We start from the raw sequence: 72,089 nt of genomic DNA, 5'->3' as shown, positions 1-72,089 counted from the left end.
AAAGTTGTCGTTTCTGAAAGTTTGGGGCTGCGATGCTTATGTGAAAAAACTTCAACCTGATAAGCTCGAACCCAAATCGGAGAAATGTGTCTTCATAGGATACCCAAAGGAGACTGTTGGGTACACCTTCTATCACAGATCCGAAGGCAAGACATTTGTCGCTAAGAATGGATCCTTTCTAGAGAAGGAGTTTCTCTCGAAAGAAGTGAGTGGGAGGAAAGTAGAACTTGATGAGGTAACTGTACCTACTCCCGTATTGGAAAGTAGTACATCGCAGAAACCAGTTTCTGTGACACCTGCACCAATTAGTGAGGAAGCTAATGATAATGATCATGAAACTTCAGAACAAGTTACTACCGAACCTCATAGATCAACCAGAGTAAGATCCGCACCAGAGTGGTACGGTAATCCTATTCTGGAAGTCATGCTACTAGATCATGATGAACCTACGAACTATGAAGAAGCGATGGTGAGCCCAGATTCCGCAAAATGGCTTGAAGCCATGAAATATGAGATGGGATCCATGTATGAGAACAAAGTATGGACTTTGGTTGACTTGCCCAATGATCGGCAAGCAATTGAGAATAAATGGATCTTCAAGAAGAAGACTGACGCTGACGGTAATGTTACTGTCTACAAAGCTTGACTTGTCGCAAAAGGTTTTCGACAAGTTTAAGGGATTGACTACGATGAGACCTTCTCACCCGTATCGATGCTTAAGTCTGTCCGAATCATGTTAGCAATTGCCGCATTTTATGATTATGAAATTTGGCAGATGGATGTCAAAATTGCATTCCTGAATGTATTGGAAGAAGAGTTGTATATGATGCAGCCGGAAGGTTTTGTCGATCCAAAGGGAGCTAACAAAGTGTGCAAGCTCTAGCGATCCATTTATGGACTGGTGCAAGCCTCTCGGAGTTGGAATAAACGCTTTGATAGTGTGATCAAAGCATTTGGTTTTGTACAGACTTTTGGAGAAGCCTGTATTTACAAGAAAGTGAGTGGGAGCTCTATAGCATTTCTGATATTATATGTAGATAACATATTACTAATCGGAAATGATATAGAATTTCTGGATAGCATAAAGGGATACTTGAATAAAAGTTTTTCAATGAAAGACCTCGGTGAAGCTGCTTACATATTGGGCATTAAGATCTATCGAGATAGATCAAGACGCTTAATTGGACTTTCACAAAGCACATACCTTGACAAAGTTTTGAAGAAGTTCAAAATGGATCAAGCAAACAAAGGATTCTTGCTTGTGTTACAAGGTGTGAAATTGAGTAAGACTCGATGCCCGACCAATGCAGAAGATAGAGAGAAAATGAAAGATGTTCCCTATGCTTCAGCCATAGGCTCTATCATGTATGCAATGCTGTGTACCAGACCTGATGTGTGTCTTGCTATAAGTCTAGCAAGGAGGTACCAAAGTAATCCAGGAGTGGATCACTGGACAGTGGTCAAGAACATCCTGAAATACCTGAAAAGGACTAAGGATATGTTTCTCGTATATGGAAGTGACAAAGAGCTCATTGTAAATGGTTACATTGATGCAAGCTTTGACACTGATTCGGACGATTCTAAATCGCAAACCGGAAACGTGTTTACATTAAATGGTGGAGTTGTCAGTTGGTGCAGTTCTAAACAAAGCGTTGTGGCGGGATCTACATGTGAAGCGGAGTACATAGCTGCTTCGGAAGCAGCAAACGAAGGAGTCTGGATGAAGGAGTTCATATCCGATCTAGGTGTCATACCTAGTGCATCGGGTCCAATGAAAATCTTTTGTGACAATACTGGTGCAATTGCCTTGGCAAAGGAATCCAGATTTCACAAGAGAACCAAGCACATCAAGAGACGCTTCAATTCCATCTGGGATCTAGTCCAGGTGGGAGACATAGAGATTTGCAAGATACATACGGATCTGAATGTTGTAGACCCATTGACTAAGCCTCTTCCACGAGCAAAACATGATCAACACCAAAGCTCCATGGGTGTTAGAATCATTACTGTGTAATCTAGATTATTGACTCTAGTGCAAGTGGGAGACTGAAGGAAATATGCCCTAGAGGCAATAATAATGTTATTATTTTATTTCCTTATATCATGATAAATGTTTATTATTCATGCTAGAATTGTATTATCCGGAAACATAATACTTGTGTGAATACATAGACAAACTAAACGTCACTAGTATGCCTCTACTTGACTAGCTCATTAATCAAAGATGGTTATGTTTCCTAACCATAGACATGTGTTGTCATTTGATTAACGGGATCACATTATTAGGAGAATGATGTGATTGACATGACCCATTCCATTAGCTTAGCACCTGATCGTTTAGTATGTTGCTATTGCTTTCTTCATGACTTATACATGTTCCTATGACGTATGTTGTTATGCGGTCTGACCGATAAAGATCTTCGTAGAATATGTGGGAGCCAATATGAGAATCCAGGTTCCCCTATTGTTATTGACCGGAGACGTGTCTCGGTCATGTCTACATTGTTCTCGAACCCGTAGGGTCCGCACGCTTAAGGTTTCGATGACAGTTATATTATGAGTTTATTAGTTTTGATGTACCGAAGTTAGTTCGGAGTCCCAGATATGATCACGGACATAACGAGGAGTCTCGAAATGGTCGAGACATAAAGATTGATATATTGGACGGCAATATTCGGACACCGGAAGTGTTCCGGGGAAGTTTCGGATAAAACCGGAGTACCGGGGGGTTACCGGAACCCCCCGGGGGGTTAATGGGCCTCATGAGCCTAAAGTGGAGAAGAGGAGGGGCGGCCAGGGCAGGCCGCGCGCCCCCTCTCCCCCTAGTCCGAATTGGACAAGGAGGGAGGGGCGGCGCCCCCCTTTCCTTCCTCTCCTCTCTCCCTTCCTTCCCCCTCTCCTACTTGGACAAGGAAAAGGAGGGAGTCCTACTCCCGGTAGGAGTAGGACTCCTCCCTGGCGCGCCTCATCATGGTCGGCCGCCCCTCCCCCTTACTCCTTTATATACGGGGGTAGGGGGCACCTCTAGACACAACAATTGATCCGTGAGCTCTCTTAGCCGTGTGCGGTGCCCCCCTCCACCATAATCCTCGATATTATTGTAGCGGTGCTTAGGCGAAGCCCTGCGACGGTAGAACATCAAGATCGTCACCACGCCGTCGTGCTGACGGAACTCTTCCCCGACACTTTGCTGGATCGGAGTCCGGGGATCGTCATCGAGCTGAACGTGTGCTAAAACTCGGAGGTGCCGTAGTTTCGGTGCTTGATCGGTCGGGCCGTGAAGACGTACGACTACATCAACCGCGTTGTTATAACGCTTCCGCTTTCGGTCTACGAGGGTACGTAGATCATACTCTCCCCTCTCGTTGCTATGCATCACCATGATCTTGCGTGTGCGTAGGAAATTTTTTGAAATTACTACGTTCCCCAACACACCGGTGTGGCCCCTCCATCAGCAACTCGAACAGGGGGCGGCGGTGCCATGGCTTACCCCAACCCCACGGTGTGGGCCTGAGCCACCCGCTTGCCTTGGCTGGGTCCCGGACGAGCAGCCGCGCGGGATGATGCTGATGGCGCTGCGTCCGCGGCCCCTGACCATCCCGCCGGTGCTGCGGCCCGTGGAGGCAGCCGCCCGCAAGGTGCTGCTGCGACTACACCCAACGGAGGAGGCGAGCGGCACCGGCACAGGATCCAGATCGAGGCGGGGTCCTGCTTCCTCCGTCTGCTTCTGCTCGGATGCCATGGGAGTGCTAGAGACGCACAGCGCAGCTGCTCCCACGTCAAGGTAGCCACTATCTCGCCCATCTTCTCCCCATCCCTTCCATTCCCTTCGCTGAAGTATTTGGTTTCCAAGGGAGTAGCTCGTGCGCTGGGGCATGTGTTTGTTGTCGTCGTGGGCATGCTCCCGCTACTGCTGGATTTGGGGGTGGGAGAGAGTAGAGAGGGAGAGGCCACCTTCGCCGCGCTCACGGGCCTCGTCTTCAAGGAAGGTACTTCAATAGTTGTCTCTGCTTATGACTGAACTTTCCAACTGAGAGTGGTTCATTTTAGATTGACTATACTGAATGTGTGAGCTGATTTCATCGATAGCAGAGATCTTGGTAGTGTTCACTGGATGCATTCTGATTGATTAGTCCATAGGCTGAATGCTTGCACTGAATGACTGAATATAGTTCAATTTTGTACAAATGCACTCCCACGGGTCTCTGCTACATCTGGTAAATTAGATTTCTAAGATTTAGCACTACGGTTTGTTAATGGTTGATCTCATATATGCTCATCTTGCTCCCTGTTAAAAGGGGGGAGGAAACACCAGTTGCATCCATCTTTTCATACACTTGTTTTCTGCACATGTATGCAGTCTGGTTTGAGGGGCGACGGGACAAAAATGAGCCTCTTAGGAGTGTGGAGGAACAACAGTTGCATCCCGGTCACTTGTTGTTGCTAGCATCCTGGACGTTGAATGATGGCTTGTTAAGCATGAATCTGGGATTTCTAATAAAGTTTGCCATGAGCATATATGATTGTATTATATGAATTGATTGCATGCCCTCTTGGATTCTGTTTTTGGCTGTTGCATGTGTGCTGATGAATGCTTCAGTTAACCATTCACTAGTATATATATGTACATAAATATGTGTGTGCATCTTGTAATCAATGAGAACAAGTGCAGCTATGTACTGACTATGTTAAAGTTATCTATATTAAGCTCGTGAGGTGATGACGGTGAACTAGGATACATATTGAAGTGTATGTATTACATGGTTCATACTAACTCATTGCAATTTTTGTTTGTTTGGTATACATTTATTAATCTGGCTGCTAAAATAAAAATGTTGGGTGCTTTCGTTGCTTGTATGTTCAGTTGTGAGAGCCAACTATCTGCAAGGTTGTTAGCCGGTCTAATGATGTGTGCTCAACTAATTGCAGGGACTTGCTAAGCAATCTTATGCGGGGCACAATACCGGTGTCGTTCAGAAGCCTAACTCACCTGCGGCAAAATGGCAGCAGTGCCATGAAGCAGCTTTGTTTCTTGTTCTCAACTCTGCTTTGAACTGAACTTATTTCAGTTAGCAACTGTATACTAAATTTGAGAGTATGGGTGCCTGCTTGTGAATTGTGATGTTGTTCCCATCACATTAGATTAGGTTAATTACATCCACAAGTATAGTAGCTTATGTCCAAGTGCTCTTCATCTTGTGTGTCATTTGCAAGGCAATCAAGTTAATTAGATGTTGTTCTTTTCATGTTCTGCTTCATACATACATGCATATGTGATTAACCTAAAGGAAATATTATCTATGCACTAAATATGAAAAGGAAATGTGAACTGTCGATTAGTGTCATGCATTCAATTTTAATTCCTTTCACGACCTCTGCCTCCCTACTCTGCTTGATTTTGTATATTTCCTCTCTAGAACTCGTGATATAATGTTTCCTAATATTAATCCCTCTGATATAACATTTATAATCCAGTAGCAAATTAGGCTATAGTCAGTAAACTGTATGATCAGTTCTTGGTTTGATTAAACTTACAGTGACAATCAGGTAGCCGTAGTTTTAGTTGACTGTTGTTATGTTGGTATTGATGACTCTAAGTGGCAACTATTCTGAATTATTTTGAGAACTTATAACATGATCTTGGACCCCTAATGGATGATCCATGCATAATTCTTTTATATGCTGCATGATGTGTGTGTTCCTTTTTTCTTGTATTATTATTCTGAGAACTTTCTGAGAACTGTCTGATTCTCCGAAGCACTGAATATGTATTGCCATCTTTTATGTTTGACAGTAATCAGTGCGAAAGATTGATCTTCAAACAGGAAAAGTACCAAGCAACCATTGCCTCAGTCTTCTGTTTGTAGATTTCCAAACTATTGCTGGAACCTTTACCTGCTAGTCAAAATTGGTGTAGCAAATTTTCATTAGCACTAGTAAACGATGGCATCACATCTCTGATATTATGCTGCTGCTGATGTGCTATTTATAGCTATAGTTTGACACTATTAATTAGGCTTGCTGGACATGTATGTCCTCTTGCACAGATAAGACATCATAGTGTTAGTCAAGTATTTGCTTCGATACGTCTTCTTGCGCCACATCACTTGGTCCTGGATAGAAGAATATGGTGCTGGTTGCACCTTTCTTCGATAATCTGACCTGGTGTAATTTTTCCAGTAACTGATCTCGTGTACCCAAGTCTAGTACGTATCTTTTATGTTTGCTGGCTTGCATGTTTGCTGAAGCGTACTATGCTTGCTAAGACCAGGTTTCTGTTCCTTTTGGTATTACTTGATTTTTTTTTATAATCTAACTAGACGATTGTTTCTAGCTTTTGAACTCCTAGGAGATTTTAACACAAATTGTAACAGATGCTGCCCTGCTAAAGGAGGATGAGGATGAGGGGTGCACCTAGCCATCGGCCCTGCTCTGCTCGAGGAGGAGGGGCATGAGAGGCCTTCTCCTCTGCCCCTAGTGCGGCCAAGAGGTCCTGCCCAAGATCAAACACGGCCACGATGACCCACCACGGCAGGTAGCATCCCCATCTCCCCCCCCCCTCTTTTTCTTCTTACTAATGCCGCTAAATTAAGGAATATTATATTCAAATCATGGTTGTGTCAAGGAATTTAAGAGGGATTTGTATTGTCGGTGTACTAGAGTAGGGGTAGCCTAGTATCCCGAACTTGTGCACGGGCAGTCGCAGCGTCCCGCGGCGAGGCTTGCCGGGTGACCGCCAAAGTCCTCCGTGGTTCCTTTGGAGCCATTCAAGAACAAAGTGTCCAAGCCAAGAAGACAAGACCCCGGCAAGAGGAGCTTGCCGGGAAGGCTAGCAAAAGCATCCCAAGACCCCGGCAAGAGGAGCTTGCCGGGAAGGCCACCCAAGGCATTTCAAGGAACTTGCCGCGGCGCACCACGCGCCCCGGCAAGGCCCGGTGAGCGACAAGATCCCGGACGCGACAAGACAACGACCGCGGCAAACCACCACTCTATGCCCGCGCTCCAGCACATCCACCAACGTGTCGCTCTGGGACCCTTCCAGGCGTACGTGGCAGGAGGTTGTGCAGCCAGGGGTGCGCGGTGGCAAGCGGCGCTGACAAGATCGCCATCGTGGCGAGCGGTGGCGTCCCTGACGGTCCCTTTTGCACTGTCTAGGTGACGCAGACGGGCATTTAATGCCTTTGTCCCCTGCCGTCAGGGTTAGGTATGATACACTGTAGCAGGTAGCTATACCTACCACAGCACCTTTACATTTTTACCCTTGTCTACGTTGCCACCTGTCGGTGACCCCTTGAGCATATAAAAGGAGGCCCATGCGCAACGTAGAGGGGGGGCGGTTAGCCATTTCAGAGAACACCCACGCTCGGTCTTGCTAGCTGCTGGTGTGCACTGTAGCACTCCGCGCTCCCGAGCAAGAAATCAATACAAACCACAAAGCAGGAGTAGGGTTTTACGCATCCGTGCGGCCCGAACCTGGGTAAATCGCTCGCGTGCATCGCCTCGATTTGCTCTTTGCACGACCTCCGCCCCCGCCGAACCGAAAGGGACCCGGTCCGCCGGTCCCATAGGTGCCCGTGGGTCAGTACCCCGGCATCTTTGGCGCGCCAGGTAGGGGGCATCGAAGTTGTGTGAATCAGATCCGGCGTTCTCGCGAGCTAGATCTTCATCATCTTCATCAACATGCCGCCGAAGAAGAAGGTTTCGGAGGCAGCTGCTCCGTTAGCGCCGAGCCAACCACGCCGGAGCAAACGGTTGGTGGGGCAGACACCGACAGAAGAACGGGCATTGACGAGGGAGCTCGCGGTGCTGCCAGGTCCAAGGACAGGGCTGTGCTGCCCATCGGCGGCGTAGCCGGTTCCCATAACGACCGGGCGCACTCCAAGACCTCAGCGTCCGTGCATGCACCGCGCCCGTCTCAGGAGGCGCGGGACTGGCAGCGTCATGGTACTCACGGTATCATGCATTCGCTAAATCAAGATCGAGCTGGTGGATCTCGAAGTGCTCAAGACCACCATGCACGCCAACATGCTGGCGCGAGCGAGACAAGGTCGCCTGGACGGGATACTGCTCCTTCTAACATGGTTAGAAGTCCAAGCATACCCCGCTCCTTGCACCGTTCGCCACCGCCACCCGCCACTGCAGCAGAAGCTTTGGCGCGAGCTCAGCTGCTCCTAGACTACCCTCCAACGGCGGACAAGATCGACGATTGGAGGGCCACCATCCAGAGTCTCATCGGCTTCGCCAACGGCGACACTCCGCGGCAGCCGAGCACGTCGCAGCCGCGGCAAGCCAGCCAAGCGCGAGCCGGAGACGACAAGGCTGGTGGGGGTGCAACTACTGTGCACTCTCCGCCCCGAAGGCCAAGATCGCCGACTCGCCGGATCCACCTCGACAGCGACTCCACCGCGTCGTCAGATCCGCGAGCTCGTCGCGATCAGCGCCAAGTTCTTCAAGAACGACAACAAGAAGACGCTCGTACCCGCATCGAGCGCCGAAGAGAAGCGCGACGTCAATCAGACCAGCGCGCTGGGCCCTCTGTTGACATGCATGCGCCAGGGGAACCAGGCGACTTGCCGTACGCGGTAGGTTGTCCTGCGTTCACTCGTGAGCTGCGGCAAGTCCAGTGGCCTAGCACGAAGAATTTCAAACCAGATGTACCGGAGAAGTACGATGGCAAGATGCATCCATCGGAGTTCCTCAGCATCTACACCATCGCGGTGCAGGCTGCCGGGGGGCGAGACGACAAGATCCTTGCCAACTACTTCCCGTTGGTGCTCAAGCCCAACGTCAGGTCCTGGCTCATGCACTTGCCGGATAACTCCATATCCTCCTGGGCGGACCTGTGCCATCAGTTTGTTGGCGCCTTTACAGGCGGCCACAAACCTCATGGCCAAGAGAGTGACCTTCACCTGCTCGCCCAGAAGGAAGGAGAGCCCCTGCGCAAGTACATTCAGAGGTTCAGCCGTGTACAGTATAACATCCCAGACGTCCACCCCGCCGCGGTCATCAGCGCGTTCCATCAGAACGTGCGTAACTGCAGGATGCGGGAGGAGATGGCGATGTGCAGGATCAGAGACGTCAGTGAGCTATATGCCCTGGCCGACAAGTGTGCACGTGCTGAGGAAGGGAGGAGACTCCCCGGAGAGAAAACCGGAGCAGAAGGATCTGACAGTGAGGATGCTGCCCCGGCAAAGAAGAACCGGCGGCGGAACAGGAAGAAGAAAGGCAAAGAGGTGCTAGTCGTTGAGCAGTCCGGCAACGAAGGTGGCGCCAAGAAGGCTACAGTTGGTAGCTCCGGCAAGGAGGTTGCCGCGTGCACCAACTGTCAGGCTGTGGCAGTCGCCGACAAGCAGGACGGCTCCGACAAGCAATATTGCAAGATTCACCGCACCAAGGGCCATGACCTCCAAAGCTGCAAGAAGGTCGAGCAGCTTGTCCAGCAGCAAAAGGCTGAGTACGAGCGGCGAGACAAGGAGAGGGCCCAAGGTGGCCCTGCAGAATCTGGCAAGAAGCGCGCCGGCCGGGGAGGACGCCGCGGCAAGGCCAAGCAGCGGCAAGGAGACAGACCTCCCCGCGGCCGCGACAACGATGAAGACGACGACGATGACGAAGATATGGATGATGTTGAGACCAGTGAGCAGGAGTTTCAGAAAGCCACAGAGGTTTTGTGCGTAGACGGCGGTGCTTCCCTGCATACTTCACACCGCCAACTCAAGCAGTGGGTGCGGGAAGTCAATGCAGCGGAACCACCTGTCGAATCGCGCAAACTTCTAAAGTGGTCCAGCACGCCTATCATCTTTGACATTGAGGACCACCCTGATCGCACAACTGCAGTCGGGTGTTTGCCAATGTTGGTTTCACCAACTATCCGCAACCTCAAGGTCACCAAGATGCTAGTTGACGGCGGGGCCGGCTTGAACCTGATCTCCTCCACTGTACTCCAAAAACTCCAGATCCCTGACAGCGAGCTCGAAGATACCGGCACATTCCAAGGAATCAACCCGGGAAGGAGCAAGCCGAAAGGGAAAGTCACGCTGCCAGTGACATTTGGCAGCGAGCTCAACTTCAGGACTGAGAGGGTCACATTTGACGTTGCTGATATTCCGTTGCCTTACAATGGGATACTTGGCCGTCCAGCACTCGCCAAGTTCATGGAAGCCTCTCATCACGCATATAACATTCTGAAGATGCCAGGCCTGATAAGTGTCATCTCTGTCCCTGGCGACAAAAAGGATGCACTTATCTGTGCCGACAAGATCTACCGGGAAGCAGCAGCCGCGGCAGATCGCAAGCCACTTGCAGCTGAAGCTCCCGGGGGGAAGAAGACCAAGTCCGGCAAGAGTTCTGGTGCCTACCCCGGCAAGCGCACCTCTTCAGAGTGCTGCGCTGCCGCCGAGGACGCACCATCGAGCTCCACCGGCAAGTGTAATAAGACGATGGCGGCTCCGCCAGAGACGAAGAAGGTGTCCGCCAAGGAGGACGGCACTGGTGGTACCTTCACCATCAGTGCCAATCTCGACCCCAAATAGGAAAGCGCGCTCGTTGCTTTCCTGCGGGCGAATGTCGACGTGTTTGCGTGGCAACCGTCTGACATCCCCGGCGTTCCCAGGAAAGTGATTGAGCACCACCTTGCCGTTTGTCCTCATGCGCGGCCCGTCAAGTAGAAGGTCAGGAAGCAGGCAGTGGAGCGCCAAGAGTTCATTGTAGAAGAGATCAAGAAATTGGAAGCAGCAGGCCTTGTCAGAGGAGTGCTCCATCCCACGTGGTTGGCCAATCCTGTAGTCGTGCGCAAGGCGAATGGGAAATGGAGACTTTGTATCGATTTTACGGATGTTAACAAGGCTTGTCCCAAAGACCCATTTCTTGCTGCGCATTGACCAGATTGTTGACTCCACAGCCGGATGTGATTTGCTTTCATTTCTTGACGCATATTCAGGATACCATCAGATCTTCATGGCAGAAGAGGATGAGGAGAAGACCGCATTTATTACTCCATGTGGCACGTACTGTTTCGTACGGATGCCTTTCGGATTAAAAAATGCTGGCTCAACATTTGCAAGAGTAGTCCATGTCGCTCTTGAGCCGCAAATACACAGAAATGTGGAAGCCTACATGGATGATATAGTGGTCAAGAGCAAGGACAGAGCAACTTTGATCCAAGATTTAGACGAGACCTTTGCAAATCTGCGCAAGATTAGCCTCAAGCTCAACCCAGAGAAGTGTGTGTTTGGAGTTCCCTCCGGCAAGCTTCTCGGGTTCTTTGTGTCTCAGCGGGGAATTGAAGCCAATCCCGACAAGATCAAGGCCATTGAGCAGATTGAAGCACCAAGGCGCGTCAAGGATGTACAAAGACTTGCCGGTTGCGTGGCTGCTCTCAGCAGGTTTATCTCTAGGTCTGCTGAACGCGCCCTGCCCTTTTTCAAATTATTGAAAAAGGCAGGTCCGATGAGATGGACTCCAGAAGCGGAGGCTGCGCTGCAAGACTTGAAGAGGTACCTGTCCTCCCCTCCAATACTTGTCGCACCTAAGCCACAAGAGAAGTTGCTGCTCTATATAGCGGCAACCAATCAAGTGGTTAGTGCTGCGTTAGTAGCGGAGAGGGAGGCAGATGATGAGCCTGCAACCACGGCAAGCGCATCCAGCGACAAGCAGGGGGCTTCCCCGACAAGCTCTTGTACCGACAAAGATGGATCTGCGCAGATGCATGAAGAGATACAGAAGAAAATGGTGCAGCGCCCGGTTTACTTTGTCAGTTCCCTTCTGCAGGGGGCTAGGTCAAGGTACTCTGGCGTGCAGAAATTGCTTTTCGGCCTTCTCATGGCCTCGAGAAAGCTACGCCATTACTTCCAAGCACATGAGATCACAGTTGTCACTCGCTTTCCGCTGAAGAGGATACTGCAGAATCCAGAAGCGACAGGCAAGATTGTTGAGTGGGCACTGGAACTGTCAAGCTTTGGCCTCAAGTTTGAAATTACTTCAACTATCCAGAGCAGAGCATTGGCAGAATTTATAGCAGAATGGACGCCAACGCCAGATGAAGAAATTCCAGAAACGAGCATCCCCGACAAGGAAGCAAGCAAAGAGTGGCTGATGTACTTTGATGGTGCCTTTTCGCTGCAAGGCGCCGGCGCTGGAGTGCTGCTTGTTGCACCCACCGGAGAGCACCTCAAGTACGTAGTCCAAATGCACTTTCCCAAGGAGCAAGCAACAAACAATACTGCAGAGTATGAAGGCTTGCTTGCCGGTCTCCGGATCGCGGCAGACCTTGGGATCAAGAAGCTCATTATCAGGGGTGACTCACAGCTTGTCGTCCGCCAAGTAAACAAGAATTATCAGAGTCCGTTGATGGAAGCTTACGTTGACGAAGTGAGAAAGCTAGAAGAGCACTTTGACGGCCTGCAGATGGAGCATGTTCCAAGAGCTCAAAACACCATTGCAGATGGCCTGTCAAAGTGCGCTGCACTTAAGTTACCTGTGGAACCAGGGATCTTTGTGCTCAAGCTGACTCAACCGTCCGTAACGCCATCAACTGGACAGAGCAAGAAGAGGAAGTTGGTTTCTGGTGACTATTTGCCGGCAGAGCTTCCCGAAGCCGCCGCCAAGAAGGTCCCCAAGATCAACACCAAGAGCGCTGCGGAGCAGTCTGCTCCGGCAAGCCCTAGGGTTTGTTCTGTTGAAGCAGAAGCTCCCGGCAAGTTTTGTTCCGGCAAGCTTGCCGGGGAACGTCACGCTCCGGCAGAGCCGCAGGTTCTTGCCGTAGAAGCGGATGTTCCCGCAGCAGTCCCCAAGATCAACACCAAGAGCGCTGAGGAGCAGTCTGCTCCGGCAAGCCCTAGGGTTTGTTCCGTCGTAGCAGAAGCTTCCGGCAAGTTTTGCTCCAGCAAGCTTGCCGGGGAACATCAAGCTCAGGCAGACCCGCAGGTTCTCGCCGTAGAAGCGGATGTTCCCGCAGCAGCAGATTTGCCTTTAGTCCTTGTTGTCGAGCCACAAGCTCCAGCATGGGCGCAGCAGATTGTCCACTTCCTTCAAACAGGAGAGCTTCCCGAAGAGCAAGAAGAAGCGGAAAAAGTAGCCCGGCAGTCAAGTATGTACCAGTTTGTCGACAAGACACTGCACAGAAGAAGACTCAATGGTGTGAAATTGAAGTGTATTCACTGGGAAGACGGACAAAAGCTGTTGGCAGAGATACATGGAGGCATATGTGGTCACCACATTGGCGCAAGAGCACTTGTCGGCAAAGCATTCCGGCAAGGTTTCTTCTGGCCAACAGCCCTCCAGGATGCAACTGCACAAGTAACCAAGTGTGAAGCGTGCCAGTTCCATTCCAAGCAGATACACCAACCAGTTCAAGCTCTCCAGACGATCCCTTTATCCTGGCCATTTTCGGTCTGGGGGCTCGACATCCTCGGCCCCTTTCCCCGAGCTGTCGGGGGCTTTGAGTACTTGTACGTTGCAATCGACAAGTTCACAAAGTGGCCGGAAGTGGAACCAGTGAGGAAGGTGACCGCACAGTCAGCAGTCAAGTTCTTCAGGTCGATTGTTTGCCGCTTCGGGATCCCTAACAGGATAATCACCGACAACGGTACACAATTTACGAGCCGCACCTTCATGCAGTACGTCCAAGATCTTGGCGCCAAGGTCTGCTTCTCTTCTGTTGCTCACCCGAGAAGCAACGGTCAAGCGGAGAGGGCAAATGCTGAAGTGTTGTGCGGGCTCAAGACCAGAACTTTCGACAGACTGCACAAGTGCGGAAGAAACTGGATCGAGGAGCTGTCGGTGGTTCTTTGGTCGATCAGGACGACGCCAAATCGAGCCACTGGCCAGACACCTTTCGCTCTAGTCTATGGAGCAGAGGCAGTTATCCCCACAGAACTCGTATACGGCTCACCTCGAGTGCTTGCTTATGATGAGCTTGAGCAAGAGCAGCTGCGACAAGATGACGCGCTGCTCCTTGAGGAAGACCGTCTTCAGGCTGCTATGCGAGCTGCTCGCTACCAGCAAGCTTTGCGCCGCTACCATAGCCGCAAAGTTAATGCCAGAAGTCTCGAGGAAGGCGGCCTTGTTCTTCGGCGTGTTCAGTCCGCCAAGAATTCCAACAAGTTGACGCCGAAGTGGGAAGGCCCTTACCGGGTGAAACGAGTCACTAGGCCTGGCGCTGTCCGCCTTGAGACCGAAGATGGCATTCCGGTGAGCAACTCCTAGAACATTGAGCATCTTCGTAAGTTTTACCCGTAAGGCGCGGTTGTCGGAACCTGTTCCGGCAACCACCTTTTGTACAAGTCTTGCCGCTGTTGCATGTAATCCTTCGTACAAAGCCGGGCGCAGACCCCGTGCATAAGTAAAGCTCATGTGCTCCGCACATTTTGTCGATTTTATGCTTTCTATTTTTGGCATATATGACCTGACACTTTGTGCAGCACCTACCCCACGGTGAGCAATAACGAGCCGTAAGGCTCCATATCTCTAATTTTCTCTCCTTTCTTTTTTCTCAAGGAAAAGAAGGTTCCCTCGCCCACAAGTTTGCCGGGGGGAAAGGAGAAGATAGTGGTATGGACCAGGCGTCGCTCAAGGAAGTTTCGCCTTGCCGGGAAGCAAACAACAGAAAAGCTAAGTTGCCAAAGTTTGAGCAATCAAATTTTTTAAATTTTAAGTTATCTCCCATGAACGACCACACTTTGTATGGAAAACCTGTGCGCGGAGGAACCAACTCATAGCTAGTTGCGCCTTTACTTTGTTTCGAGTTCGCTCAACAACTTAAGTGAGCTGCTAGCACCCTTACTTTGCTTCGAGTCCGCTCAGCAACTTAAGTGAGCTGCTAGCGCCCTTACTTTGTTTTCGAGTTCGCTCAGCAACTTAAGTGAGCTGCAACTAGTTGCGACAAGGTTTCTTGCCGGTAGCGGCACCGCCAGCAGGCTGCTGACGTCCCGCACTCAGCGCTCGCGGCCCAGGTGCCTGCACCGGCAAGTTCCCTAAAAGCGTAGGGTAAAAAGACATACAAAGGGAGGAGTCAAGTAAAGGGAATAACGTTGCAATCATTCCATAGAACAAAGCTATATTACAAAGATAACTTGTCGCTGCTCTAATTGATTTATTTCATGACATAATAAACAGCGACAAGGAAAGAAGAAATGGGCGGCCTAATCCACGCGATCGCCTTCGACCCTCTTGATCCCGCTCACCTTGTCCACAATGGGTGCGACAAGGGCCTTGAGCTCCTCCAGATCAGCCTCCGGCGGCAAGGTCCTGAGGATGTTGGTGAGGCGGAGGCCCGGATTGCGGAAGGCCACCTTCATCAACACTTTCTCAAGGGCTCCTGCGCAGATCTTGCGCGATTCGTCGGCCAGCTGCTTGGGGATCCTCTCCCGGAGTCGCTGGACGGCTGTCGCCACGCCCTTGAAGAACAGGACGAGCTTGGCACTGGGCTGGAGGTTGTCGTCGGAGGGATACCCAAGATCCTCCATTCCCAGCTGCGCCAGCTCCTTGTCGATATCTGTGGCGGCGTTCACCAGACTCTCCGTCTAGTGCGTCACAATCTCCCTGAAGGCGTTCTGGGCGGCGGCAGCGCTCTCCAACAGCGCCTTGTCGGCCTTGATTTCCTCCTTCAAGGCCGCCTCCCGCTTCTTGGCGCTGTCCAGAGTCTTGGTCAAAGTGGTTAGCTTCAAATCAAGATCCACGTTGGAGACCTTGGCGGCGCTGAGCTCTCTGCCCTTCTCGGCAAGATCGGCTTCTAGCTGCGCCACCTTCGTCTTCAACTCCTCCTTGGCGGCTTCGGCGGCGGCGGCGGCGTCCTCTGCTTGTTTGAGGGCTTTGCCGAGCTTTCCCTCGCGCGCGGCAAGCTCCTCCTCGTGGGCGTCAAGATTGACCTTCCGCTGTGCCAGCTCGCCCTCTTCCGCGGCTAGCTTCACAGCGGCAAGTCGTTGCCGCTCTTCGGCTTCGGCCTTCTCGAGGAGAAAGGCCTTCCGCGCTTCACCGAGCTGCTCCCGCTCCTCCACCAGGGATCGGAGGGCTTCCCAGTGGAAACCCCTGAGCTCTTCTGCGCGCTTTTCGATGTCAGCTCCTGCCTTCGTGACAAGTGCCTCGCGGGACTCCAGCTTGGCTTGCCGCGCGCGGTAGAGCGACATCAACTTCCGCAGCAGCCGCTCTTCTTCGGGCTTGTTGCTGCTGCTGCTTGGCGCGTCGACCAGCTTCAACCCCGCGGAGGCAAGCACTTCTCCGTCGAAGATCTCCCCCTCGACCGGCGCCCTAGAGCTTGACGCCCAGGGGAGGTTGATGAAGACGCCTTCGCCGGCCTTCAAGTAAACGCCCGGCTGGGGCTCCTCGGTGCTTGGCGCTACGGCTTCGGCGGACGGATTGGCGGTCGATGTAGCGCCTGGCGCTCCTGCGGCCTCTGGGCCGTCAGTATGATCGCCAGATCCCTCGCCAGTCGCCGCGACGCCAGCCTTGGCGGCCTCGGCGCCGGCGGGATCACCCGCGCCGGCTACGTCCTCGGCGGCGACCTCGGTCTCCATCCGCTCCACAGCAGATGGGTCTGACAGCCGGCAAGGGAAGAAGAGTCAAGCAAAATCCAGCAAAAACTCAAGAAGAACCCGAAAGAAGTTTTGAGGCAAGAGGAGTACCTGCACCAGGCTCTGCAGTCGTGGTCTCCACTGTCGGGGGGCCGCTGGTGCTGTCCCTCGCCGGGGAACCCTCCCTCACCGGAGACTTCTCCCTTACCGGGAAGCCCTCCCTTGCCGGAGAGTTCTCCCTTGTCGGGGGATTCTCCCTTGGCTCCTGGTGGGGCTGCTCGGCTCCTGCACAAGTCGACAAGCAGATATCAGCAAAGACAAGTACCCAAGCGCGCCTCGCAGTGGAAAGCAAATTAAACACTTATGCTGGGGGCTGCCCTGGAGGAAAGTCGCCGGGTCCGGCAAGGTTTTCTCGGGCGCGCCACCTGCCGTCGCAGTGGGCTCGTCCTCGATGACGATCACCGGGACCTTAGCTCTCTTTGCCGCTCTCTGGGCCAGAGTCCTAAAAAGGAACAGGTTCAGAAGAAAAGCAAGTGAGAAACAAGATCAACAGCAAGAATTGAAGAACTGCAAGTACAGCAAGAGAAGCTTACTCTTCTTCTTCTTCTTCCTCGTCGGAGCTTAACGCGGAGAAGTCGAAGCCCGGCGCGCGCCCGGCGGGAGGAGGCGGAGGAGAAGCTTCCCTTGGCCGCTTGGCGGGAGCAGTGGCGGCGGTCTGAGAAGACCCCGCTCCGGCTATCGGCGCGGCGTGAGTAGCGGTAGGGACTGAAGCGTGGTCCGGCTAGACTCCGCTCTAGTTGCCGTCGCAGCATGAGGCGCTCCCGCGGCAACGGTGTTTGCCGCGGTGGAGCGTGTCACGCGGCGTGGCGACTGTTGACCCGCTTGCCGCTCCGCCACGTCACCGACCTTGCGGAGGCGCCTTCTTGGTGGAGATGGAGGCTCTGCTTGCGGCAAGCTGCTCGAAGACGAGGTGGAAGAGGAGTTGGTTTCCAACGAACCGCTCGTGTCCTTGGCGGGCTCGCTCGGCTCGGCGTCATGCCCGGCAAGCCCTTTCTTGCCGGCAGGCTCCCCTCACTCGGCACGGCTTGCCGCTTCCGCTGCATCAGCCTCCTCCAAAGTGAATCCAAACTCGCCCGCGGCTACGGCTGCCGCTGCCTCCTCCAGCCTAGTGGTGATGAGCACCATCTCCGCATCCGTGGTGTCGCGAGTGAGGCCGTCCTTCTCGTCGAGGCGGATTGGCACTTCCACCAAGTCGTCGAAGAACTGCTGCACGACCTCGTCGGCGGGCTCCTGCCAAGTCGGCACAATTCCATGTGAGTCGCACTCCGGCATCATTGCGCGGATGCGGTCGAGCGAGGAATTGTTGCACAGCGGAACAACACCCCCCCGGCAACCTGAACACCTCGGGATGTTGGGGGTCATATTTGAACAACTCCTGCAGCATCGCGTTGAGCTCCAGGACTGTGAAGTTGTAGTTGAGGCCCGGCCGCAGCCTCATGATGTCTGCCGCATTCTTGAACTCCCAAGTGGGCCTCCCCCGTTCCTGCAGGGGGGCGATGCGGCGGCGAAGGAAGTCTGCGCCGACATCGCCAACAGTAAGCCCGGCAAGCCTGAGGCGCAAGATCCTGGTGACGGCAATCTTTAGCCTGTCGTCTTTCGGGGCCACGTCGCTCCAATCGCTGCCGCGTGCTACTGGAGTTCAGCGTCGGGTGGTGAATGGCTGCGGGCTCTCCTCGTCAATCCAGCACCAATCAGCTCTCCACTCCTCCCACTTGCCGCGGAATTCTCCCTCTAGATACGTTTCCTTCTTGCCGGACCTTGAAACCCAGGCGATTTCGCCAGATAGAGGCTCTCCTCTCTCCACTCGGGGTATGAAGAAGTGGCGGAAGAGGGCTACGTTGGGAAGGACTCCGACAAAGTTTTCGCAGAGGTGTGCGAAAACTGCCATTGTCAGGACGGCATTGGGGGTGAAGTCAAGGAGGTGGAATCCATAGGTATTCATGATGTCGCAGAAGAATTCAGAGAAAGGCGGGCAGAGCCCGCAGTAGAAGAACAGAGCAAAAAAGGGGTATCCATTCGGAGCCTCCTTCCAAGCGGCGGCGGGGAGTACCTTTGTGCGCGGATGCGCGCGCGTCTCCGCCGACCAGAACAGGTAATAGTTCTCCCTCAGCTCCTTCGCCCCAAGCTTGGAGGGGAAGATGGCCCGCTCCTTCCGCAGCGCCGCGAGCCGCTGCGCCTCGGTCGACTTCACAGCTTTCCCCTTGTCGGCTTTTGGAGCCATGGCGGAAACAGTGGAGGAGGTCGACGGCGTTGGTGGTGCTGGTGGCGATGTGGGGGCGGAGCGCTACTCTCTCTCTCTCTCTCAGTTTTGGGAAGGCGAGGGAGCGGCGGAGATTTCTGAGATTGGAACGGCAACGGGCAAGTGGGCGAACTGCCCCTGTTTCCCCTGCTTATAAAGAGGGAAGGGGCGGACGTTCCGCATTTCTGAATAAAGAAACCCCCACGATCTCTCCCACGATGCCGCATTCGACGCGTGCCGTTCGGGGAGGGCGCGGCGGATACGGAGTGAGATACGGCGTAACCTAGGCCGCGCGTGCCCGTGCCCTGTTTTGGGCCTGGCCCAACAGCGCTCGGCACCGTGTGTGGCCCAGGCCCGGGGGCTCCTGTCGGTGTACTAGAGTAGGGGTACCCTAGTATCCCGAACTTGTGCACGGGCAGTCGCAGCGTCCCGCGGCGAGGCTTGCCGGGTGACCGCCAAGGTCCTCCGTGGTTCCTTTGGATCCATTCAAGAACAAAGTGTCCAAGCCAAGAAGACAAGACCCTGGCAAGAGGAGCTTGCCGGGAAGGCTAGCAAAAGCATCCCAAGACCTCGACAAGAGGAGCTTGCCGGGAAGGCCACCCAAGGCATTTCAAGGAACTTGCCGCGGCGCACCACGCGCCCCGGCAAGGCCCGGTGAGCGACAAGCTCCCGGACGCGACAAGACAACGACCGCGGCAAGGCGCTTGCCGCGGCAAACCACCACTCTGTGCCCGCACTCCAGCACATCCACCAACGTGTCACTCTGGGACCCTTCCAGGCGTACGTGGCGGGAGGCTGTGCAGCCAGGGGTGCGCGGTGGCAAGCGGCGCTGACAAGATCGCCATCGTGGCGAGCGGTGGCGTCCCTGACGGTCCCTTTTGCACTGTCTAGGCGATGCAGACGGGCATTTAATGCCTTTGTCCCCTGCCGTCAGGGTTAGGTATGATACACTATAGCAGGTAGCTGTACCTACCATAGCACCTTTACATTTTTACCCTTGTCTACGTTGCCACCTGTCGGTGACCCCTTGAGCATATAAAAGGAGGCCCATGCGCAACGTAGAGGGGGGCGGTTAGCCATTTCAGAGAACACCCACGCTCGGTCTTGCTAGCTGCTGGTGTGCACTGTAGCACTCCGCGCTCCCGAGCAAGAAATCAATACAAACCACAAAGCAGGAGTAGGGTTTTACGCATCCGTGCGGCCCGAACCTGGGTAAATCGCTCGCGTGCACCGCCTCGATCTGCTCTTTGCACGACCTCCGCCCCCGCCGAACCGAAAGGGACCCGGTCCACCGGTCCCATAGGTGCCCGTGGATCAGTACCCCGGCATGTATGAACAAGTCCAATTTTTTATTTAGTTAGTACCAAACAGAGAAGATGCAGTCGAGATTGGTCAATTTTGCTGCTACCACATGGATTTGTATCTATGCAACCATCTCCCTGCTGTTTGTGTTGTTTGGATTGCAAGAAATTCAGTTTTGGGTGACCTGCACTTAGTTTAACTTCTCTAAATAATCAACCGTCTTACATAAATATGTCGTGTCATGCTCCTTTCTTCTCCTTGTCGAATAAACTATTCTGTTAATTTCTTAGTATATGTGAACTAATTTTGCGAGCGTCTTCCATGCATGTTTGCAGCTACATCTCTGGGTACAAGAACCAGTTCCAGAACTTCATCAAGCACCTGCGCAAAATGGGTGATGAGGTAGTACATTTTTCTACTGTCATTGGTTGAGTACTACTAAATACTAATGCTAGTGGGTTTCACACAACTACAGGACAATGGATTAGTAGCATGCATGTTTGACTTAGTTTCTAGTGTGCATATGCAATGTGACTTACAATTCCTAGCTGTGCATACTGTAGACTGTTGACTGTAGTGTGGTACACTTCCTGGAGCATTGTAATGCCTTACCAAGTAGCAATTGCATGAAGATAGTCCACAACACAAAAACTATGTGTAATGGATCCATGACTTACAATCTGTATACGAATACCATGTGTAATGACTGTTATTTTTTGCATCGTCTGAACATTTTTTGGCTTTTGTATTGTTTCTCACTCATGATTGATCTACTGCCAGGTGAAGGTTTTCAAATGTTGAAGCATGAGGACAATAGGAACTTCTGTGATGTCTTGTCATCTATTTTCTTTGTTGTAGAATAGTTTTGTTTGGCACTTACTGGTTGTTGGATGTAAAGGTATGTACTGCTAGAATGAATGCATGTAAAGATATTTTGGGCTCCTATAATATTCCATGTTGCTTTGAAAATGTAATGGAACTGGGCTAGACCCAAGATAGCTTGTAGTGTGATGTGTTGTAATGGCAATGGCATAATAAAAGAAGTTGGATTGGATCAATTATTTCGGCCTAGCCCAAGATATATTGAACAATTATTTTTGTGGGGAAAACTTGAGAGGCCCAGCAAAGAAATGGCCCAGAAAAATACAAGACCAAAAAAATATGTCAAACGAGATAGGAAAGAAATTAAAAAAGGCCGAATTACTGGGCCAGGCCCATGTAGCTAGTGAAAATTAACAGAAAAAATATATGTTAAAAAGGCTGAATTAATGGGCTCAGCCCATCTAAAGCACCGAAATGGACCGGGCTGATTCTTATCCACATCAGCTTGCCACGCTGGATCCTATCTGGCCTGGGGAGGCTGTCAGAGACCAAAAATTTGGTCGTAGAACCAACGACCTTTTGCATATCACAAAGAAGGTCGTTAATTTCAGTTTACGACGGCAGCTTTTGACCATCTGTTTTTGGTCACAAAAAGGTCACAAATGGAAAACATTGACCATTGAGTGACCAATAGTGATGGTCAAAAGTTGACATATTTCTTGTTGTGAAGTATTACAGGATTTGCAGAGTTATGGCTTACATAAGTGATTAAGTTCTAGCCCATCATCAAAAACTGAAATTGGTGTTTCAAGAGGGTTATCAATTATTGATTTTCACAAAGGCTATAAGCCGTCGGGTTATAAAAATCCCATATTATAATGGATGCACATTAATTCACCATCGGCCAAGAGCCACTGAGTATTTAAACTCTGGATTTACTTATCAACTGATAAGGTATTCAAATCTTTAATAGCCAAACTTGGCTGGATTGTCATGATGATATTGAATGACTGAGGTTTTCATATCGGATTTTATTATTCAAATCTTGAATAGCCAGCATGGCTGGGTTTTTATTATGATTATCAATAACCAGTATTATGATTGAGATTTTCAAAGTCGCTTCAGCGCAATGGCTATTATTTTATCAATGGATATGATTTATTCTACAATGGAAGGAATAGTCCCTAGTCGCTGCAGGCTTACGACCCGACACTTGGGGGCTACATTATTCAAGTTGAGATTATATCAAATATGCAAGTCCCATGTCACTGCCAGCATGCACCATGGCACTTGGGGGGCTAATGCAAAGTCATTTTTTGCTCACCTTATTGAAGACCTGACTTGTCACATTGTAATGAGCCGGCCCTTGGGGGCTACTAATTGCTCCTGTCAAAAATTCAAAGTACACAAGCCTTAATCCATTATATTGAAGGGTCCATTGCTCAGTTGGTAGAGCACAAGGCTCTTAACCTTGTGGTCGTGGGTTCAAGCCCTACGATGGAGGCTACATCATATGATGTTATTTTCAATGAAGTATATATAAAGTCCCAGCTCAGTATTGTCTCGCTGAGCCGGCCCTTGGGGGCTACGCGTTGCTGTTCAAGTCTACATGATCATATCTACAAAGTCCCTGCTCATTATTGCATAATGACCCGGTCTTTGGGGGCTACACTGGTTGAAGTTTTTATGAGCATAAGTCAATTACAAGTCCCAGGTTGCTGCAAGCTTGACAACCCAGCACTTGGGGACTACATATGTGGAATATTCAGTTTTGACTAGTGACAGAGATGAACAACCCAGATTTCTTCAAGGTTCCGACATTTATATTGAAGCAAGTCTTAAGTTGTTACTACGCTCCCTTCTTAAGACTTTGGGGCTACAAGTGATATGCATATAAGGGAGGTACATTTTCAAGCTTGATGTTAACAACAATTATGACCCAGTGCCATCAATATTTACAAACCGGCAATTTTGGCAATGATAAAGCGTCAAGTTCTTCATCTTCAAGCCGGCTGAAAATCAGATGAGTATTTCAAGGCCAATATTTTTTTAAGCATTAGGATCTGAATCAAATGAATTGTTCTTCACAATATTTTTTTGTAAGAAGCCAATGTCAGCAAATTGATTATGAAGCTGGTCTACTGACCTGGATTTTCTAGAAGAAGCAAATGACAAGGACTTAAGGATGATCAGGATCAGTTTAACATGGATAAATCCAAATTAAACTAGGGGCTAATATCGGGGATATACCCCGCGGTATGACCCGGCCGGAGATATGACCCGACTAGGACTTGGTGTTTCATTGGTAAACCGCCCGAGCCTGGTGACTCATTGGTGACCCGGCAGATTGTAAGCCGGCGGACAGTTATAAGCCGGCAGATTGTAAGCCGGCGGACAGTTATAAGACGGCAGATTGTAAGCCAGCGGACAGTTATAACCCGACAGACGGTTATAACCCAGCAGACAGTTATGACCCGGCAGACAGAGTCGCCTAGGGTTAATAAGCCCGAGACGTTAAGAAGCCCAAGACATTAAGAAGCCCATGGAGAGAAGCCGGTGATAAGAAGTCAGAATAGTTTAAGTCTTAATCCGACTAGGACTCTACATGTAACCCGCCCCTTCAACTTATATAAGGAGGAGCGGGGCGCCCAAGAGGGTAGGGTTTTCTAGACGTCTCAATAGACAGATCTTAGACAACATCAAAGTAGATGCTCTCAAGATAGAGGTAGCGAAACCTCGCCCTTGTAACCGAGATCGTCATCATCATCAATATGAATCAAGTGGGACGTAGGCTTTTACCTCCACCGTGAGGGGCCAAACCTGGGTAAAATCTCGCGTCTCTCGGTTCCGACCAACCCCTCTCAATCTATCACATAGATGCGTTGGCCTCACGACTAAGTCATTTCAATGAGGACATATGCCGTGACAAATCCACGACACTTACCCTCATCACAACAAATGCGATGAAGATCGCAACAAAGGTAACAATTGATCCAACGGCATAATGATACCAAGCCTCATTATCAATGGCATATTTTTTAATCTTCTTAAGCTTCAGGCGCATTGCATCCATCTTCAAGCGCATTGCATTCATCTTCATCTTGTGATCATCGACAACATCGGCAACATACAACTCCAATGTCATCTTCTCTTCTTAAATTCTTTTAATTTTTTCTTTCAAATACTCATTTTCTTTTTCAACTAAATTTAACTTCTCGACAAGGGGGTCGGTTTAAATTCCGGTTCACATACCTCCTAGATTAGAATATCTCTATGTCAACTTGATGGCAATAATTGCCATAAACTTGAAATGCAACAAATATTTATAAAAGAGAATTTACCACATCTGAATCATAAAGCAGCGCGAGGGCTGGCGGGGACGGAAATCAAGACCATGGCACTATGTATAAGAAATAATCATACAAAGTAAGAAAATTATACAAGTAACTATATAAATCATACAATCATACAAGTAACTATATAAATCAAGTACAACATAAAAAATTGAATACCTAATAATAATCTGGATCGTCGGGTTCAATAAATGCTCTGGGATCAATAAATGCCTCATCATCAACACTATCAGTAATGACGTGCTCATCATCATCATTAATACATGCATCATCATGTGGAAGGCCATCTTTACGTAATCGGTCAAGCATTGACAGGTCATCCGCAGCAGTAACCTCTTCTAGTTCGGGCTCTTCTTGTTCCGGCTCAGGGGTGAAGTCGGGTTCACTGTCGCTGTCTACTTCAATGTTCTGGGGTGAAGTAGAGCGGTTCTTGAAACGTTTTTTGGAAAGACGTGTTTCTTGGAAGAATTCTCCTTCATGTGTCTGGGTTAATGTGAGGTTCGTAATCCTCTTCATTGGGGGGAGGTGGTCTAACACGTTGCGTCACTTCATAAATGACATCCCAACCATTGAGATTTGGATCACTTTGACAGGCCCATGGTAGATAGAAAACTTGGGTTGCCTGTTGAGCCATAATATAGACATCGGGAACATCCAAATGGGTGCTTTGTTTGATTTCCACTAGCCCTAAGTGTTCATGAGTCCTTCTAGTCTCCTTCGGCTGGAACCAATGACATTTGAAGACTACGACGTTTGGTGGGTTTGCACCATAGAATTGAAGTTCATAAATTGCTTCAACTCTTCCATAATACTCGGTATCTCCTTTGTCGATAGCAGAGACACAACAATTTGTAGACTTTCGGTCGGCCATAGATAGCTCTTTGTCATAGGAACGAAAGCGATACCCGTTGATGTCGTATTTGTCAAATGAATAGACCATAAAGTCAAAACCATTAGCGACTTGTCTCAATTCGGCGTCCATAGACTCTAAATTAGCCTACAAGTTTAATACGAAAGGGATTATTGCATTAGCCACAAATTAGACGAAGAAATGAAATGGTCTAATGGAAATTACCGTTTGTTTGAACCAAGAGACGAAACCAGGATAGCCGCCTCCATGCTTTGCTAGAAGCTCATACTCTTCGACGGAATCCTTTTGGATCACCGCTCCATACGAGAATTTGGCGATGTATCGACTGTATCAAATTTATCCGGGAATAAGAGCAGTTCAAAGGAATTAGAAGTTGCGAAACAATGTACCGAGAACTTACTCTTGTGCCAATTGTTGCACCCGGCAGAGGGGCACCATGTTGTCCTCTGGCCATTTGCAAATGCGGCTCTTAGAAACCCCTTGGTTTTTGTTAACCATTCAATGGTCATGTCTTTCTGACTAGTGTGACCGGTGTACATCCACGCACGATCAGTCATCTTGCCTAGCTACTGGATACATAAGAAATATATATAAATCAGCATGTATATATTCATCAGTTAATGGAGTTTGTCACTTTTATTACGTCCATGCAACCTAGACGCTAATAGGTAAAGATAGGTCCTAATCCCACCCGAGTATGTGTAGATTGGGTTCGTTTTCCCATGCTTTGCTCCGGATCCGACGCAAAATTTCGGTAGCACCTCCCCGTAGTTCTCCTGATACACGTCTCGGCAATACGCGGAGAGGATGTGTACCGGAGAACAACAAGGAGGCACTAACGAATTCTGCATCGGATCCGGAGCAGAGCATATGGGAAAATGAACCCAATCTACACATACTCAGGTTGTCCATGGATAACGTTGGACAATTTGAAAGAATCACAGTTATAAATATGCAAATGCATGCATATTTATAGATGTAAACCTTTCGAACGGGAGACACATAGTGGTCACGCATACTGATGATTGAAGACACCTATAGCTAGCAAGTTTCATCAGCATGAAGACCGGAACAAAGCAAATGAAGGGGGGAGGAGGAGATGTCATTTTTGCTCACCCACGAGGGCAGGGGCGGAGCTCGTTGAACACTAGACCCTCGCAGCGACGAAAAAACTGCACATTTAAATCGAAAGATGAGTAACATAGCAATTTTGTTTTTTCCGTCAACCTAACTAAATATTTACAACAGGATGAGTGGGTTAGGGGGTTCCTTGGCGTCGATGGAACCCTAAATAGCAAGTATCATCGGTGCGAGATACATGTGGCTCTCGGCGTTGAACACTAGATCCACATCCCACAAGTAAAGCCAGCGCCCGGCGTCCCGCAACAATAGTTCTGGTGGCCGATGATGGTCGAACACCTTGGCGAATTTGTCTAGCAGCCTTTGCGATGAGGATTAAAGCCAAGTTTTGAAATTTCAAACAACCAAACCGACTTGAGTCAGTTTGGGTGTTTCAAGTTTGAACACTTGGCTTTTAATTGTCATCGCAGAGGCTGCAAGACAAATTCGCAATGGTGTTCGACCGCCATTGACGCTGAGAACTGTTGTTGCGGACGCCGGATGCTGGCGTCACTTATGGGATGTGGATGTAGTGTTCGACACCGACGGCCACATGTATCTCGCACCAACGATGCTTGCTATTTAGGGTTCCATCGACACCGAGGAACCCTCTAACCCGCTCGACCCAGTTTCGTCGGTGATGCACCCCTAATCTTCTTCTTCCTCCTCCTCTTCTTATTCTTCTTCCTCTTCTTCTTGTTCTTCTTCTTATTATTTTTCATCTTTCTTCTTAACCTAAACAAAACCTAATAAACTTAACCTAACCTAAACTAAACTAAATCTAAACCTAAAAAACAGAAACTAAACCTAAACTAAACCAAGCCTAAATTAAACTAAACCTAATTAAACTAAATCTAAAAAAGAAAAAAAAGAAAAGGAGGGATGTCTGACCTTTAGGCGCGGCAGGGGGTGCCTGGGATGGAGGAGGGGGCACCGGAGCGGCGGGGCGGCCGCGGGGGTGGAGGAGTGGGGCGCCGGGGCAGGGCGGCCGCGTGGGTGGAGGACAGGGGCGGCCGAGCCGGGGTGGCAGGGCGGCGCGGCGGGGCTGCGCAGGCACGGGGGGCGACGACGCGGGTGTGATGAGGGAGGGAGAGAGAGGAGAGAGAGAGGGACGTGGGGTTGGCCGCTTTTTAGTTTAGGTCACAGCTCTTTGTCTTCTGCTAGTGGACGGCAAAGAGCCTAGCTAACGGGCGTTAGTTAGCCACTTTATTTGCCGTCTGCTAGTTGACGGCAAAGATTCTTTGCCGTCCACTAGCAGACGGCAAAGAAAGTGGCCGTTAGGTGGCCCTCGCTAGTGCGCCACCCTCCCTCTTTGCCATCTGCTAGCTGACGGCAGAGCTTCTATGCCGTCAGCTAGCAGACGGCAACGAGGTAGCTGACGCCAAACATTATCTTTGCCATCAGTTTTCTTTAACCTGTTGGCAAAGACCTTCTTTGCCATCAGCTAGCAGATGGCAAAGAGCCGGCTGATGTCAAAGATCCTGATTCCAGTAGTGCTTTAGGGATTTTGTTGCAAAGTATGGAATGAAGCTCATCATGGGACATATTTGGATATATTGCAGAAGAGATGTAGAAACCTCGGGAAAAAGATGAAGGGGTGGAATAAAAATATGGACGCTTGGTATAGAAAGATCAAATTGTTGGTAGATGAGATTGACAAAAATGCTGAAATTATGGGGTAATCTACTAGGGATAGAAAATACAAGGACAACCCAGAGGTCAATTGAATGGTATTCCAAAATAGAAAGAAATTAAATGGCTACAGAGATATAAAGACAAGGAGATCATAGATGGTGACTGCAATACTATTATCATGCTAAGGTGAATGGCAGAAGAAGAAAAAATAGGATTGTCTCCTTAGAACAAAATGAGGGGGTAATTGAATGGGAAACTCAATTGATGGACTGCAATACTAAATTTTACAAAAAAAGACTGTTTGGACATCCTGATTGCTCCAACATTTCTTTGGTGCAGCAAGATCTTATCAATATCCCTGTTGACACTGATGAAGATTTGATTAAACCATTTACTTTGCAAGAGATACATGATGTGGTATTCCAAATGGAGAAAAACATAAGTCCTGGCCTAGATGGGTTCCGTGCTGACTTCTACCAGGAATTTTGGGACCTGGTTAAGTGGGATTGAAAAGGGCTTGTGGATGATTTTGCTATAGGGAGCTAGATATTGCTAGACTCTGCATTGGGATTATTACTTTAGTTCCTAAGACCAGTGATGCAAAACAAATCAAAAAAAATTAGACCAATATGCTTGCTAAATGTTAGTTTTAAAATTAATAAAAAGTATTAATGAATAAGCATAGAAGAATTGTATCCCCCATGACCCCTTCTACACAAACTGCTTTTGTAAAAGGGAGATATATAATGGAGGGTGTAGTTGTGATTCATGAAGCACTCAACACTATTCACTTTAAGAAACAAAATGTACTCCTTTTTAAGGAAATTTTTGAGAAAGCCTGTGACAAAATTAAATGGTCTTTTGTGATTAGATGTAGAATATTAAAGGTTTTCGTACCAAATGGTGTGATTGGGTCATGATGACAATGAGGGGAACACATGTTGGGGTTAAGATGAATAATAGAATTTGATCTTACTTCAAAACTCAAGAAGGGCTTAGACATGGGGATGCGCAATCTCCTTTGCATTTTTTGATTTGGCTGCTGACGCCCTTGCTGTAATCATGGAAAAAGCTAACATTAGTGGTTTTTTCCAAGGGGCACTGAATGAGAACCTCACTCATGGAGTGAACATGGTACAATATGTTGATGACACAATTTTTCTTAATTCAAGATGATATAGAAAGTGCTAGGAATTTGAAATTTATTCTTAGTGCCTTTGAAGAGATGTCTGGTCTCCCAATTAATTTCCATAAAAGTGAATTATTCTTTTTTGGAGAGGCCAAGAACAAAATGAACATATTCTAGGAAATTTTTACTTGTAAAATGGGTTGTTTACCTATGAGATACCTAAGGATGCCTGTGTCTAATATTAGAATCAGAAGTAAACATTGGACTTGTGTGGTGGAAAAAATTAAGTAGAGGTCTGCCTGCTAGTAAGCGAAGCTTCCGTGATCAATTGGTGGAAGGATTACTTTGGTACAGGAACGCTTAACTAATATGTCACTATTTATGATGTCATTCTACCCCATGCCAATGGGTGATTTGAAGAAAGCTGGTTTTCTTAAAAGATAGAATGGTTTGGCAGGGGGGTGAAGACAAAAAGAAATATCATTTGGTCAACTGGAAAACCTGCGGCAGACCTAAAGACCTAGGGTTCTAGGGATTTTAAATCTTGAAATTATGGACAAAGCTCTATTAGCTAAATGGTTTTGGAAGTTGGAAACTAAAAGTGGTATTTGGCAATCTATCTTACTCAATAAATATGTGCCCAATGGATGTGTATCTAGGTCTAAACATAATTACAGCAGGAGATTCCCAATTTTGGGCACTTTACTTGAAGTCAAATATCCATTTCATCAATTTTGTAAGAAAAAACTAGGGGATGGTCATAACACTAGGTTCTAGGAAGATATTTGGGGAGATGATAAACCCTTAAAATTGCTTTTTGTAGCCTAATGTTTCCTTTGCTATAACCACAATATTACTGTGGTTAAAACACTTCATATAGGATGGGAAGGTTTTAGATTTAGAACAATATTGTGTGGGGAAACACTCGAACTATGGAGAAATCTTAAACTGGGATGTGAAAGAATTGAAATAGGGTCTGGCAAAGATGATCCTAAGTGGACTTTGACTTGATATATTTTTTACTGTCAACTCCTTATATAGGAAGCTCATTGAGGCAGATTGTAAATTTCAACAGAAATTTCTTTGGAAGGTCAAAGTGCCTGCAAAAACCAAAGTCTTTCTTTGGCTTATTTCCAAAAAACATACTAACCAAGGAATCACTCCTTAGGAGGGGATGGAAGGGTAGTAAAATGTGTGTCTTTTTCGGCAAGTTGAAACAATATATCATTTATTATTTTGATGTTCTGCTGCTACCCTCGTGTGAAGCTTGTTGAAATGTTCTTTTAACCTGCACACAATTCATATTTTTGTTGAACATTGCTTTGGAAGCTGGATTAGAAGCTTTTCAAAGGATAACAAAAAATGTTTTTGGTTGATGTATTTGCAATATTCTGGACTTTGTGGAAATACAGGACTAGTGTGATATTTAACAAAAAAAATATTGACCCCATGATTCTCATCAAGCTCATTTTCGTTTGGATCACTAGGTTGTCTATTTTGTAGATAAAGGAGGCAACCAAAGAGGTTCTGATGTTGGGAGCAAGGCTGTTAGAACAAGTAGCAAGTGAATTGTAGGCATCGCAGGGCAGTGGCTGAAGATCGTAGAAGATGCTCTGGCTCTGGGTGATGTTTTTGTGACTACTTCACTTTGCTGCGGCTAATAACATACGTTTTTCGCAGAATTGCTTTAGTTCTTTGCTTTTGGTGTTGTCTAAGACTTGTTTGCTTGTTATCTCGTTGGTCTATTTTACTTTTGTGGTCTAAGACTTGGTCTATAGTCTATAGCTCTAAGGTTTTATCATCAGTGAGCATGGCTTTTTCTACTCTTCTTGTTGCTATGGTCGTTTGTGACCAAGCTGTTAGTTATGTTTTAATTTCTAACAGTTTGTTGCTTTAGGCTGTTACTGAACCATATGGTTTTGTTTAATGAAAATCAAAGGGGGCGGCCCTTCTTATGATAAAAAAGTTAACCAACCGACCGCCCAACATTTTTAGAGTGGGCCCACGTCCTACTAGTCTCCAATTAAAAGTTTAAATATCACTACGCAATCCCATCACCCCTAAATCATTGTAGGTGTGGCAAAGTAGGAGCGGTCAGTTAATAAGACGAGTAAAAATAGGACAGGTCAGCATGTAACTCCACTACGAAAAAAACTGCATGACTAGACGTAAGTCTAGTATTTTCGCCACCAAATTGAGTTGTATCGGTACAAGGTGCACATCGCTTCAACATTCCGTTCCTTTAGGTGGGTCAACCGGCTTTGATCGGTTTTGGAAAGCTTTTAGAAGTTACCGATCTACGTTTCTTCTTCTTTTGCGTTTTTACATTGGTTTTGTTTAGTTTTTCGTTTAATTTTCAGGTTCATTTTTCTTAAAAAAATAATATTTTTTCAATTCATCTTTTCCCAAATTTATGAACTTTTTCAAATACATGAATACTTTTTAATACATTAATATTATGAAATGTGCGAACATTTTTTGTAGATTCATGAATATTTCCTTACAATTTAGGAACATTTTGTCAGATTCATTAACATTTATTAGATTTGTGAGTCATTTGTAAATATACAAAGTTTTTTTTAATTTAAGGAATATTTTAAATTTCATGAATTTTTTTGATTTCATGTTATTTTTTAAATTTGTATATTTTTCAACCTATGAACATTTTTTAAACCAATGAACATTGTATAAAATTTAAGTATTTTAAATATATGAAAATGGTATGCTATATTTCTGAACCAGCGAGCTAACGTAGTCTGGCGAGCTAGAAAAGTTAATGGCGGCGCAATAGTTCATCACGAGCAGCCGAGACCACGAGCAAACTTCAATATGGGCCGCGAACGGCTAGAGTACACACGAGCGTTATGCTAGCAAATGAGCGCCTGAAGCGTTGTTAGCTTCCAAAAGCAAGAGAGGTAGAGTGTTTTACGTTTTGAGGTATTTAAGACGGAGGTGGTGGATGGGACTGCTCCTCACCGTTTATACGAAATCACTTGTTAGAGCATCTCTAGCAGACTCCGTAAAAAGATTAAACCCGTATAATTTTGGCGAATATATGGGTTCGACCATTTTTCTAACGAGAATAAACACCGTATTCCGAGCCCGGTCTGTAAAAACTTTACCGTGGCCGGAAAAAGTCCCTCTCCACCATTATATATACGGTTTCACCCTCGGATACGGGTCAAACCCTATCCGTCTCCGCCGCCGCTCCGCCATGATTCCCCTCTTCTTCCGCCTCAATGTCTTGTCGCCGGCGAGTCTAAAAAAGGCCTAGCGACCCATGGATGGCTACGGAAGCAGTGGGGATGACGAGGAGCGTCGCCGCTGCCGCAAATCCGACGTTGCACGGAAGCGCGGGGAGGGGGGAGGTGGCTCAACTACGGGAGCCGGCGTTCGAACGTCGCGAGTTCGATGGGTATGAGCGTGAGCTCGCAGTCCGCCGCCATGCCTCCTCCGGCTCCTCTACCGCGGAGAGCTCGCGGCTCACTCCGTTCAAGAGAGAGCCGGAGAAGCTCAGGCCGCTCGCCGTCAAGCTCGAGGCTGACGCGCCGCCGCGTTGAACTATGTATGATCAATGTCGTTACAAATTTCTCCCCTGATTTTTTTATTTTACAATTTCATATACAGGATCTGATCTACAGCGCAGGAATTCACCCTGCAAATCAGATCTATAGCGAACTGTAAACAAGTTTTACAGGTCGGTATTATACGGGGTCAGCTAAAGATGCTTTTAAGGGTTATCTCTGCAAAGGTAACTCTCATCTTCTTAGATGCTGACATGTGCGTCAGTTGTTGCAACCTAGGATTTCTTTTTATAATAATTTATTTTTTTCAAAAAGAAAAATTATCAGTTGAACCCTATGTCCAAATCCCGGACTGTTTTCGTCGTTGGATTTCTTGCATCAAGATCTTTGAACTAAAATCCCATGTTAATATGTTTTGATGAACTTTTTTCATGAAAAAACTGAAGAAAAAACCTGAAGCTGGAAGTATGGTTTTTCTTTCCACTTTTTTTCCTTTTTGAGAAGCACATGTCTAGGCCTCCACGAGATGTAGATCTATGCTTCACATGGAAGATTTTCTTTTTCTTTTTTGCTATCTTTCCCTTTCCATGAAGCACAATTGTGCTTCTCATGGAAACACAAAAAAAATCTTGAATTTTTCTCCCTTTTCGAGAAGCACAACTGCCTTTGCAGGAAGAAAATATGTGCTTCCGCAAAAGAAAGAAATTCGCGCAAAACAAATTTCGTGATTATTTTTCCTTTCGAAGAAGCATAGTTGCTTCTCACGGAAACAAATATGTGCCTCGATGAGAAGCAAATATATGCTTCTCATGGAAGTAGGAAAAATGTGCAAAAGAAATTTAGGATTTTTTTTCTTTCCGAGAAGCACAATTGTGCTTCTGGCGGAAAAAAAATGTGCCTCCACAAAAATCAAATCTGTGCATCTCATGGAAGCACATAAAAAATCACCCAAAAAAAGTTTCGCAAATTTTTTCTCTCCAAAAACTAGGGGGAAACCAGGAGTAAATCGAAATGCCGAAAAATCCATCTAAAAGTTGAAAATATGTACAGAAAAAATAAAAATAAAATCCATAGAAAACACCCACCACATGGCATGTGGCGATGGCTGGACACACCACTTGGCGCGCGCTCAGCCAACAAAAGGGATAGCCTTTAGTTAGTTGCTCTCAAGTTTATACGCTGGTTGCGTACATGGCGCTTACACACCCATCTTGGTGGGCTGGCCCAACAACGACTCAAGACAGTCTCTCACATACATCAGTTTCTGGTCGCTCGGTTAATCGTTGATGGGTTGTCCATTGACATTTTTCGAAAGAAAATAAAATTTTCAAAAAATCAGGAATTCAAGTTAAATACTCATGGATTTGAAAAAAAGTTGGCACACTAAAAAACGTTTGCGGGTTTTGAAACAATGTTGGTGGACTCGTAAAAATTCACAAGTTCAAAAAAGTTCATGGGGTTTGAAAATAAGTTCGAGCATTCAAAGAATATTTTTGGATTTGAAAAAAATGTCTGTCATTTGAAAAAAAGTGCATTTGAATAATTTTATGGATTTGGCAAAAGTTCATGCCTTTTAAGAAGTTCACAGAAATTTCATGAATTTGAAGAAACATTCATGAATTTTTAAAAAGTTTGCAAATTGAAAAGGTTCATAGATTTGAAAGAAAAAAGGCGAGAAAACATGCTCCCATAAGTACTTGTGCGTGCAGGGAATTGTTTCGAGCATAACGGATTTGAAAAGTTCACAAATTTTTGGATTCAATCTGCTTTTAGCATAACGGATTTCAAACCCATGCTCCGATAAGTACAAGTTGTACAATCTTTCCTTCGAGCTGAACTCAGATTAGAATTACCTAAACTCATCGATCAACTATATCAACTGCCACTTCGTAACCAAATAATTTATTAGCCAAACTTCAGAATCCATAATTTGTCCTTATACCATAATTCATGAATATTAGGCCAAAGCCATCCCTAAAACGGACACACTATTTGTCCATGGACTGATCTGGATCAATCAACAGACACGAATACGGGAGCCGACCATCCAACCGCACCCTCTAAATGCCCGTCCATCCTTCATTTCTAATGCATAGCATTATGAGCAAACTAAACTGTGGTGGTTGGGGGCGCCGGCTAGGGTTCCTCACGGGCCGCTCACGGGGAGCGAGACGGGAGTCGGGTTGAAAATATATTCGTAACAATTCAGTAATATATGAGTTATGTGCAATAAAATTTATACCGTTGAAAACTTCTTATGAATACTAATTGAATGACATGAAGTTAGCACCAAAATAATAATAATAATAATAATAATAATAATAAAGTTAGCTTCAAATATGCGTGGGGCTATCAACCTGAATGGAGGCTGTAAAATTTTAGGTAAGAATACAACAACATTATTGCAGCGTAAGGAGAAGAAAACTGACCTTTCCATATTTCAGTTCGAATGGCCGAACATCCTTCGCACCTACACAGTTACTGTTAATAGAAACTCTTCCTTCTGACCAGTTCAAAAGAAAATGAAAAATATCTCACTTACTTAAATGGCAATATCTTTTATACCTTCTAGGTGCAAAGGAGATCCTAGAAGGAAGGTTTTTAACTAGGCTTGTCGAGAATCACGACGTGCAGAAAAGATCCATTTAGCCTACCGGATACAGGCAGAAATCAGCCCGGAATAGTCGCTTCAAAGATGCCACGTTCAACACGGTGAGCTGCTAATTCTGATTAGATTCTGTGGATATTAAAGTTGACTTGATTGATGGCACGAATGAACTGATCCATCGGTGTATATTATATCTTAAGGCGCTAGCTAGCTAGCTACCACACGACACCATCAGATCAAATTAATAATGAACCACAGTGGATGGAACTAAAGCATCACAGATTAATTAGCTGTTAATCAATGCTTAGCTAGCTAACGATTCTGAGTTTTTCTTCCTTAATCTAGTCTTCAAGGCAGAGAGCGTTCGATTCTTTTCTGCTTTCTGTCCCTTTCGCGTGCTTCTTTTCTAAAATTTGTTTGTCCATATACAAAGAGTTTTATTAGCGTGAGATATGGCAGAGGACCATTAATTAACTATGGTGCTTGTGAGATCAAGACATATGGCTAATCAAGAAACACATGTAGTACAATTTCACCATGCTTTTGATATAAGCGGAAAGATGGCAGAACAACATGCATGCATGGCCAAAGTCTCAAAAAGAATATATTTTGCCTGCCTTTATCTTTTGTTGTACACATGGAGGCCAGCCGGACTCAAGCTTCAACGAAGAAGTCTCCAAACAAATGTATGCTTTAGCTAGCTTCTTTTGTGGTTGAGGGGGGCGCTCTGTAAGCCAAGTTTACTTGCACCTAACCCAAGTCTAGGCCAAATAAAAATAAAAAATAGCCGCAATCTGCTAAACTATGGAGGAGCATGCATGGCGTGCTGCTGTTTTATAATCAATCGTTTATTTAGAACTCCAATCGACCACTTTAATTGTACGATCACTGTCTCTCCCCTAGAAAAATATTAGATCGCAAGGAATAAGCAATTAAGATCTCAATGCACCAAGGATTAGGTGCTGTCCCCTTTAAGGAGTTAGAGAAGAATCGATGTTGGCTAGGTGCAACTCACAATCTCCTGTTCTTTAATTAACTCAGAATCATGCATCATTTCTTTTCTGAATAGCATACAAATGTCAATATTTTCAAACAAAATTACAAAGATCAGTAATGAACACTACATAAAACATAAAGTCCAAGTATGGTTCGCTAAAAAAATATGAGTAATGAACACATACAAGTTTTCACATAAATATTTTTTATTTTCTTGAAACTTTTAAATATGTAAGAAAAATCGAAATACCGCCGACCACCCACAACTCCATGTTCAGGCATCGTTCTGATGGCATCGACTATTGCATACTTATTTTATTGTGCCATAAAGTAAAATAAGGTGTTAATGAGTAATGGATCATCGACTTCTCTAAACTTTTTTTCATGTTGCTAAAAGGCATAACAAATAAATGCATTGATAAACTCAAATGTATTACTAATGAAGCTCGGCACAAACTAACTTAATCAACAAGCATGGCGGAGAGCACAAATGTAAAAGGTCCTTAGTGGTTAGTGCAACTAGAAGGAATTCAGGTGGACAAACTGCTTAGCTGGCACTTGATTAACTTTTGATCAGTATTTTTTTCATAGCAAAGCAAAGTTATGTAGCTAGCTGCCCACAGCTCCTTATGTTGTTTGATATGTTTGTATATTGATGGTATGAAGCTTAATTACTTATCTAGAACTCAACAGAAATTAATACGTCTGGGAGTATGTACTCCCACTCCTAACATATGAGGCAAATGATTATTCGCGTGATAAATTTCCAATCTATTCATCTTCAATCATGACAGTACAAAGAATACCAGAGGTAATAAAAATTATAACCAGGTTCTTGGACCACCTAGCAACGAATACAAATACTGGAGCGAGTCCAAGCCGCGTTATCGCCCCTCCCTCGCCAGAGCTGGGCAAGTCTTATTGTAGCGGACAATTAGGAGGTCGTCATGCTAAGGCCCCATAGGACCAGCACACTAGAGCAGTAACCATCATCTATGAACAAAGTCATAGATCGGACGGATCAAACCTGTAAACACCCAAACGAAGATGAACGAACATCGCATCCAAACAGATCCAGTGAAGACCAGCACGGACCGAATCCCGCAAGATCCGACGGGGACATACCTTCACACGCCCTCCGGCGACGCTAGACTCACCATCAGGACGGGAATAGAACATGAGAGAGATTATTCCTACTGAGGGACATTACCGGCGGCACACAGCCCCAAGTAAGACAATGAACCTAACAAGAACGAGAATGGGGTCCCTCCCGCCGGTGGGGCGTTGAGGTCCTCCACACCTTCATGGACCAAAGGCCATCGGAGATTAGACGGACTGGTGGCGGCGCCGACGAGAGGAGGAAAGATTGGGATATTTTCTTCTAGAGGAGGAAAGAGAAGGCTTATTCTGTTGGTCACATGGCAATTTTTTTCATACCAGATAGATGAATTGATAATACCTTTTTAATCATTTTTAATATACTTCATCGGTAGTTACTAGATACCCCAAAGTGAGTACTATGAAAAAACTCATGTGAGTACGTATATATTTTTATAGAGTTTGCGTATATCCTGTTCTTATGTGCATAAAAGATTTATATTGCAACAACTATGGGGCCCAACGATATTCTTTTATATTAGACATATTGGCGTGCCCTTTCACAAAAATAATATCACTTAAATAATTTCTAATGTCCGTACGAAACTTTATTTTAATGTGATAGTTGCACTGGGCCAACTAATAATTAATAAGCCAATATAAAAATATGTGTGGCTGTGTGTTCGATCGAGGAAGATACGATCCTCTCCACCTAAAACAGTGATCACGTCCACGGCGCTGCTGCTGATTCAGAACCAGTGTCTCATCCGTGCGCCCAGCGAAGCTTCTGATCCCCGAGATCGCCAACAATATTTCCCAGAGGCCCCCTGTCACAATTCCTGGTGGTCTAATCAAGGTGTCACACTGATGACAAAGATCTCCCCCACGATCATATCTGAGCAAATAAAGGTACCCGTGGAAAACATAGATTATAACCATAAAGAGAAAATTCCGTACATATATGTGTTACACGCTTGAGGGGCACAATTCCTTCTAGCTACTAGTATCACCAATAATAAAAGTCTGGATTATTCCCTACATTTCATTGGCTAAGTTCCATCTTTTCTCGATGTGATTTTGTTGACTTTTCATTATGGTGGGGCTGCGGTCGATATATATGTGTACAAAACAGAAATCCCTCCAATGATCACATGCTTGCGTTTCTGATGGCGGAAGGGCTGACGTTGGGAGGAGCACCAGCGGTCGCGATATGTAAAAGTAAACTCTTTATTGACAATTTCTTCCATGCCATTTTAGGCATATACTAGTGTTACTAGGAATTATGGGCCCTCGGCCCATATGAATAATATTTCCTGTAAAATCTCATAGGCTCCTCTTGGATGTATGACATGTGTGTGCAAAATTAGTCTCATGTTGCTAGTGGATATGAGAGAGTACAACAAGATATAAATAGGCAGTATAATATATTTTTAGAATTTGCAAAAAGGCTAGATATGCCATGTTGAAGACACTATCAAAGAAATTGATCGTTAGCTCTATAGGAATTCCCCAATTCTATCCATGTTGTTTGATATGAGTGATAGGTCGATCATCGTGCAGTGAGCTTCCCCAATTTTAATCTATAATAGTGACTACAGGAATTTGCAATTTTTTGGTATATGTCCGCCATATTCGGCTCATAGCCTGGGGCGGCACATGAACAATATATCGTTCTGTGCCCTAAAATTATCTTTTGGTTGTCTATAAATACGAGAAATGGGGTAGCTCAATTTGATATTACACATGTTTTTTTTAGGGTTGATGTTACACATATTGGTTGTTGTGAGACTTGTGTGTGGGTAGGTTGTAGCGGTGCATCCATGTTTTTCGTTGTCTGTGGTGTGCTCTTGTGGTGGCGAGCTTCCCCAATGTTAGCCACTTGGTGATGGCTTTTTTAGCTGTTTTCACATCGGAGCCTTGGGCGGCACACAAAGAAAATATGGTTGTATGCAATGGTATGATCCTCCAATCGTCTAAAGTAGTGGAAATTGTACTACTTAAGACTTGGATTTTAATTAGGGGATTGTCTCTGATCTGAACTCCTTTTGACTCTTCTTTCGTTAATGTGGTTTGGGTCACATGGTACCAATCGATTGCATAAACTAGCACATCAAGGCCATGGCACTATATATAGCTATCTTAACATAAATAATGAAATCAAGCTTTCGTTTAGGCAGCCTGGAGTCTCCATTTAATAATTAAGAGGGATCGATACTGGGCGTGCAAGGCGATCTCTCCCTTTCACTTTAAGTGGCCGGCCCTCTCGACACCACCCAGCTTCCCCTTTTCCTCCACCTCCTTTTCCTGCCCCCATTTCTGGGTCGTCTCCTACCTAGGTCTTGTCTGTTGGTAGCTATACCTGGGTACGATCCCATGAGGCCATGAGTGCAAGCAACTTTGGGGACAGCATGGAGTGGGGCAGGGGGAGATCCTCCTCCTCGTCGTCGGGGTCGGGGTCGGGGTCCAGGAGGGGCAAGAGAGCTGCCGCCGTCGACAAGCCGAGGCAGCCGCAGCGGGGCCTCGGCGTCGCGCAGCTTGAGAAGATCAGGTTGGAGGCCGAAATGGCCGCGTACCAGAACCACCCTCCTCTCGTCGGACAGCCACCTCCGTCGTCGTCGATCCACGGAACCGGTAGCTTCAACCTGCAGGTAATTACTCATCGCATGTTCATGCACGAAGTAGCTAGCTTGATGCTTAATTACTTGTGTTATGTCCATTAACCGGGGTGTCTGATCTCGTCAAGACATGTCTATTAGGTGCATAGTTTCTGATTTGGTATGATTTGGGGATTTGATTGGTTGATCGAGCAGGAAGATGCACGGTCGTCGTTGAACTACTCACTGCCGTCTTCGCCATCCTCCTCCTTCCATGCTAACAACACCAACGTTTCATCGACCTACCCGTTCTATCCAAATCTTATGGTATGTGCAATTTTACTCAACTGAGGATTAAGTTCTTCACCAAGTGCATCTAGTACTGTACTATACATGCTAGCAGTTGGTTTCACACTTACCAAAACGTTGCCTGATGTATGTTACCGGTAGGTAGGTTAATTTAGATGGCTCCCTAGATTAAAGATGCATGTTCATTCATTTTGGATAGTTTGGTTGATTACACATAATACAGTGCTTCCTCAATCTTATCACAAAGAGCCATGCTATACATATGATCTTTTCCGCACAATTTTCTTCCGCTACTCATCAGACCGTTCAAATGCTAGTGCAAATTGCGGGCAACCATCCGATTTTGTGTCGTACTTGAATCGTATCGTACGTGCAGTTGTTTTGTATGACAAATGTAAGTGTGGTTTGATCATCGACACAGTCTCGTAGGTGAAATCAATTTATATGGACATATTTCTTTCAGATAAATTTATTTATTCACCACAGAAGTCCAGAGATGAGTAAATGGCTGCTGTTTATTAACATCAATATATGTTATATACCATTGTACCGGACTCAACGAAATCTTCTGGTATATACAATTTTTCTGAACTGGGAGTTAAATTCGTCACCAAGTGTATCAACCAAGTACTTCATATAGATGCTAAGATTCGATTTCATATTAACAGAATATTGCTCGGTTAATCATTGTTATCGCCTTAATCCATGGCTACGTTAATGATTGTCCATTCATTTTTGATAATTTAGTTGACTAAACACAATTTAGTAACAAAAAAATCAGCGATCACCCAACAAGATCGGGAAAAGTTGGACAGAAAATCTATATTAATTATGTAAATTTCCCTTTAATTTTTGTTCTGACGCTTTAAATCGTCCCAGCAATACTTTTCTAGTAGTAGCATGTGCTAGCTGTATCAATAATGCACGATAATATGATACACTATGTTAGAACCTTTTTGTATATGTATACGTGTGAATCCGCAGGGAAGAACAAGAGTATCATTGCAACCAAAGATCAGATTTTATTCTCCCATGCACGTGATAGCCTTATCATCATGCATCCTGCATATCTTATGCCCGGTGTGTGCTGCCTAACCAGACATGCATGTGTATTGTAACATACATAGATGGCCTATAATGGATGGAGATCAGGAGACATGAGATATGGCGAATCCCCAACTACTCCCATCATCAGGTATCTATTAGTACTAGCCTGTGTCCAATGCAAGGTCACGTACGATCTAAACCGCAAATGCCCCAAACAGAATTAATTATATGATTAATCGTTCATCTATTTAACCTTCAGATCAGCGTCGAATTACCATGGAGCAACTACCTATGGTGCAACACATTACCCTCATTCGGGTAGCGACCACACTTTGCCTCTCTTCGAACCTGAGGTCGGTGGGTATACGGAAGTATATTTATACCGTCATGGATAATATATCTAAATGATGCATGCTGCACCAGAATTTACATCGAAAATCATGAAGTATATCTATATTGTCATACCAATATAAAAAGCATGAGTTAGATATATGCATGCATGAGATACTTTTTGTTGCTCCTTACGTAATCTTCAACTAATTTCGTAAATATTCACCTAATTGGTTTTGGACAAATAATATACCATTCTTTACTCAACACAATGTATCTGTAGCCTCTTAAATGTTTTTCCCACTCCTAATTGCCCTCTAAGTTTATTTGGTATACATCAGATTTTTGTGCGTGCTTTGTATGTACTTGTACAGCTTATTTTTCGGGATTGCTTCGCGGGGGGGGGTAATACAATGTGTTCATGCATTTGATTTCAACATGTGTGTGTCATCTACTCCTTGGGATGGAGGGAGTATTTCTTTTGAATAAAGTTTTAAATCTAACATCAATTCTCTGATGGTTGACATATGCGGGCTTAAAGTTTCCTTGTGCGTGTAGTATATGTTTGATTCAATATACAATAGTCTTTCTTGAGATGCAAAATGTCTTAGCCAGTTTCCTTCAACGTCAATAATATTGAAGATAGGTAAGAAAATGCCATAAGAAATTACACTTCTATTTGTCGAAAGTACCACTTGTTTTATGTTCCGGTTATGTTCGTCCAAACATGCTTGCATGAGTGCACGGTTACTGGCATGGTATTAAATAAACCAGTCCCTAGATTTTTTTGCTGCTAAATGTGGTGATGATGTCCTTAAACCCAGTCCAACACATGACCCTTTGTGGAATTTACTCAGATACAATCAAATTTACATTTGCTCACAAACAAGCTGTTAATTGTTGTGAAAATTTATATTGACTCCATTTGTTTCATGGGACAGCTGGACCTAAATCAAATGGCGACAGTAGACTCATCGTCGGCGAGTACGAACCTGGATGATGTGGACCTTGAGCTCAAGCTATGATCCCACCTGGTTAAACATGTGCATGCTCCTTGCATATTAATGGATATGATGCCACACGAAGCGGAGAGCTTTGTCGTGCGGTGTGTTTAATTCTCATGCATATATTGGATTGTGATTGATTTGGTGATGGATGCTGGCTAGCTAGCTAGTTAATTTGTACAGACATAAGCACACTACGGCCATGGGTTTCAGAATATATGGCGCAGAATCACAAGGATATATAGGGCAGCTGGTCTACCTAGGCCACTGATCCCGCTGCCTTTTGCACCTAGCTATTGTTGTATGATGACAAGGTACGTATATTCTGGTGCAGTACTATGGGCGTCGATTGTTCTCGATCTTAATATTGCTGGTGATCTTAATATCGTAATCATGCTAAGGAGCACTCCTGGCTCAAAAAGGTATTTCGTTGTTTGAAAAAAAATTCCCTATGAAATCATGTGGAAATTTGCATGCTGCTAGGAAGCACTTTACATGCATATGCTCCGATGTTCTTATGAATATACCTACGTGGTATCTGATATTATCTTTTTGACCTTTTCTAAGCCCCATGCATCCATGACATGTACACAAAGGAGAACAAATGTACTTCCTCTGTCCGGGTGTATAGGACATTCGCATAGATCTAGGCCATCAATTTGACTAACTAAATATGTGTATATGTTATCAAAAGCATATTATTGGACATATGCGGATGTAGTTTCTAAACATATTCTTTTTGTCACATATAATACATACATATTTAGCTAGCTAAATCATCGACCTAGAATTACGTGTATACCCTATACACCTGGACGGAGGTAGTATATAACACTCATGGGATGGGTGAAGGATGCATAGGTAAGTGTTGTCTCCGGCCATGGCTTTGTTTTGTGCACCTTTGGAAGTTAGATTTGTTTGTAGCTAAGCTCCCAATCATGCTGAGATTGACGCTTTGTGTCTTTTTATGTTTAATTATCAAGTAAATTCCACTCTGTACCATATAAGATTGAGTTTATGACATTTTTTTACCCCATTTACAGAAATTCGTCTGAAATAAGTTATTTCAGCTTGTGTCCCTTTTAAAGTTTTGCCCCATTATGTCTGGCGAGGTTGTCGCATGTAGCGTGTTGAGTCAGATCCGGTGCAGAAAATGAGGCCTACTGTGACTTAGTTAAGCTAGCAGGTCCCTCGACCCGGTCCAACCATAGAATATAAGTTCATTTCACACCGGACCAGACCTACCTTGACATGAGATACGTATTTGGAAGCGGAAGCAACAACGCCGGTTTCGGTTGGTGCTGAAGCAACCCTAAACTACAAGCCGGCATATGGCACTTGCTAATGTGGATGAGGGAAATGAGTTACCTCACTTGCATGCGCGTTCTCCCTCCGAAAATAGTCAATGATTACCCGCTCACAGCGCCTTTTCGCCCGCCATGGGTTCATCGCTGCTCTACAACTCCCATGTGACGAAATGAGGAAGAAGATGAGAGAATATGGCCAATTCGTGTGACCAACTCGGGTTGAACCATGCCCCAAGTGCCATGTGCCACGTCGGATGCTTCTCATGCAAATGTGCCTCTGAACTGGAGTCAATCTCAGCATAGGACCGACGACCGCTAGTGGGGGAAAGATTAAAAAGGGTAAAAAAAACTAGAATAATCTTGCTTAAATAGGATATTTTGGATGAACTTCCAATAAATAGAGTAAAGAATGTCACAAACTGCATAGATGCTCAGATGAATTTTTGAAACAATATGCATCACGTTGGTTTTTTCCTAGAATAGTGCCTCCACGATCTAATGGATAATTCATGCCTGCATAGAGATATCCATCGAAACATGCCTCATCATCTTGTTATGAGCCATGGGATTTTGGAACACTGAAGGTGCATGCATGTACCAATGCACACATTTTTTTGTGGGAAATGCAGCAATGCATGTCAAAAAAGTATCACACACGTTTCTTGAGGTACAAAGTATCACACACTTGTGAATGTCGATATCCCCTAACAGCAAGTACAATAAGTCTTGCTAGGCAGGGCTATAGTGTATATGTTCGATGTTATCAAAATCCTACTTGAGAGAGAGAGAGAGAGAGAGAGAGAGAGAGAGAGAGAGCATGGACCGAGAGAAATTAGCATGGATATACAGCTCCCTCCCAATTCCATGCCTCAGATGCAAGCATTAAATGCTTAAAGTCAGTCTTATAGCTAATCCAACAGCCAGCATATTATATGAGTTTTTTTTTTTCACGAAGGGCTTAGAGGCATGACATCTGCCTATAGCCAACAGCAGGCTCTTTTACTAACCATGTTCAAGAAACTGTATATCACATCAATCTACAAAACTTTGAAAAGAGACAATAATAATCTAATTCCATTGTCGACCGAATGTTATAGTATATATACTAATAGTATACACACAACTTTTTGTGTGTGGGAAAATCCACTAATACTTTGAAAAAGAGGAAATCTAATTCCATTGAATAATGTTATCTCTATAATGTTTCCAATTGAAGATCTGACATATATCATGCATGCATCATGGTTCGTCCTTTTTGTTTTTTGGGTATTTTCATGGATGCCCTTTTCCCTTGACATGATCATTGCACTAGAATATATTATAATTTCTCAAAAATAATATATTATTGTTAGCTGATGATACATAGCATGTACACCATATCGATCCGCCATCGATCTGAATCTTCGATCGCATCAATTATTTGTATGCATGCTGGAAAAGCAAATCCAAATTAACGTACACACAATCTCATTGATGGATCCGTACATTCTGGACGTTGGATGCATCTTTAATGGCAGTGCTAACTTAAACTATGCTAGTCTAGCTAAACATATAATCTTAATTGTTGTCTAATCATCGCATACCCGTGTAGTTTATGTGAACAACTCACACAGTGTAAGTTTGTTTTTCAACATAATTAAGAATGGATAGTTAGAAGGATTGTGATACTTCCATTCAGTAGGGACCAAACCCTAGGTTTAACGATTTGATGCATGTCTCATTAATGTAGTCGAACTCGATCTCATCTAGTTTTCAGCCAGGCGTTGTGTGAATGCATGTGCAGTTGTGGCATGAGTGGGTATGTGTGTGCAACACACATTGTAACCGGTGTTTCTCGAAATAATTTCTTTCCCAACATGAGAGACTGTGGTAGTAATAAGCGAATGAAAAAAGGCAGTTAGGCTCGGATGAACGTACGTATGTACACTGGCAAATTGCAGACCATGGCTTACACAAACAATCTATCTATATTACTAATATAGGGGGTTCTAGTTAAGTTGGGGTTCGGCTATGTTTTAGAATGTACAAATTTAGTTTGCCATGGGGAAAAAAGAAGCAAAGCGCACTTTTTTTCACCTTCTTTATATTCTTTGCTGAAAAAGGTGCAAGTTTACATTATATTTTCATTTGGCGTTTTAATCGGAAATGTCACATACTGCAGCCATGTCACCTTCTTGTTTACTTTTAGCAACTTTGTTTTGAGGGTATTTTTAGCAACTTTCTTGGTTAATGGTTTTTTTAAGACAATCCTGGTTTTTTAGGGGTAAATCTTGGTTAATGAACGGCCCATGAACGGCCCGCTACTTTCAGGTCCCTCAACCAACCACGTCCACTTGAGGCCCGCCCAGCCGCGTCTCGAAAGTCGAAACCGCAGAACAAACACGCACAAAAGCTAATAAGCGGCTATATTTGAACGTGCGCGTCGTCGTTGCACGCTCCCGCACTATTAATGGAGAACGGCCACGCGCGGCGACCCAATTTTAGCTCAGTCAGCCGCACGCGCTTGCCGGCCGGAGCTACCGTCGTCGGCAACGCCACGCGGAGCTATACGCAGGTCCCGTCCCGTCCCAATCAAGGACGAGGAGGTCGGCCGAGCTCATCGGGGAAGGAGGCGACATGGCCCGGTCCTCCTCCCTCCTCCGCGCCGGCGTGCTCGCCATGGCGCTCCTCGCCTCCTTCCTCGGCGTCGAGGCCCTCTTCGACCCGTTCAACATCTTCGGCGGGCGCCCGGAGAGCGATTACCTGGACCCGTTCGGCGGCGGGGCGACCAAGAGCCCGCCCCCGCCCCGCACGGAGCGGGAGGAGACGGGCGCGGCGCAGCCCAACACCATGGGGCTCACGCGCGTGCCGCCCTTGGGCGAGCCCAGCAAGGCGTCCCATGATACCATGACTATCAAAGTTACCGTGCGCGACGACAAGCCCGACGGCGCGTGGACCATCGTCAGCGACAACTCCGGCGTCTCCGCCATGCACCTCGCCATCATGCGCCACGGCCGCGCCATCATGTTCGACACCGCCACCACGGGGCGCTCCCTCATGCGCCTCAGGTTCGACAACTGCCGCGTAGACCCGCGCCGCCACAAGACCGACTGCTGGGCGCACGCCGTCGAGTTCGACTACACCACCGGCGCCGTCCGGCCCCTCAAGATCCTCACCGACACCTGGTGCTCCGCCGGGGGGTTCGACGCGGACGGCAACCTCGTGCAGTCCGGGGGCTACTTCGAGGGCGACAGGACTGTCCGCTACCTCTCGCCCTGCCACACCTGTGACTGGAAGGAGCACCCATATAGCCTGTTCGAAGGGCGGTGGTACGCCACCCAGCAGGTGCTCCCCGATGGCCGCTTCGCCATCTTCGGCGGCCGCCGCGCATTCTCCTTCGAGCACCTGCCCAAGCCCGGGATGTTCAACCACCAGTCCGTGCCGCTCGCGTTGCTCCGGGACACCACCGACGACGTGGAGAACAACCTCTACCCTTTCGTCAACCTCCTTCCCGACGGCAACCTCTTCATCTTCGCCAACGACCGCGGCATCATCTTCGACCACCGCTCCGAGATCGTCATCCGCGACATCCCGCCGCTCCCCGGCGGAGCCCGCAACTACCCGGCGTCCGCCATGTCGGCCATGCTCCCGCTCGACCTCCGCGGGAGGCAGCTCCACGGAGGCCCCGAACTGGAGCCGGAGGTCATCATCTGCGGCGGCGCCAACAAGACGGCGTTCAAGGTCGGCGAGATCGGCCAGTACGGACCGGCGCTCAAGGACTGCGGCCGCATCAACCTCGTCAAACAGGAAGCGCAGTGGGCCACGGAGGAAATGCCCGTGCAACGCGTCATGGGCGACATGCTCATCCTCCCCAACGGCGAGCTGCTCCTGCTCAACGGCGCCGCCAAGGGGTGCGGGGGGTGGGGCTTCGCGCGCCAGCCCGTGCGCTCGCCGCTGCTCTACTCGCCGTCGGCGCCGCAGGGGTCCCGCTTCCGGCCGCTCACGCCGTCCACCATCTCGCGCGTCTATCACTCCACGGCCGCCGTGCTCCCCGACGCCACCGTGCTCGTGGCCGGCGGAAACACCAACTCGGGCTACAACTTCAGCGGCGTCGACTTCCCCACCGAGGTGCGCGTCGAGCGCTTCACCCCGCCCTACCTCGACGGGAGGAGGCACGTCGCCAACCGCCCCGCCATCGACCCCCACTCGCTGCCCAGGGAGGGGATGCGCTACGGGGCCAAGTACACCTTCAGGTTCCGCACCCCGCTCGACCCCGTCGTGGAGGCCGACGTCATGGTCACCATGTACGCGCCGCCCTTCACCACGCACGGCTACTCCATGAACCAACGCCTCCTCATCCTCTCCGTCACCTCCTTCATCGCCGACCCCCAGGGCTACGCCATCACCGTCGACGCGCCCGGCAAGCCCGAGCTCGCGCCCCCTGCCTACTACCTCATCTACGTCCTCGCCAAGGACGTGCCCAGCGTCGCCGTATGGGTCAAGATACAGTGACCCCGCGCATTGCGCATTCTGCGTGCGTCCGCCCTATTGATTAGATGCATGCATGGTTATTATTAATTCATTTCAATCCTTGTAAGTACATAATAATAGCAGGCGCGGATTTAAATTCTACTCCCGTAGCACCGAGATATCTAATTAATGGCCCTACTTATGCTCACACTAGTAATTCATGTTTTTAAAGTTTCCTAAGGCAAAGTTTTTTTTCCGACCCATCCCAGCCGCATCCGCGCATCTCACGATCTTCCCGACCCCCACGTCCCTCATTGAGGCAACACGGGGGGAACCCTAGAACTCCGCCGCCGGCCGCCCCCCGTCCCTTCCCTCCTCCTCGCCGCCGCCGATGGCCGCTGCCGGGCAAAGCCCTGGCAGCGCCGGTGGCGGCGGGGTCTCTCCTCGGCGCGGCCCCCCTCCTTCTAGCCATGGCTTGGCGCTCTTCGTCGGGTGAAGCTTGGCGGCATGGAGCAGCGAAGTTCCGGCGGCGGCTCGACGTGGTGGCTGTGGTGGTGGCGCGACCCCGTCCGGTGGTGCTGCCTGTGGCAGCGGCGGCCGGTGCCACAGGCTCCGTCCTATTCGGCTCGTCCCGGATCTGAATCTGGCCGGTCGGGATTCGATCGCTGCTACCTTCAGGCGTGGTGACGCCGGGTCTCCATGGCCGCTGGGCACAATGGTGGTGCAGGCGGCTGGTGGCGCCGCAGCGACTCGCTCCCGGCCGTGGATGGCTAGCGGCGGGTTGGTGGTGCTGGCTGGCGGCGCCCGGAGCGCGGATCAGGGGATCTCGGCCCGGATCTGGTGCGTCTTCGGCGCTCACCGGCATCCTTGGGATGCTCACGACAGGGAGTGCGGCGGTTATCTCTGGATCCTTGCGTGGAGCGTAGCAGCATGGAGGGTGTAGGTGGTGCACCGGCATGGGCGGTGGCGGCGGTGCGAGCGCAGCCATGGCGGCGGCGGCGCTGCGAGGCCTTGCCAGGAAGGGTCTTGGCGGGCAGCGAGCGTTCGGTTGCTGCCGTGTGAGGCGTGCGGAGATGCCTCGGCGGTGTGGGTGCCGGTGTGTGGTCGGAGGTGCGGGTCAGATCCATTCTGGCAGCAGTCCCCTGGCGCGGGTGAAGGCCATCGTGGCGGAACTGGCTTTGCACCGCTCGGTCGTTGCTACGGCTCCTAGTCGATGTTGAAGGTGATGGCTTTAGGCTTGTTCCCTCGGCAGTGAGGGGGGCTTCGATGGTAAGTTTTTGCGCTGACGGTGGTGCGAGGCATCTGATCGGGACTAGCCGGGATCTTGGAGACGTGGAGATGTGCAGCGCTACAGATGAAAATCCTGTTCGGTTGTGGCCGGACCAGCGTTGACGGCACCTGCGGGTGTCATTCACCTTCCTGGAGGCTTCGCCGAGTGCAACGCCGTCTTCCTCGCGACCTCGTATTGGCAGCTATCTCCGGGGCGAAAGCCTTGATCCATAGGATCGGCACGATGGCAACGTCTTTGAGATTGTTACTCTGTTGGGAGCATTGTGCTGGGAGACTCGAGGTCCCATGATGCGTTCCTCCAGTGTTCATCGCTGCCCGGATCTTTCTCCTCCGGCGCCATGTACGGTCATCGCTGGCTAATCCAAGGAAGCTGGAGTCCCCGTTCTTCTGAGGTCTTCAGTGTCAGACGAGACGCGGCGAGGGGCTCGATGTTGGGTAGGCTTTTTGTGTCGTAGTTGTGTTGTTGTGTTTGGTTGTCCTTGTACGAACCGGGTGTGGGGTTGGTCGCCTTCATTGTTCGCAGCGAGTGGTTGAAAGTGCAACTATTCCTGGATGGTTTTGGTAATTACTAACAACATGCTATTTCAAGATGATCATTTCAGAAAGTTCAAGGACTGGCATGGCATGGATTAGGAATGTGGACCCCTCAAAATGCTAAGGACACATGTTGGCTCAAGCTCAAGACTCTACATTTTTATTTTAGTGATCCAAGATCACATTGAGTCCATAGGAAAAGCCAATACTATTAAAAGGGGATGAGGTGTTGCTTATTCGCTTGCTTGCTCAAAATGCTTAGTGATATGCTCTAAAATCCCTCAACCACTTTCTCATATCCACATATGTCCCAAACCAAAAGTCAAACTCGGCCCTACCGATTTGATCTATCCGGCGCCACCGAGTTCACTTGACATAGCCACTGCCAGAAACCCTAGTCACTTCGGTCTCACCGATAGGGATCTCAGTCTCACCGAGATGGGATTGCAAACTCTCTGTTTCCCTTCGTAACATTTTGGTCCAACCAAGATGAGCGATCGGTCCCATCGAGTTCGCAATGCAAACTCTATGTTTCCCTTTCGTAACATTTCGGTCTCACCGAAATGAGCGATCCGGTCCCACCGAGTTTGCCTAACCAACTATCTGGTTAGCTTATTACCAAAATTGGTTCCATCGAGTTTGTGTAATCGGTATCACCGAGATTACGTTATGCCCTAACCCTAATGAAATTGGTCCTACCGTGTTGACATGTCGGTCTCACCAAAAAGCCTAATGTTCACATTTTGAACTAAATCGGTCTGACCGAGTTTCATGATTCGGTCCCATCGAGTTTGGAGATTTGTGTGTAACGGTTAGATTTCGTGTGGAGGCTATATACCCCTCCATCCTTTCTTCATTAGTAAGGAGAGCCATCAGACTGTGCCTACACTTCCAGCATTCATTTTCTTAGAGAGAACCACCTACTCATGTGTTGAGACCAAGATATTCCATTCCAACCATATGAATCTTGATCTCTAGTCTTCCCCAAGTTGCTTTCCACTCAAATCATCTTTCCACCAAATCCAAATCCGTGAGAGAGAATTGAGTGTTGGGGAGACTATCATTTGAAGCACAAGAGCAAGGAGTTCATTATCAACACACCATCTATTACCTTTTGGAGAGTGGTGTCTCCTAGATTGGTTAGGTGTCACTTGGGAGCCTTCGACAAGATTGTGGAGTTGAACCAAGGAGTTTGTACGGGCAAGGAGATCGCCTACTTCATGAAGATCTACCCTAGTGAGGCAAGGCCTTCGTGGGCCATGGCCATGGTGGGATAGATAAGGTTGCTTCTTTATGGACGCTTTGTGGGTGGAGCCCTCCGTGGACTTGTGCAACCGTTACCCTTCGTGGGTTGAAGTCTCCATTAACGTGGATGTACGATAGCACCACCTATCGGAACCACGCCAAAAATCTCCGTGTCTACATTGCGTTTGCTCCCTCAAACTCCTCCCTTTACCTTCATATGCAATGTTTTACATTCCGCTGCTATACTCTTAGACATGCATGTGTAGGTTGATTGCTTGACTTGTCCTAAGTTGCTAAAATCTGTCAAGACTTAAAATTGGGAAAATGCTAGATTTTTATTTGGTCAATTAGTCTAATCACCCCCCTCTAGACATACTTTCGATCCTACAATTGGTATCAGAGCTTTGGTCTCCATTTGCCTTCATTTCCATAGCTTTTGGTGATCATAGCCTTGGTTTCACAACCTATGAGAGTATGGCGTCTAGCGAGGGAAATTACCACCGTAGAGTTCCTTACTTTGATGGTACTAATTTTGCTAGTTGGAAGCATAAGATGAAAATGCATATTCTTGGACATAACCCCGCCGTTTGGGCTATTGTGTGTATTGGCTTGCAAGGTGAATTCTTTGATGGGAGAGAACCGAACCGTGAAGCTAGCGCGGAAGAGTTGAAGATGCTGCAATACAATGCTCAAGCTTGCGATATCCTCTTCAACGGATTATGCCCCGAAGGATTCAACAAAATCAGCCGTCTTGTGAATGCAAAGGAAATTTGGGATACTTTGATTGATATGCACGAGGGTACTGATTCCGTCAAGGAATCCAAATTGGATGTGCTTCAAAGTCAACTTGACAAGTTCAAAATGAAGGATGGTGAAGGTGTCGCTGAAATGCACTCTAGGCTTGCTCTCATCACAAATGAGATTGTCGGCTTAGGAAGTGAGGAAATGACCGATAGATTCATCATCAAGAAGATCCTAAGAGCCTTGGATGAAAAATATGATACCGTGTGCACATTGATCCAAATGATGCCCAACTACAAAGATCTTAAGCCAACGAAAGTCACTGGAAGAATTGTTACTCATGAGATGTCACTCAAGGATAAGGAAGAGCTTCACAACAAGTCTAGTGGTGATTACAAAGCCTCATGTGATGCTTCTACATCATCAAGTGAGAAACAAACCTTTAATGAAGAATTGAGCCTAATGGTGAAGAACTTCAGCAACTTCTACAAGAGTAGAAGCAAGGAAAGAAGTTCCAAGTCAAGGTCCTACAATGACAAAAGATCTTCGAGTCGTGAATGTAATTGCTACAATTGTGGAAGACCCGGACACTACTCCAATGAGTGTATGGCTCCCTACAAACGAAGAGAAGATTCACCCAAAAGGAGAAGTAGAAGAGAAGAATCACCACCAAGAGAAAGAAGGAGTAAAGATGATCGTTATAAGCGAAGAACATCATGGAGAAGCAAGGATTCGGAAAGGAATGACAAGTCATCAATGAGCTACACAAAACAAAGATATCAAGCTCATGTTGGTGAATGGGTATCCGGCTCCGACTCCGACAATCACTCCGAGAGAAGTTATCACTCCGACTCCGAATATACTCAAGATGAAGGTGTTGCCGGTCTAGCACTTGTGTCAACCAACTCCTACGACATATTTGACTCACCAAATGAAGGAATTGGAAGGTGCTTCATGGCTAAAGTCCCAAAGGTATCACACCCCGAGTATGTTGATTTCAATAGTGATGAAGACGATTTGCTAGGTGGTGATGATTTACTTGTTGAAAACTCTAGTGATGAAAACTATGATGAAATTGCTATTAATCATGCTAATCAAGATAAAACGAATGATGATGATGATAAGGAGATTGAGCGTATAACTAAAGAACTAAACACTCTTAAGTTAGCTCATGAAACTACCTTGGAAAATCATCGAGAGCTTTTAAAGACTCATGAGAAGATACGCTTTGAAAAACTCAACCTTGAGTAAGAGCATGGGTTCTTAAAAGCAATCAATGATGATCTTCGCAAGAAAAGTTCTTCTTACATTGCCAAGCGTTTACTCTTGTCTACTTATATGCCACAAATAAAATCTAGCAACAAGAGTAAGAAAGATTCTTCTTCTAGTAGTAACAATAATCATGTCAAATCCAATATTGTTGCATCTAGTAGTTCTCTTGATTCCACTAATGAGTCTCTTAGCCAAGTTACACTTGAGCAAGAAAATAGCTTATTGAAGGGAATTATAGAGAAAGGTGTCTACAAGAGCCTTGACGGGAGTAAGCAATTTCAGGAAATTGTACGCAAGCAAGGAAGGCACCGGAAGAATCAAGGTATTGGTTTTGAATGAAAGTTCAATGCCAATGGAGTTGAGTGGGATTAAGATCAATACCCCAAGACGAAGTTGTTCCTCAACAAGAGAAGTATGATCCTACTTCTTTCTGATACGTCTCCAACGTATCTATAATTTTTTATTGTTCCATACTATTATATTATCTGTTTTGGATGTTAATGGGCTTTATTTTACACTTTTATATTATTATTGGGACTAACCTATTAACCCAAGGCCCAGTGCAAATTGTTGTTTTTTTGCCTATTTCAGTGTTTCGCAGAAAAGGAATATCAAACGGAGTCCAAACGGAATGAAACCTTCGGGAGCGTGATTTTTGGAACAAACATGATCCAGAGGACTTGGAGTGGGCGTCAAGAAACGAACGAGGTGTCCACGAGGCAGGGGGCGCGCCAGATGTCTACTACGCAACCTTCTTCTTGTAGACGTTGTTGGGCCTCCAAGTGCAGAGGTTTGTAGGACAGTAGGAAATTTTCCTCAAGTGGATGACCTAAGGTTTATCAATCCGTGGGAGGCGTAGGATGAAGATGGTCTCTCTCAAGCAACCCTGCAACCAAATAACAAAGTGTCTTTTGTGTCCCCAACACACCCAATACAATGGTAAATTGTATAGATGCACTAGTTCGGCGAAGAGATGGTGATACAAGTGCAATATGGATGGTAGATATAGGTTTTTGTAATCTGAAAATATAAAAACAGCAAGGTAACTAATGATAAAAGTGAGCGAAAATGGTATTGCAATGCTAGGAAACAAGGCCTAGGGTTCATACTTTCACTAGTGCAAGTTCTCTCAACAATAATAACATAATTGGATCATATAACTATCCCTCAACATGCAACAAAGAGTCACTCCAAAGTCACTATTAGTGGAGAACAAACGAAGAGATTATTGTAGGGTACGAAACCACCTCAGAGTTATCATTTCTGATCGATCTATTCAAGAGTCCGTAGTAAAATAACATGAAGCTATTCTTTCCGTTCGATCTATCATAGAGTTCGTACTAGAATAACACCTTAAGATACAAATCAACCAAAACCCTAATGTCACCTAGATACTCCAATGTCACCTCAAGTATCCGTGGGTATGATTATATTATATGCATTACACAATCTCATATTCATCTATTCAACCAACACAAAGAACTTCAAAGAGTGCCCCAAAGTTTCTACCGGAGAGTCAAGACAAAAATGTGTGCGAACCCCTATGCATAAGTTCACGGAACTCGCAAGTTCATCACCAAAACATACATCAAGTGGATCACGTGATATCCCATTGTCACCACAGATAAGCACATGCAAGACATACATCAAGTGTTCTCAAATCCTTAAAGACTCAATTCGATAAGATAACTTCAAAGGGAAAACTCAATCCATGAAAAGAGAGTACAGGGGGAGAAACATCATAAGATCCAACTATAATAGCAAAGTTCGCGATACATCAAGATCGTACCACCTCAAGAACACGAGAGAGAGAGAGAGAGATCAAACACATAGCTACTAGTACATACCCTCAGCCCCGAGGGTGAACTACTCTCTCCTCGTCATGGAGAGCGCCGGGATGATGAAGATGGCCACCGGAGAGGGATTACCCCCTCCGGCAGGGTGCCGGAACGGGTCTAGATTGGTTTTCGGTGGCTACGGAGGCTTCTAGCGGCGGAACTCCCGATCTATTATGTTCCTCGATGTTTTTAGGGTATATGGACATATATAGGCGAAAGAAGTCGGTCAGGGGAGCCACGAGGGGCCCAGGAGGGTGGGGGCGCGCCCAGGAGGGTAGGGCGCGCCTCCCTGCCTCGTGGCTTCCTCGAAGCTTCCCTGACGTCTACTCCAAGTCTCTTGGATTGCTGCCGTTTCAAAAATAACTCTCTCGAAGGTTTCATTCTGTTTGGACTCCGTTTGACATTCCTTTTCTTCGAAACACTAAAATAGGCAAGAAAACAACAATTTGGGCTGGGCCTCCGGTTAATAGGTTAGTCCCAAAAATAATATATAAGTGTTTAGTAAAGCCCATAAACATCCAAAACATATAATATAATAGTATGAATACTTCATAAATTATAGATACGTTGGAGACGTATCAGCATCCCCAAGCTTAATTACTGCTCGTCCTCGAGTAGGTAAATGATAAAAGAAAGAATTTATGAAGTGTGAATGCTAGCAGGTGCACAAGTTTGATCAATGGTAATTTCAATCACCTTTTCTAGCATCATTATATATCACAACAGTAGCTCAACTCATAGGACTTCTCATGATCAAGTAACAAGCTATTCACATGTTAAAGTATAAATCATAAACTTTCTTGAAAACTAACAAAACATGTTATTAGTCATCAAACAATTACAATTCATCTTATTTTCAGGAAGGGTCTATGTCAGAGTTTTGATTCAGCAAACTTGACATACTCAACTATCATTTAGTCTTTCACAATTGCTAACGCTCACGTGATATTTATGGGTTCAATGTTTTAATCAGACACAGAGAAAGATATGGGCTTATAGATTCGCCTCCCAACCTTTTACCTCAAGGGTAATGTCAACAATAATAGTTCATGATGCCTTACATCCAGTTGGATATATATATATATCAGGATCTTTCCAACACAATGTGCTTGCCAAAGGATAAAATGTAAAAAGGAAATGTGAAGATCACCATGACTCTTGCATAAGGTATAAGACAAGAATAAAAGATAGGCCCTTCACAAAGGGAAGCAGATGTTGCCATGCGCTTTTATAGTTGGATGCACAAAATCTTAATGCGAAAGAACGTCATTTTATATTGCCACTTGTGATAGGGACCTTTATTATGCAGTTCATCGCTTTTATTGCTTCCACATCACAAGATCGTATAAATCTTATTTTCTCCACACTAATAGATCATACATATTTAGAGAGCAATTTTTATTGCATGCACCGATGACAACTTGCTTGAAGGATCTTACTCAATCCATAGGTAGGTATGGTGGACTCTCATGGCAATACTGGTTTAAGGGATGTTTGGAAGCACAAGTAGTATCTCTACTTGGTGCAAAGAATTTGGCTAGCATGAGGGGGAAAGGCAAGCTCAGCATGTTGAATGATCCATGACAATATACTTTATTTCAGATATAAGAAAACATAACCCATTACGTTGTCTTCCTTGTCCAACATCAACCTATTAACATGTCATATTTTAATGAGTGCTCACAATTACAAAAGATGTCCAAGATAGTATATTTATATGTGAAATCTCTCTTCCCTCAATATTCTTTCATGAATCGTCCAAGTGACCAATACAATGTTTGCTAACCTTCAATAAATTTACCACCTCTACTTCTTATATGTGAAGTCATTACTCCCCATGGGATAAGCATATGAAACATATATAATTTCAGATTTGTTATATTCAATTCATTCAACCATTGACTCATAGGATATATGTGAATCACGTGAATGAATAACAAACTACTCCGAAAGATATAAGTGAAGATCAATGAGTAGTTAAATAATTATTTAGCTATGTGAAGACTCTTCCATTTAATAATTTCAGATCATGATAATTTATTCAAACAACAAGCAAAACAAAATAAAATGACATCTAAGAATAGCAAACATCATGTGAAGAAGCAAAAACTTAGGATCAACCGATACTAATCGATAGTTGTTGAAGAAGAAAGGTGGGATGCCAACCGGGACATCCCCAAGCTTAGACGCTTGAGACTTCTTGAAATATTATCTTGGGATTCCTTAGGCATCCTCAAGCTTAGGCTCTCGCCACTCCTTATTCCGTAGTCCATCGAATCTTTACCCAAAACTTGAAAACTTCACAACACAAAACTTAACAGAAAACTCGTGAGCTCCATTAGTAAAAAGAAAACAACTCGTCGTCGTGCGCCAGCCCGTGCGCTCCCCGCTGCTCTACTCGCCGTCGGCGCCGCAGGGGTCCCGCTTCCGGCCGCTCATGCCGTCCACCATCTCGCGCGTCTACCACTCCACCGCCGCCGTGCTCCCCGACGCCACCGTGCTCGTGGCCGGCGGAAACACCAACTCGGGCTACAACTTCAGCGGCGTCGACTTCCCCACCGAGGTGCGCGTCGAGCGCTTCACCCCGCCCTACCTCGACGGGAGGAGACACGTCGCCAACCGCCCCGGCATCGACCCCCACTCGCTGCCCAGGGAGGGGATGCACTACGAGGCCAAGTACACCTTCAGGTTCCGCACCCCGCTCGACCCCGTCGTGGAGGCCGACGTCATGGTCACCTTGTACGCGCCGCCCTTCACCACGCACGGCTACTCCATGAACCAGTGCCTCCTCATCCTCTCCCTCACCTCCTTCATCGCCGACCCCCAGGGCTACGCCATCACCGTCGACGCGCCCGGCAAGCCCGAGCTCGCGCCCCCCGCCTACTACCTCGTCTACGTCCTCGCCAAGGACGTGCCCAGCGTCGCCGTATGGGTCAAGATACAGTGACCTCGCGCATTGCGCATTCTGCGTGCGTCCGCCCTATTAGATGCATGCTTATTATTAATTCATTTCAATCCTTGTAAGTAGTACATAATAATAGCAGGCGCAGATTTAAATTCTAGTATTGTAGCACCGAGATACCTAATTAATGGCCTTACTTATGCTCACACTAATTGATGTTTTTAAAGTTTCCTAAGGCTGGTCATAGTGGAGAGTAACATGCATACATACCTTTATAGTGGGTAGTATCATATGTGTGGTAATATAGATGTGTTTATTTATTACTTTGGAGACTCATTTTGCATCGGGAAGCGCTATGTGATGGTAACATATTAAGTTACTCTATTTGCCTATCTCCTCATTAACTACTTGTCACCTCACCATTTTGGTCCTGGTTGGTGATGGACTAAAGGTCAGTCTTCTATCCGGGTTCTAGCAACCAACCGAGACTAAACAAATATATATATAGGAAAATGGTTGTGTACTCCTGGGAGTATGTACTCCCGCTCCTCATATATCATATAGATAAATCTTTTATACCTTTTATTATTTTTAATATACTTCTTTAGTAATTATTAGATACCCCAAAATGAGTTTCATGAAAAAATTCATGTGAGTCTATGTATTTTTAAATATTTACGTATATACTGATGTGTTTGTATGTGAAAAGGTATATTACAAAAAGTACGTCGCAGATGATATTTTTTGAACTAAACTCATATTGAGGTATCTTAGAATATTTAATAAAGTATATTGAGAATAATAAAGAGGTATAATTAATGTGTATATGAGGTATATTGAGACTGGAAGTACATACTCGACTGTGGCAGCGGTAGGAACTACACCAACAATCCTCCGCCAAGCCGATTTGCCAGATCTGGGGCAACTTCCCCAACAAGCAGTCTAGCAGTGATGGTGACCGCGCCTGCGGCAACTTCTCAGGATATTTCCCTGTCAATGAATTAGTCTCACCTTTCTGTTGCTGGGAAGCCATAGGCAAATCATGTGCATTGGTGGTTTTGGTAGATTGTTTCCTTCTTTCATGGTGCCCCAAATTTACGAGCGAGCAATTGCAACAGGATGGCGGCGGCATTAGCGAGTGAGTTTTTGTGACTACAGTGGTGCACGTGTGCGGTCGAACGGATTGTTTTGCCCTCTTCCAACTTGGTTTCAATATCCTACCAAATATTTTGTTTCAATCTCCTACATGTCGTGTCTTGTTGTTAATTCTTTACTGATTTGTGGATTATTTTTAGGGTTTGCTGTTGGTGCTGAATTGAATTGGGGAAGATTTGCCGCTACCCCATATGCCACTGATTCCAATCGAAAAGCTGCTAAATCTGACTGTTGTTTTCTACCCATGCTCCAATTTTTTCATTAGTCGTAAGATTTAGTACATGAGGTTCTTTTGTACACACATATGATTCAGTTTCCGGTAAATTTGTTTGATGCTAGGAACCAAATGCCCTGTTTAGTTTAAGATATGATATCCCTATTCTGAAATCACAGTTTGCGTACCTAGCTAATTTTAACTTAATTGATATAAATGTTAGGAAGGACCGATGGTTTCTGCATATTAGAGATTTGTCGCCTGACTGATAATATGCCATAACGGGATTAGGAAGCCCAAAGAAATTCTTCGAGTTATCTTCTGAAAATGAAGCAGGAATAGCATTTGTGAGGATGAATGATGAGGTAAAATACAACTTCGGGCATCCGTTCATAAATCACAAGCCAAGTCTTGCACGGTAATACACAACCCTCGGTTCCATTATTTTCCTTATGCCAACAACTGTTTTTCTACACATAATGATTTCAGCTGCTTGATGGAAGAAATTAACATACAGTGATGCAAACAACGGACACTATGATCCACACAGCGAGTCATTTCTTCTTTCCCTAAAAAACAAATATCATTTCTTCAATCTGGAATATGTGATGTTAAATTGAGCACTTGAAATGTGCCCTGGATTCATACATTTGCATGGCCACCAATGTGCAGTTTAAGTTCAATATTATGCCACCACAGCGGGACACAGATCTATCTGTGTAGTTTCACTTAGAATTGTAGATTCTCTATACTGGAGTTCAAATGTTAAATCCAGTATTTTATGTCATTAGTGTACTTCACGCGTCAGCTCATAATTTTTCACCCATAGTCGATCATTTAAATATTTTCCGTATCTATATTCTACTTTACGGGTCTGCAAAGATTTGTAAAATCTCATGCGGGCTGTTCAAAATTTTATATTTTTACCCTGGTATTCAAAATTATATATTTCTACCCTGGTATTCAAAATATAGTAGTCCATGCTACAAATTGAGGCGCTCAATTCAAATCTTGATTGATAATTATACCTTTATTTCTTTCATAAATACTTATATTGTCGTTTTGATGAGCGGGCGCGGCAACACGCGCCTTGATGTTCTAGTATCTCTATTATTAAAGGGCAATCTGTGTGTTACTTGGTACCAGCCTCCCATCACCGATGGAACGATCTCATCCCCGGGGAACGTATCTCGTGCACCAAGGCAATTGATGCTACCGGTGCACCGGACCCCGTTGCACACTTAAAAATGTTCAAAATAATCCGGAAAAAATTTAGTGTATCGACACAACATCAATGTATGTCGTCACAAAAATTCAAATCCAAATTCAAAACAATGCTCAAGATACAAAAATGACAAATTTGACGTCAACGTGCTAATGGGCCAAAATTGGAGCCCAACTTGTGTTGTGTACTATTCAGTGTCAAATTTGTTATTTTTGTATCTCGAGCAATGTTTTGAATATTGATTTATATTTTTGTGACAATGTACATTGGTGTTGTCTCAATGCACTATTTTTTCTGGACTTTTTTGAACATTTTTGAATATGCAACGGACGACCGGTGCACCGGTAGCACAAATTGCCCCGGTGCACCAGATACACCCCCCCCCCTCATCCCCGTCCTCCCACGGAAAAATTATGCCCCCTCCCACCGTCCCATGGGAAAGAGTAAAGGAAAAAATAGTGCACCAATGCCCGATAAAAAATCGTCCTCCTCCCGATGCCCTCCCCCTCCCCCCCTAATCCGCCTCCCATATCGCTTGTCACGCCGCCGAGCTGACATCCTCCAAAACAACAATGCCAGATTACACCGATCCTCGCTGCCAGGGTTTGTGCACGGATGCCTAGGTTTTGTTTCCGCGCAGCTCGGGGTTGATCTAGTCGTTGTCGTGCATCGAGGGGGTGCGCAAGGAGCGCGCCTCAGGGTCGATCCAGTCGCTGACATGCGTCATCCTTATGGATCTAGTGAGGAAGGAGAGGGGCGTTGGGCCGTCAACGAAGCTCTGGGAAGGGAAGGAAAGGGAGGGAGGTCGCTGCCCTCCAGTGACGTATCTTGGCGGGCACAAGTTTCCGCCGAGGTTGTGTTGTGGTCTCCTCCCGGGATCCCGTGGTCATGGCCAGACGTGTGAGGAAGAGGAATCCACGGTCGGTCCGGGCCATGTGAGTGGAGCAGCCAAGCGGGATCCCACCCATCTAATGGGTGACACTAGCAGGTGGAAGAGCCATGATGCGGAGGGCACACTAGCAGGAGGAGGTTCAAAAGCTATTCAAAAGGATTCTATATGTAAATCTTTACCTAATAATAAAGGAGCTATTGCTTCTGATGGTACGTCATGTAATTTGCCCTATAAGTTGACAAAAATTACTGACCAATGCCACCTGTAAGTCAAATCAAAAAATGATTCATTTTTTTTCAAACTCGACGTTGTGCTCAGTCCTTTTGTAGGTTAGATACCACATATATTTCACAGATGTAGAAGCAGCGCAGTGGCTAAAGGCTTTTGCTTCTACTGTGCAGACCAGGGTTTGATCCCCAAGTCTTGCTGATTTTCTCTCCTCCTTTTTGTCATCATGTATTCAAAACATATTCGGGAATCCGAAAAAAATGCCCAAGAAATTTTAGATAATGTTCACAAATAAAAATATTGTTTTTAAATTTGTTCCCCAATTTTAGAAAAAGTTCACCGATCCAATAAATGTTTGTTGAGTAAAAAGAATGCTAATGAATTCGAAAAATGTTCATGCACTTAACAAATATTCGTAAACAAAACTAATGTTCGTGATTTTTTTGTGAAAATCAAAAATTCTAAAAAAACGGTTTGTCAATTCGAAAAAATGTTCACTAATTCAAAAGTCTTTTATGCCTAGGATTTGATTAGTTTTTCTAAAGTCTTTATATGTCTTGGCATTGGGAACAGTTTGTGGTTGATGAGATTTGGTTTTAAAGTTTTAAACATTCCCTTGTGCAACATAATAACAAGTGTGGCATGCACTGGCAAGTTCATAGCATTGATATTTATCACATTGAATGCATTGTGATCACGTGGACGTCTCGACCATCATCGGCGAGGGTCAGAAAAAAAAAGTAAATATCAACATGATGAGCCACCTTGTTAAAATAGAGTACGCTCATATATCTGTTAGGGAACGTAGCAATAATTCAAAATTTTCCTACGTGTCACCAAGATCTATCTATGGAGTCATCTAGCAACGAGGGAGGAGTGGATCTACATACCCTTGTAGATCGCGCGCGGAAGCGTTCAAGGGAACGGGGTTGATGGAGTCGTACTCGTCGTGATTCAAATCACCGATGATCCTAGCGCCGAACGGACGGCACCTCCGCGTTCAACACATGTACGGAACGGAGACGTCTCCCACGCCTTGATCCAGCAAGGAGGAGGGAGAGGTTGATGGAGATCCAGCAGCACGACGGCATGGTGGAAGTAGCGGGATTCCAACAGGGCTTCGCTAAGCGCTGCGGGAGGAGGGAGATGTGTCACGGGAGGGAGAGGGAGGCGCCAGGCCTTGGATTGGTTTGCCCTCCCTTCCCCCCACTATATATAGGGCCAAGGGAGAGGGGGAGGGCGCAGCCTTGCCCCTTCCTCCAAGGAAAGGGTGCGGCCAAGGGGGGGAGGAGTCCATCCTCCCCAAGGCACCTCGGAGGTGCCTTCCCCCTTTAGGACTCTCCCTTTTTTTCTCTTCTCTTGGCGCATGGGCCTCTTGGGGCTGGTGCCCTTGGCCCATGCAGGCCAAGGCGCACCCCCTACAGCCCATGTGGCCCCACCCGGTGGACCCCCGGGACCCTTCCGGTGGTCCCGGTACAATACCGGTGACCCCGAAACTTGTCCCGATGGCCGAAATAGCACTTCCTATATATAATTCTTTACCTCCGGACCATTCCAGAACTCCTCGTGACGTCCGGGATCTCATCCGGGACTCCGAACAACTTTCGGGTTACCGCATACTAATATCTCTATAACCCTAGCGTCACCGAACATTAAGTGTGTAGACCCTACGGGTTCGGGAGACATGCAGACATGACCGAGATGACTCTCCGGTCAATAACTAACAGCGGGATCTGGATACCCATGTTAGCTCCCACATGTTCCACGATGATCTCATCGGATGAACCACGATGTCAAGGACTTAATCAATCCCGTATACAATTCCCTTTGTCTAGCGGTACGATACTTGCCCGAGATTCGATCGTCGGTATCCCGATACCTTGTTCAATCTTGTTACCGGCAAGTCTCTTTTACTCGTTCCGTAACACATCATCCCGTGATCAACTCCTTGATCACATTGTGCACATTATGATGATGTCCTACCGAGTGGGCCCAGAGATACCTCTCCGTCACACGGAGTGACAAATCCCAGTCTTGATTCGTGCCAACCCAACAGACACTTTCGGAGATACCTGTAATGTACCTTTATAGCCACCCAGTTACGTTGTGACGTTTGGCACACCCAAAGCACTCCTACGGTATCCGGGAGTTGCACAATCTCATGGTCTAAGGAAATGATACTTGACATTAGAAAAGCTTTAGCATACGAACTACATGATCTTGTGCTAGGCTTAGGATTGGGTCTTTGTCCATCACATCATTCTCCTAATGATGTGATCCCGTTATCAATGACATCCAATGTCCATGGTCAGGAAACCGTAACCATCTATTGATCAACGAGCTAGTCAACTAGAGGCTTACTAGGGACATGGTGTTGTCTATGTATCCACACATGTATCTGAGTTTCCTATCAATACAATTCTAGCATGGATAATAAACGATTATCATGAACAAGGAAATATAATAATAACTAATTTATTATTGCCTCTAGGGCATATTTCCAATAGTCTCCCACTTGCACTAGAGTCAATAATCCAGTTCACATCGATATGTGATTAACACTCAAGGTCACATCCCCATGTGACTAACACCCAAAGAGTTTACTAGAGTCAATAATCTAGTTCACATTACCATGTGATTAACACTCGATGAGTTCTGGGTTTGAACATGTTATGCTTGTGAGAGATGTTATAGTCAACGGGTCTGAATCTTTCAGATCCGTATGTACTTCGCAAATTTCTATGTCATCTTGTAGATGCAACTACTACGCTACATTTGGAGCTATTCCAAACAACTGTTCTACTATACGAATCCAGTTTACTATTCAGAATAATCTGGATTAGTGTCAAAGTTTGCATCGGCGTAACCCTTTACGACGAACTCTTTTACCACCTCCATAATCGAGAAAATTCCTTAGTCCACTAGTTACTAAGGATAACTTTGACCGCTGTCTTGTGATCCATTCTTGGATCACTCTTGTACCCCTTGACTGACTCATGGCAAGGCACACTTCAGGTGCGGTACACAGCATAGCATACTGTAGAGCCTATGTCTTAAGCATAGGGGACGACCTTCGTCCTTTCTCTCTATTCTGCCGTGGTCGAGCTTTAAGTCTTAACTTCATACCTTACAACTCAGGCAAGAACTCCTTCTTTGACTGATCCATCTTGAACACCTTCAAGATCATGTCAAGGTATGTGCTCATTTGAAAGTACCATTAAGCGTTTTGATCTATCCTTATAGATCTTGATGCTCAATGTTCAAGTAGCTTAATCCAGGCTTTCCATTGAAAAACACTTTCCAAATAACCCTATATGCTTTCCAGAAATTCTGCGTCATTTCTGATCCATAATATGTCAACAACATATACTCATCAGAAATTCTATAGTGCTCCCACTCACTTCTTTGGAAATACAAGTTTCTCATAAACTTTGTATAAACCCAAAATCTTTGATCATCTCATCAAAAGCATACATTCCAACTCTGAGATGCTTACTCCAGTCCTTAGAAGGATTGCTGGAGCTTTGCATACTTATTAGCATCTTTCAGGATTGACAAAACCTTCCGGTTGTATCACATACAACCTTTCCTCAAGAAAATCGTCGAGGAAACAATGTTTTGACATCCTATCTGCAAGATTTCATAAATAATGCAGTAATCGCTAATATAATTCCAACAGACTCTTAGCATCGCTACGAGTGAGAAAGTCTCATCATAGTCAACTCCTTGAACTTGTCGAAAAACATCTTAACGACAAGTCGAGCTTTCTTAATGGTGATACCTACCATCATTGTCCGTCTTCCTTTTAAAATCCATATGTACCTAACAGCCTTACGACCATCAAGTAGCTCTTCCAAAGTCTACACTTTGTTTTTTCATATATGGATCCTCTCTCGGATTATATGGCCTCGAGCCATTTTGGAATCCAGGCCCACCATCGCTTCTCCATAGCTCGTAGGTTCATTGTTGTCTAGCAACATGACTTCCAAGACAGGATTACGTACCACTCTGAAGTAGTACGCATCCTTGTCATCCCACGAGGTTTGGTAGTGACTTGATCTGAAGTTTCATGATCACTATCATAAGCTTCCACTTCAATTGGTGTAGGTGCCACAGGAACAACTCTTTGTGCCCTGCTATACACTAGTTGAAGTGACGGTTCAATAACCTCATCAAGTCTCCATCATCCTCCCACTCAATTCTTTCGAGAGAAACTTTTCCTCGAGAAAGGACCCGATTCTAGAAACAATCCCTTATTGCTTTCGAATCTGAGACAGGAGGTATACCCAACTATTTTGGGTGTCCTATGAAGATGTATTTATCCGCTTTGGGTTCGAGCTTATCGGCCTGAAACTTTTTCACATAAGCGTCGCAACCCCAAACTTTTAAGAAATGACAGCTTAGGTTTCTCTAAACCATAGTTCATACGGTGTCATCTCATCGGAATTACGTGGTGCCCTATTTAAAGTGAATGTGGTTGTCTCTAATGCCTAACCCATAAACTATTGTGGTAATCATGGTATGCATCATATCCAATAGGGTGCAGTTATGATGTTCGGACACACCATCACACTATGGTGTTCCAGGCTGTATCAGTTGTGAAACAATTTCCACAATGTCTTAATTCTGTGCCAAACTCGTAATTCAGATATTCATCTCTATGATCATATCATAGATACTTTATCCTCTTGTCACGACGATCTTTCAACTTCACCCTGAAATTACTTGAACCTTTCAATAATTCAGACTCGTGATTTATCAAGTAAATATACTCAACATCTACTCAAATCATCTGTGAAGTAAGAACATAACGATATCCACTACACGCCTCAGCACTCATTGGACTGCACACATCAAAATGTATTACTTCCAACAAGTTGCTTTCCAGTTCCATTTTACTGAAAACGAGGCTTTCAGTCATCTTGCCCATGTGGTATGATTTGCATGTCTCAAGTGATTCAAAATCAAGTGAGTCCAAACGATCCATCTGTATAGAGTTTCTTCATGCATATCTACCAACAAACATGGTTCGCATGTCTCAAACTTTTCAAAAATGAGTGAGTCCAAAGATCCATCAACATGGAGCTTCTTCATGCGTTTTACACCGATATGACTTAAGTGGCAGTGCCACAAGTAGGTGGTACTATCATTACTATCCTATATCTTTTGGCATGAACATGTGTATCACTACGATCGAGATTCAATAAACCATTCAATTCAGGTGTAAGACCATTGAAGGTATTATTCAAATAAATAGAGTAACCATTATTCTCTTTAAATGAATAGCCGTATTGCGATAGACATAATCCAATCATGTCTATGCTCAACGCAAGCACCAATCTCGATGGTAGAGGGAGCGTGCGATGCTTGATCATATCAACATTGGAAACACTTCCAACACATATCGTCAGCTCACCTTTTAGCTAGTCTCCGTTTATTCCGTAGCCTTTTGTTTCGAGTTACTAACACTTAGCAACCGAACCGGTATCTAATACCCTGGTGCTACTAGGAGTACTAGTAAAGTACACATCAACACAATGTATATCCAATATACTTCTATCGACCTTGCCAGCCTTCTCATCTACCAAGTATCTAGGGTAATTCTGCTCCAGTGGCTGTTCCCCTTATTACAGAAGCACTCAGTCTCGGGTTTGGCTTCAACCTTGGGTTTCTTCACTAGAGCAGCAGCTGAATTGCCGTTTCATGAAGTATCCCTTCGTGCCCTTGCCCTACTTGAAACTAGTGGTTTCACCAACCATCAACAATTGATGCTCCTTCTTGATTTCTACTTTTGTGGTGTCAAACATCGCGAATATCTCAAGGATCATCATATATGTCCGTGATGTATTATAGTTCATCACGAAGCTCTAGCAGCTTGGTGGCAATGACTTTGGAGAAACATCACTAACTCATCTGGAAGATCAACTCCCACTTGATTCAAATGAATGTTGTACTCAGACAGTCTGAGCACAAGCTCAACAATTGAGCTTTTCTCCCTAGTTTGCAGGCTAAGAAAAATCGTCGGAGGTCTTATACCTCTTGACATGGGCACGAGCCTGAAATCCCAATTTCAGCCCTCAAAACATCTCATATGTTTCGCAACGTTTCAAAAACGTCTTCGGTGCCTTAATTCTAAACCGTTTAACTGAACTATCACGTAGTTATCAAAATGTGTATGTCAGATGTTCGCAACATCCACAGACAACGTTCGAGGTTCAGCACACTGAGCGGTGCATTAAGGACATAAGCCTTCTATGAAGCAATGAGGACAATCCTCAGTTTACGGACCTAGTCCGCATAATTGCTACTACCAACTTTCAACTAAATTTTCTCTAGGAACATAACTAAACAGTAGAACTGAAGCGCGAGCTACGACATAATTTGCGAAGACCTTTTGACTATGTTCAGGATAATTAAGTTCATCTTATGAACTCCCACTCAGATAGACATCCCTCTAGTCATCTAAGTGATTACATGATCCGAGTCAACTAGGCCGTGTCCGATCATCACGTGAGACGGACTAGTCAACGTCGGTGAACATCTTCATGTTGATCGTATCTACCATACGACTCATGCTCGACCTTTCGGTCTTCTGTGTTCCGAGGCCATGTCTATACACATGCTAGGCTCGTCAAGTTAACCCTAAGTGTTTTGCATGTGTAAAACTGTCTTACACCTGTTGTATGTGAACGTAAGGATCTATCACACCCGATCATCACGTGGTGCTTCGAAACGACGAACTGTAGCAACGGTGCACAGTTAGGGGAGAACACTTCTTGAAATTTTAATGAGGGATCATCTTATTTACTACCGTCGTTCTAAGTAAACAAGATGTATAAACATGATAAACATCACATGCAATCAAATAATAGTGACATGATATGGCCAATATCATATAGCTCCTTTGATCTCCATCTTGGGGCTCCATGATCATCTTGTCACCGGCATGACACCATGATCTCCATCATCATGATCTCCATCATCGTGTCTCCATGAAGTTGTCACGTCAACTATTACTTCTACTACTATAGCTAACGGTTAGCAATAAAGTAAAGTAATTACATGACGTTTATGTTGACACGCAGGTCATAAATAAATTAAGACAACTCCTATGGCTCCTGCCGGTTGTCATACTCATCGACATGCAAGTCGTGATTCCTATTACAAGAACATGATCAATCTCATACATCACATATATCATTCATCACATCCTTTTGGCCATATCACATCACATAGCATACCCTGCAAAAACAAGTTAGACGTCCTCTAATTGTTGTTTGCATGTTTTACATGGCTGCTATGGGTTTCTAGCAAGAACGTTTCTTACCTACACAAAAACCACAACGTGATATGCCAATTGCTATTTACCCTTCATAAGGACCCTTTTCATCGAATCCGATCCGACTAAAGTGGGAGAGACAGACACCCGCCAGCCACCTAATGCAACTAGTGCATGTCAGTCGGTGGAACCGGTCTCACGTAAGCATACGTGTAAGGTTGGTCCGGGCCGCTTCATCCCACGATGCCGCCGAATCAAGATAAGACTAGTAACGGCAAGCATATTGAACAAAATCAACGCCCACAACTACTTTGTGTTCTACTCGTGCATAGAAACTACGCATAGACCTAGCTCTGATACCACTATTAGGGAACGTAGCAATAATTCAAAATTTTCCTACGTGTCACCAAGATCTATCTATAGAGTCATCTAGCAACGAGGGAGGAGTGGATCTACATACCCTTGTAGATCGCGCGCGGAAGCGTTCAAGGGAACGGGGTTGATGGAGTCGTACTCGTCGTGATTCAAATCACCGATGATCCTAGCGCCGAACGGACGGCACCTCCGCGTTCAACACACGTACAGAACGGAGACGTCTCCCACGCCTTGATCCAGCAAGGAGGAGGGAGAGGTTGATGGAGATCCAGCAGCACGACGGCATGGTGGAAGTAGCGGGATTCCAACAGGGCTTCGATAAGCGCTGCGGGAGGAGGGAGATGTGTCACGGGAGGGAGAGGGAGGCGCCAGGCCTTGGATTGGTTTGCCCTCCCTTCCCCCCACTATATATAGGGCCAAGGGAGAGGGGGAGGGCGCAGCCTTGCCCCTTCCTCCAAGGAAAGGGTGCGGCCAAGGGGGGGAGGAGTCCATCCTCCCCAAGGCACCTCGGAGGTGCCTTCCCCCTTTAGGACTCTCCCTTTTTTTCTCTTCTCTTGGCGCATGGGCCTCTTGGGGCTGGTGCCCTTGGCCCATGCAGGCCAAGGCGCACCCCCTACAGCCCATGTGGCCCCACCCGGTGGACCCCCGGGACCCTTCCGGTGGTCCCGGTACAATACCGGTGACCCCGAAACTTGTCCCGATGGCCGAAATAGCACTTCCTATATATAATTCTTTACCTCCGGACCATTCCGGAACTCCTCGTGACGTCCGGGATCTCATCCGGGACTCCGAACAACTTTCGGGTTACCGCATACTAATATCTCTATAACCCTAGCGTCACCGAACCTTAAGTGTGTAGACCCTACGGGTTCGGGAGACATGCAGACATGACCGAGATGACTCTCCGGTCAATAACTAACAGCGGGATCTGGATACCCATGTTAGCTCCCACATGTTCCACGATGATCTCATCGGATGAACCACGATGTCAAGGACTTAATCAATCCCGTATACAATTCCCTTTGTCTAGCGGTACGATACTTGCCCGAGATTCGATCGTCGGTATCCCGATACCTTGTTCAATCTCGTTACCGGCAAGTCTCTTTTACTCGTTCCGTAACACATCATCCCGTGATCAACTCCTTGATCACATTGTGCACATTATGATGATGTCCTACCGAGTGGGCCCAGAGATACCTCTCCGTCACACGGAGTGACAAATCCCGGTCTTGATTCGTGCCAACCCAACAGACACTTTCGGAGATACCTGTAGTGTACCTTTATAGCCACCCAGTTACGTTGTGACGTTTGGCACACCCAAAGCACTCCTACGGTATCCGGGAGTTGCACAATCTCATGGTCTAAGGAAATGATACTTGACATTAGAAAAGCTTTAGCATACGAACTACATGATCTTGTGCTAGGCTTAGGATTGGGTCTTTGTCCATCACATCATTCTCCTAATGATGTGATCCCGTTATCAATGACATCCAATGTCCATGGTCAGGAAACCGTAACCATCTATTGATCAACGAGCTAGTCAACTAGAGGCTTACTAGGGACATGGTGTTGTCTATGTATCCACACATGTATCTGAGTTTCCTATCAATACAATTCTAGCATGGATAATAAACGATTATCATGAACAAGGAAATATAATAATAACTAATTTATTATTGCCTCTAGGGCATATTTCCAACAATATCACGGTATTGAGTCATACATATTTGGCTACCGCATAACTTTTTTGTCTCCCGTTGCAACGCATGGACATATTTGCTAGCTGAAGTTAAATTGAAATTACTACGGTACAGGAGGTTCAAGTGCTTTGGACATGCAAGAAAATATTGTAGATGTACTAGTTGCATTTCTCTAGTGAATTTATATATATATATCAAGTTAAAAAGGGTTTTAAATGCAATTTAAATATGTGCACGAAATTGAAGTGCTCAAATGTGCAAATTAAAGTCAAAAATGAATTCTGCACAATTTTCTAGTCAAGACTCATATATTTGCTCATTAAATTTAACGCTCAAATTCTTAAGGTATGAATTACTCAAATTTAAATGATTTAATGACTAAATAAAATGTTTTGATTAAAAGAAAATCAAAGTCATAAATTTTTTTACGCACATTGCTGCCTAGCGAGAGCCACTGATACGTCTCCAACGTATGTACTTTTCCAAACACCCTTATTTTGGACTCTAACTTGCATGATTTGAATGGAACTAACCCGTACTGACGCTGTTTTCAGCAGAATTACCATTGTGTTATTTATGTGCAGAAACAAACATTCTCGGAATGACCTGAAACTTCACGGAGCAACTTTTTGGAAAATATAAAAAATACCTGCAAAAGATGAAGGCCAGGGGCCCACCATCTCTCCATGAGGGTGGGGTCGCGCCTGCCCCCCTAGGGTGCGCCCCCTACCTCGTGGGCCCCCAGGTGCCTCTTCGACTCCAACTCCAACTATATATATTGTGTTCCAGGGAGAGAAAAATCAGGGAGAAGAATTCATCGCGTCTTACGATACGGAGCCGCCGCCAAGCCCTAAAACCTCTCGGGAGGGCTGATCTGGAGTCCGTTTGGGGCTCCGGA

The 72,089-nt window shown here is 46.0% G+C and overlaps 2 protein-coding genes and 1 pseudogene across 2 annotated transcripts; all 3 read left to right on the top strand.

The window, feature by feature from the left end:
- The first annotated feature begins 39,538 nt into the window (after positions 1-39,538).
- On the top strand, positions 39,539-42,910 carry LOC125538715 (mediator of RNA polymerase II transcription subunit). The gene is made up of 5 exons (XM_048701991.2): positions 39,539-39,909; positions 40,072-40,182; positions 41,292-41,359; positions 41,471-41,564; positions 42,483-42,910. Exons 1-5 carry the CDS (start codon positions 39,643-39,645, stop codon positions 42,564-42,566), a joined length of 624 nt encoding a protein of 207 aa, XP_048557948.1. The 5' UTR covers positions 39,539-39,642; the 3' UTR covers positions 42,567-42,910.
- A 3,410-nt stretch (positions 42,911-46,320) lies between these two features.
- On the top strand, positions 46,321-48,543 carry LOC125538705 (aldehyde oxidase GLOX1 pseudogene; annotated as a pseudogene).
- A 744-nt stretch (positions 48,544-49,287) lies between these two features.
- LOC147992588 (aldehyde oxidase GLOX1-like) lies at positions 49,288-58,168 on the top strand. Its single transcript, XM_087539076.1, has 2 exons — positions 49,288-49,411; positions 57,564-58,168. Exons 1-2 carry the CDS (start codon positions 49,288-49,290, stop codon positions 58,166-58,168), a joined length of 729 nt encoding a protein of 242 aa, XP_087395202.1.
- The last annotated feature ends 13,921 nt before the right edge of the window (positions 58,169-72,089 follow it).

This window comes from Triticum urartu, chromosome 1A, assembly GCF_056163025.1.
Source record: "Triticum urartu cultivar PI428250 chromosome 1A, HENAU_Tu73, whole genome shotgun sequence".
Taxonomy (NCBI): Eukaryota; Viridiplantae; Streptophyta; class Magnoliopsida; order Poales; family Poaceae; genus Triticum; species Triticum urartu.
Note: the sequence above shows the minus strand (reverse complement) of the source record. Positions and strands in the feature narration are given on the sequence as shown.

What these genes read in the sequence shown, in the direction of transcription:
- LOC125538715 (XM_048701991.2), top strand. Translation starts at nt 39,643, where the DNA reads ATGAGTGCAAGCAACTTTGGGGACAGCATGGAGTGGGGCAGGGGGAGA. An exon ending in CGTTCTATCCAAATCTTATG is followed by an intron (nt 40,183 to 41,291) that starts GTATGTGCAATT and finishes TAACATACATAG; the next exon opens with ATGGCCTATAATGGATGGAG. An exon ending in CCAACTACTCCCATCATCAG is followed by an intron (nt 41,360 to 41,470) that starts GTATCTATTAGT and finishes TTTAACCTTCAG; the next exon opens with ATCAGCGTCGAATTACCATG.
- LOC147992588 (XM_087539076.1), top strand. Translation starts at nt 49,288, where the DNA reads ATGGCGGCGGCGGCGCTGCGAGGCCTTGCCAGGAAGGGTCTTGGCGGG. An exon ending in GTGCCGGTGTGTGGTCGGAG is followed by an intron (nt 49,412 to 57,563) that starts GTGCGGGTCAGA and finishes GAGCTCCATTAG; the next exon opens with TAAAAAGAAAACAACTCGTC.